General features: G+C 38.9%; 1 non-coding gene across 1 annotated transcript; it reads left to right on the forward strand.

Moving 5' to 3' along the window:
- Positions 1–25,041: 25,041 nt before the first annotated feature.
- LOC125357809 lies at positions 25,042–25,205 on the forward strand. The gene has a single exon (XR_007212212.1). It is a non-coding gene; the product is annotated as a U1 spliceosomal RNA (small nuclear RNA).
- The last annotated feature ends 46,884 nt before the right edge of the window (positions 25,206–72,089 follow it).

A 72,089-nucleotide genomic window follows, 5' to 3' on the forward strand; every position in this document is an offset into this window, starting at 1 on the left:
GTATCATTGCAACTGTCATCTAAATTTTCTCATTTATATGGTAAGGTGAAGAAAATGTATGGCAAAATCAGGAGTAAACACCTCTAAATATAAAAATAAAACTTAAGAATTATAACTGCTGGCTTTTTGCTCTCTGCCAGAATAATATATGTGTGTGTGTGTGTGTGCGCACATCTATACATACATACATGTGTATATATCACACACATATATATCAAATCTATCTATGTATAACACACATATATATCACATGTGTGTATATATATCAGATACACATATATAATTTGGTTATTTGGTTACAGTTTTATAGAATTTACTGGCCCTTGGAATATTGAAAGCCTTAGAAGAGCCTGATGTACAAAGGTGATTGCTAGATTCTTTGTACCTGCCATCCCCAACACTAATCCAGCTGTAGATAATATGTAAACAAGTAGCATGTAAATCAGCATTTGTTTCACCATAAAAGAAACCAATGTGGATTTGGTCTGGGGGCGGGTAGGGTGCATATCTCTATCCCCTTACTACAAAACATGAGTGCTTTGCATTTTCTTGTTATGTCTTTCTATAGCAAGTGAATTTTATAACCAGAAAAAATGTGTAAAGTTATTTTAATTTTAAAAAGCTAGTAAGACATACCAAAGCTGTATTTAGAAACATTTAAAACCTTATCATTTTCATATTTTTAAAAATAATTGAGTATTTTGACTCAAATAGAAAATACACAAAGAACTCAGCCTGACAAAATTAATCAAAATAAAAAAACAGTCAATTAAAAACTGCATCATCAATATATAAATGTAGGAATGGATCATACAGGAATAAATTTCATCATGAAATATTGTATCATAAGACACACTTGGAAAGATCCCACAGTATCCTTTCTCCTCAAATCTCTGTTTCATTTTCCCCATTGTGGCAAAATAGCAGCTTTAAAAAACAACATGCTCCTGTAATGCCTTCTTATTCATAAAATGGTTCCAGCTTCACCCTTTGGAATTCAGGTCTGACAAATTAATGTCACCAGTCATGTAGTAGAAAGGATGGACATTTCTACAGTGTAGTCAAGTAGGGAAAAGGATCTTGCACAGAGATCGATGTATTTTCAGTGTAGCAAACATGCACTAATGGAGTTAACAGGGGAAATAATTTTTCATTGCTTTGTTCTGTTGAGGCTGCCTGTTTAGGACACTTCATTACATAACATGCTGTGGTACGTAAACACAAACTTGAAGTGATGTGCACTTTATTAATGCACGATTGTGCACTAATATATTAATCCCCTGGGGCCTTAGCTCCCACACTCTTAAAACTAGGGTGATAATTATAGCTACAGTAATGAGCTCAAAGGGTATAAGGCTCACGGGAGATAATGTTTTTAAATGTGCCTCATGAAAAAGTTCCTTTCATTAACATCATTAACATCAAAGTGTAAATGATTGTGATTTCACAAGTATACTGAAATTTCACACTTGTTCCATTTGCTCTAGAAAACCAACTTCAGTCCACACTTTTAAAAGCCAATGCTACCCAACCTGAATAGTGTACAAGAGACCTGGATTCACAAACACAGTCTCAGCCATGCTCTAAATGGATCAAGAACACTATGAGGTCAGGTGACAAGTTATGACCTAAATTTTGGGGAGTCTAGAGGACATACTGTGTCTTCTCTTTCCTATTATATTTATTATTTTTGTCATTAGTTACTCATATAATTAAACTAAAATTACCATTAAAAATACAGAAATTCGGGCTGGGGATATGGCCTAGTGGCAAGAGTGCCTGCCTCATATACATGAGGCCCTGGGTTCGATTCCCCAGCACCACATATACAGAAAATGGCCAGAAGTGGCGCTGTGGCTCAAGTGGCAGAGTGCTAGCCTTGAGCAAAAAGAAGCCAGGGACAGTGTTCAGGCCCTGAGTCCAAGCCCCAGGACTGGCAAAAAAAAAAAAAAAAAAAAAAAAAACAGAAATTCTGCTAACTGAGCTCTAGTTAACAGACTCTCACTAGCTCTTGGCTGTACAATGGATCTTTATAGCAAATGTGCCCTCGGGCCATGGATGTTGACATTTTCTCTGTTCCTATCATGGAGCTGTATTCTCAGTAAAAGTCAATCAAGTTTGTTTCCAACCTATTTGTCTGTGTGGTGATTGTGCTGGTAATTGCAAGCATGTAATTTAAGTTACTATTTAATAAACTAATTAAATTTGAGTGGGAAGAATTGTTTCCATCAGTTTGAAGTTAAATGGCTAAGGAAGATTCAATGACTTAAAACAGTATTGTCTAACTAGTTGTGGAAAGAAGAATTATATAAGGATATGAGGAAGATTTAGAAAAAAATGTAAAAGATTCTTAATCATGTTGAAATTATCTTTAATTTCTAGCTGCTTTTAGGAATATAAATATTTATGCTTATAACAAATGTAATAAAATAAAGGAGAACTTTTATCAATTGACTTATGGAAAAAGAATATGACTGATTCCTATCTCAAAAGATTGATGAGGGGCTGGGAATGGCGCTTAGCGGTAGAGTGCTTGTCTTGCATGCATGAAGCCCTGGGTTCTATTTCTCAGTACCATATAAACAGAAAAAGCCAGAAGTGGTGCTGTGACTCAAGAGGTAGAGTGCTAGCCTTGAGCAAAAAGAAGCCAGGGACACTGCTTAGGCCCTGAGTCCCAAGGACTGGCAAAAAAAAAAAAAAAAAAAAAGATTTCAGGGTTCAGGATATCTGTGTCTATTTTGAGGTCTTTGATCTATTTGGAATTGATTTGGGTGCAAGGTGATATATAAGGATCTAGTTTTAGTTTGTTGCAGGTGTTGAACCAGTTTTGCCAGCACCATTTGTTAAAGAGGTTATCTTTCTTCCATCCTATTTTTTTTTAGCTCCTTTATCAAAGAGTTAGTAGGCATAGCTCTGCAGGTTCATTTCTGGGTCTTCAGTTCTGTTCCATTGGTCTTCAATTCTGTTCCTGTACCAATACCAAGCTGTTTTTATTACTATAGCTTTATAATACAGCTTGAAGTTTGGTATTGTAATTCCCCCAGCACTGTTCTTTCTGCTTAGGATTGTTTTTGCTATTTGGGGTATTTTATTGTTCCATATGAATTTCAGGATTGCTTCCTCTATTTCATTAAAAGATGGTGTTGGGGATATTAACACTTGGGCTCCTTGGCACAGGACAAAACTTCCTTAATAAAGGCCCAGAATTGCAACAAATCAAAGAAAGGTTGGACAAATGGGACTGCATCCAACTGCAGAGCTTCTCCAGGGCAAAGGACATAGCTTGCAAGATAAATAGGAAGCCCACAGATTGGGAAAAGATGTTTACCAGCCCACACAATGGACAAAGGCCTCATATCTAAAATATATGCAGAACTCAAAAAATTAAATTCATCCAAAACAAAACCACAAAGAACCAACAGCCCCCTCAACAAGTGGGCCAAAGGCTTAAAAAGAGACTTCTCTGATGAGGAAATGAGAATGGCCAAAAGACATATGAAAAAGTGCTCTATATCACTGGCCATAAAAGAAATGCAAATCAAAACAACATTGAGATTCCACCTCACCTCAGTAAGAATGTCCATTATCAAGAAAACTAATAATAACAAATGTTGGAGGGGATGTAACCAAAAGGGGACCCTACTTCATTGTTGATGGGAATGTAAACTGGTTCAGCCACTCTGGCAAGCAGTACGGAGATTCCTCAGAAGTCTAAGCATAGACCCAGCAGCCCCACTTTTAGGCATCTACCCAAAAGACCACAAACAAGAACACACTGAAGCCACCAGCACAACAATGTTCATTGCAACACAACTTGTCATAGCTAAAATATGAAACCAACCCAGATGCCCCTCAGTAGATGAATGGATCAGGAAAATGTGGTACATATACACAATGGAATTTTATGCCTCTATCAGAAAGAATGACATTGCCCCATTTGTAAGGAAATGGAAGGACTTGGAAAAAATTATACTAAGTGAAGTGAGCCAGACCCAAAGAAACATGGACTCTATGGTTTCCCTCATAGGGAATAATTAGCACACGTTTAGGCTCACAGCAGAGGATCACAAAAGCCCAAAAGCTATGCCCTTATAAACACAGAAGATGATGCTAAGTGAAATGAACTCCATGTTATGGAAATGAGTGTTATATCACTGTTGTAATTACTTTCAACATGCCATGTGAAAACATAGCTTCTTTTGTTGATGATCCTCCTGTATTTCCTTCCTGTGGGTGTCCCTGCGCTATTACTGTTATCTCATCTGAGTACCCTGGATATTGTTTATACTGGTATTAGAACTAGGAAAGTGAAAGGGAATATCAAAATCGAGAGACAAAGGATAAAAAGACAAACAACTCCAAAAGTAATACTTGCAAAACCACTTGGTATAAATCACCTGAACAACTCATGAGGGGAGAGGGAAAGGGGGAGGGGAGAGGAGGGGGAATGAGGGAGGAGGTAACAAATAGTACAAGAAATGTGCCCATGGCCTAACGTATGAAACTATAACCCCTCTGTACATCACTTTGACAATAAATAATTATTATTTAAAAAAATTGTATAAACCAACTGTGTAACTCATGGGGGGAGAGGGGAAGGGGGAAGGAGGAGGCAAGGAAAAATGAGGGAGCAGGTAGCAAATTGAACAAGAAATGTACTCACTGCCTTATGTATGAAACTGTAACCCCTATGTACATCACTTTGATAATAAATAAGTAAATATTAAAAAAAATAGATTGATGAGTGGGTTTGGGTTCCAGGAGTTCACACTTGTAATCATAGCTATGCAAAAGGCTAAGGTCTGAGAATAACAGTTCCAAGTCAGCCCAGGCATGAAAGTCTGTAAGACTCTTATCTCCAATTAAGCAACAACAACAACAAAAAAAGCCAGAAGAGGAGCTGTGACTCAGGTAGAGTACTAGCCTTGGGAAAGAAACTGCTCAGGGACAGCACTAAGGTCCTGAATTCAAGTCCTAGAACAAAAAAGAATGATGAATAAATGCATATAAAACTAAAAATAAAAATGTTAACTATTCAGTATAATTCTTTCATCTACTTTTCAGGTAAATAGGTTGTGCATTTATACATATATACATATATACATATATATGTGTTGACATATATGTTTGCTTATGAACTGTAATTTTTCCAAATTAAAATTGGCATGGTGGCATACACGTATAATTCCAGCTAGTTGATGGGAGGTAATTGGATCAAGATCTGAGGCAAGCCTTGGCAAAAACTTAAGACCCTATCTGAGCAAACTAAAAGTAAAAGGACTCTTGAGCCTGGCTTGAATGATTAAGTGCTTATCTAACAAGCATGAGGGTGTCAGTTCAATTTCCAGTAAAAGGGAAAAGAATTCTGTTATATCAGGAGATACGGATTAATTTCTGACTCTGTCTTCAGGGTAACAAGAAACATGTTGGAGAACAGACGTATGAATAAAATGCAGTCCCCAAAATGCAATTTCTTATATATTCCTGGGCAACATATGAGCAACTTCTCAGGTATCTCCTGAATTTGTGCAGACTACAATGTGCATCAAGTAATAGACTTGGCCCTACAGCTTGTCGAGTGGTTCAAATAAACTCATTATTTGTTCTCCTGAACAAATTTGATCCAGGCCATAAAAACACTGTATGATATTTAAAGGCCATGTTATGTGTGAGCTAAAGGAATCATTTTTATGACCATTCCAACAACTGTATGAGAAAGAGACATTTCAATCCAAAGAGGATAAGGAAGAAGGTCCGGATGAAACATTCTGTAGCATTTTTACTGTGTGTTTACTCATCATTCATTTATTTTTTTTTAACATTTTGAGTTTCTATAATGTGCCAGACCTGTAAGTGATAGGGCAAGGAAGGTCTGAAACACATTAACAAGATCTCTGAATTAATGTGAAAAGAATCACATACTTGGGGCTGCAAGTGGCTCATGCCTGTAATCTTACCTTTTCATGAGGCTGAGATTTGAGGGTCTAAGTTCAAAACCAGCCCATGTAGGAAAGTCTGTGAGTCTCTTATCTCCAATAAATTACCAAAAAAATGAAAATGGAGCTGTGTCTCAAGTGGTAGAACGCTCTCCTTGAGCAAAAAAAGCTCATGAACAGCACCTAGGCCTTGAGTTCAAGTCCCAGGACTTCCCCTCACCGCACTCCCCCCACCCCAAACAAAAACAGACACCCACTAAAGAGGTATAATGTTTATGACAGAGTCAGATACCTGCTTTCTAATTTCTGTTGTTATAGAAAGAAAGGGTTGGGGGCTGGGGATATGGCCTAGTGGCAAGAGTGCCTGCCTCATATACATGAGGCCCTGGGTTCGATTCCCCAGCACCACATATACAGAAAATGGCCAGAAGTGGCGCTGTGGCTCAAGTGGCAGAGTGCTAGCCTTGAGCAAAAAAGAAGCCAGGGACAGTGCTCAGGCCCTGAGTTCACGGCCTGGGACTGGCAAAAAAAAAAAAAAAAAAAAAAAAAAGAAAGAAAGAAAGAAAGAAAGAAAGAAAGAAAGAAAGAAAGAAAGAAAGAAAGGGTTGGAGAGAACAGAAAGGTGCTGGAAGAAGCCAGGAGTAATGTCTGCTCCAGATGTCTGACATTGTTTGCCCTGCATGGCCTGTGTGCCCCCTTCTCAGCTAGATGTGAAACTCCTTGCTATCAGGAAGTAAATATCTCACTACTCAGGGACCTATGAATTTTCTACAATTATTCTGATTTTTCCCAAAATGTAATCACAAAAAACATGCCACAAATTCCAGTAAGTTAGTGTCCAAAGACTATTTTCTTTATCGTCTGATGTTGGGGATTTATCTTGGCCTTAAGGGGGGAAGGGCGATAAGAGCGCTCCTGAGATGCCGCCCTTCCCTCAGCCCTGGGGCAGTGTGGAAGTGAGCCACACCTATCTCCCTCTGGGTCCGGAACCAGAAGGGATAGCTTTGAGACCATCCCCCACCTTACGCCAGCAAGCACGTGTGCTCCCCTTTTCTTGGGCTTTGCCCAGAGGGCGGTACTATGGGAAGTGACGTTAGCCCATGAGGGAGGTCCTTGGGAGCTGCTCTTGGATGGACAAGCTCGCCAGCCTATCGCCAGCTCCTGCTCAATCCTCGTCATCACTACTATATTACTGTGAGCCATTCCCAAATAAACCGGATTGCTCTCCGAAGCGTCTCCAAGATCTGTCTGTGCCTGGCTTCCTTGGTGCGTAAGGAGGGAGGAAAAGGGGATCTCATCGGCCGCGTGCACTTTAGGCTTGCCCATGTCCCTTTGCTCCACCTTGGCCTCCGGCGGGTCGGGCGCCCAGGAGAGATGGTGAAAAGGGCAGCACTGATAAGGGAGTAAGCTTAGCATCCCCGCACCAGGGGAGGTAAATATAGCCTGGCAGTCTTCTACCCCAAAGAACCTAAAATCCTTTCCTATTTTGGCTTGGAATATTTGACCTTGAAGGCAGAGCATTAGAGTCAGTATGGAACACCTCGCGGACACCATTACAGGGGCCTTGCATCTTTTTCCTCCCTACTAATTAAAGAATTATGAGGTAGGAAAAGTAGGAGCAGAGGCGAAGTTTATTTGGACGTGAGCATTAGGGAGGCTGAGGAACACCTCTTAGCCTCTGGCAGATTGGTAAAGTCCCCACCTAGGACCCCCCCAGGCTGGGAAGGCCACCTGATGTCATTTGTGATCTTGTTACCCTATTTTCTGGGCAAGGAGCAGGAGGGGAGGAGGGAGTGGAGAGTAGACACTCCGTGTAAGAGTGAAAAAGAGGCCTTGAAATTCTTAAGCCTGTTGTAGGCTTGTAGGACCCCTCTTTTATAGCCTTTCTGGACGCGGGTCAGCTGATCTGGCATCTGGTTGGGTCATTTCCTACCTCACCAAAAAGAGGGGCACCTGTCCCTTGTGGGTCTGCTCCAGGGCTGTTATGTAGGCCCCCTCCCGCCCCCATCCTCAGGAAGAGGAAGGGGCATTGTCACCCCTGGACAACTGTCTCGACTCCCCAAGGTCTTAAGAGAAGAAGTGATCTCCATGGCTGTCTCCAATCCCCAGGGTCCCCAAGAGGAAAACGGGGTGCTTCTCTCCTGGGTCACATCTCTCCCAATCTAACTAATCTTATCCTTTTTTGCCTCTCCCTCACAGTAAGTTTATGACGATTCATTTACAAAAATACTAGTCTAAGGTAACTTTTGAAAATGTGAACAGACTTTAAAAATGACAGCAATTTGGGGGGCCATTTGGGATACTTTTCTAGCATTACATGCATTTGCTTTTATTTTGGACTCATTGGCCAATTTTCAAAGCAATTTGAGTTCACTTTGTGTGTGTGAGAGAGAGAGAATGTCTCGAAGCAAATAGTCTGCCAAGGACTTTAGGACACAAGATAAGTGACACCCCATCATTTCTCTCCTACTAAACACCCTTTATGAATCCATGTGAAAGAACGTGTTGTTCAATGCCAGGCTGCTGAGTCCACAGACCTCTCTGCTCCCACCCCTTCCTCTACTGTGGCTTCCATTTCTCCCTCATCCCTTTTCCTGTTGAGCTGACTGTCCTCTCATTCTGTTGTGTAAGTAGTTCTGCTCTAGAGTTTGAATATCAAGGATTAAGCTTTTGAGAGAATGAAATTGTGAACCTTCTATATCATCCTTCCCATTGCCATTCTCATTTTCATTTTCATGCTTAAATTTTAGATCATCAAAATAAAAACATAAAATAACGCTTTAGCATATTTGTACTTTCCCTTTAGATTGTCTTGTGGTTGGTGTCAATGAAGTCACTCTGTGACAGAAAGAAAAAAAATTAACTTCCCTTCAAGTAGCCTAGAATAAGAATATGCTATAAATAATGCTCTGATTTGACTAAGTCAATGTTGGTGGTGTGGTGGAAAAAATTTTAAATCGAGAACCAGAAGCTTTGTTTAGACACAATAACCTTTTATATTTCTTAGAACCTCAGATAATAAGAATGTTAGTGAAATATATATTATTATTTATATATTAAATAGCATATAAATTTATATAATAAATATGCATAAAATATATGTAAATATATATGTGAGGGAAATAACAAATGGATTACAAAGCAGGCTCAGGTGTAGTCTGGAAGCCTAAGAAGAAAAACAGTTTAGAAATTAGAAGATGATTGAAAATCTAACTGTTTTCTCCCAACCACCTCTTGTGACTCTTAGACAACCCCTTGTTACTTCAGCAACTCAGCTCCCTCCCTGCATATCTTTGATTCTGCTTGGCCCATAAAATTTCTTCCTTGGACTGGAATGTACTTACAGAATCTGTTTGCTCACAGGGAAGGTCATGTAAATTGCCCTCTTCTATTTCTGTATTTCCTTCAGCATCAGCCTTTGTTATCAACTGGAAGAGCACATTCCTTGTATTTTGTACTCACACTCTCCAGGAAGGTAATCGGATCTTAGCCACCATCATTTCTATTTGGCAAAGCTCTTGTGTCAGACCATCATTGGGTGCTACGAGCCAACAAGTGGACCTCTCATCCTTAAGTTACTCTCTCAACATGAAGGAGGCCTAAAGTGTTGCTGCTGGTAGAAGGCAATCACTTGGTAATTTTCTATGGTGTGTTACATTCAAGAACCCATCTACTGCTACTCACAATCATAGGTGGGGACTTGGCTTTCTTCTCCGGTCTTTCCCCAAAGCTCCCATTTCTACATCGACATGGGAAAAAGTGGGATCACATTCTGCTTAATCCTTTCCAACTATAAGATTCTACTAGTCTGTACAACACTTAGAGATGAAGACTCCTTTGGTTTGATTCTTTTCTGTTGTGTTATCAACCATGTGAGACATGGTTCAAGATACTGATAAGCAGCAACAGATGAGATAGGATAAATGTAACAAGATTCTGAGAGGAATAAAGTTTTACCTCAGATGGGACAAATAAAATAATTTTCAGGAAAGAGCTACACAGATGTGCTTGGAAATATTTAGCAAATAAAAATGGGAGGTCATATCATGCCAAGACTAACAACAGGGATATAAGCTATTGCCATGCCTAAGTTGAAGGATATCGAAGGGTTCCTGGAAAGGTGAGAAGTAGAGATGCTATTGAACAACAGGAAGGTAACAGAGGTGTCTCCTTCTTCTCTCCCAGACCAGTCTCCTACCAGGGCTCACCATGGCCAACCCCAACTAGAAATATGAGCAGAAAAGAGGAGGTGAGGTACATACACCTCAGCCTGTGGAGCCACAGTGAAGAGTGGAGAATTGCAGAAAATGGATAGAAGGGAATCGAATGGGAACACGGGTCATTCGGTTCCTATCATGATGGGGGCAAGGGCTGGGGATATAGCTTAGTGGCAAGAGCACTTGCCTTGTATACATGAAACCCTGGGTTCGATTCCCCAGCACCACATATACAGAAAATGGCCAGAAGTGGTGCTGTGACTCAAGTGGCAGAGTGCTAGCCTTGAGCAAAAAGAAGCCAAGGGACAGTGCTCAGGCTCTGAGTCCAAGACCCAGGACTGGCAAAAAAAAAAAAAAAATGATGGGGGCAAATATTTTTTAAGTTAAACTAAAAGAGCATAATATACCACAAACATAAATGTGGATGAAAATAAACACACTACAGGAAAAGAAGTGAGAACAGAAAGGCAGAAAATGATTTTCCAGAAAGGGGAGTTTGATAGATTTTTTGAAGTATGTGATGGCAATGTTGTATTAATTTAATAAGCTGAACGTATAAATGCCTCATTTCATTTATTTTTGTGTCTTGGAAATGATAGGGGAGTGTTTATAAAATATGCAAGTTTGTGACAATAAAAAGCAAAGCACCCACAAACTACTGCTGACTTTGAAAAACTAAATATTTTGAATAGTTTATATTCCTTTCTCATGTTGTATCAGGAGCACTAGTGGGCTTGCATTTAAATTTTTTATCTCAATCATTTTATCTTATTTTTAGTTATTCTTTTTCCCTTCCTTCCTCCCACACTTCCTTTCTTCTTTCCTTCCTTCCTTCCTTCCTTTCTTCCTTCCTTCCTTCCTTCCTTCCTTCCTTTCTTCCTTCCTTCCTTCCTTCCTTCCTTCCTTTCTTTCTCCCTTTCTTTCTTTCTTTTTTCCTTCCTTTCTTCCTTCCTTCCTTCCTTCCTTCCTTCCTTCCTTCCTTCCTTTTTCTTTCTCCCTTTCTTTCTTTCTTTTTTCCTTCCTTCCTTCCTTTCTTTCTTTCTTTTTTTTTCTTTTTTCCTTCTTTCTTTTTAGTACAACTGAAGTTTGAAATCAGAGTCTTAAACTTACTCTACCAATGGGGCCACTTCCTCCACTTCCTATTTTGGTTATGTTTGGGATATAGTCTTATTTTTATCTTGGATGTCTTGCACTGCTTTCCTCTAATTTAGCTTTATTTGTTAAGATCGAAGTTCATGAACATTTTTGCCTGGACTGGCATTAAACCTCAACACCCAACTCCTGCCTCATAGAGTATATTCTCCCAATTTCTACCTCCCCTTTGATGTTATGATTACTAGCACCCAGGTAGTATTGCTTAGTTTTGAAAAACTATAAACTTGTATATCATTTGTCATTTTTCATTCACTATAGAACTCCTTTCTGGGTTATTCAAAGTTATGACTTCAATTTCCAGATGAATAATATTTTTAATATATATACTTTCTTGATTTTTTTTTTTTTTGGCCAGTCCTGGGGCTTGGACTCAGGGCCTGAACACTGTCCCTGGCTTCTTTTTGCTCAAGGCTACTATTAAATGAAATATTATTTATGAACACTGATCCATTGGTCTTTTTAGCCTACTTTTTCCACTGATAAATTGTATCTATATGTACACATTGTCTGACACTTTTTCACACTTGGCTTATGGACATAACTATGATTTCCAAAAGGAATTTATTTGAGAAACTTTTCTACTCTTTGGTAAAAAAAATTATATCTTCAAGGCTACATTTCTAAATAATATTACTAAAACATTCCATATATTTGCCGGTTCAATGATCAACCATACAAATCAATGTAAAGTCGCTCACTATGGTGCAGGAGATTTTTGTTGTTTGTTCCTGAAATTTTGGCCACATTTTGCTTCTAATATATTTAATCTCTTATATATTCTTACAGGGTATAAGTTTCATCCAAAATATGTTCTATGTTGTCTGATACTATTCCATTGTCTGTATCTGTGTGAAATTGATAATTTTGTAGATGAAAAATTGGCAAGTTCCTGAAGTTCATTGTAGAAGCTTTAACCAGTTATCTCTTTGCTCTCTTTGCTTTTTTTAGTAGATTAAGTTCTATAAATAGACATTGCTTTGTATTTTCAAAGTATATACTCAGATAGTCTCTTCGTGTTTACAATACTTTCTGATATATCATTTCTACTTTAGGCAAAATACATTTAACTGGTTACATTAGAGAACAAAATGTATGAATTAGGCATCTCATGGGGGCCAGTAGGTGTTTAGACAGTTCCCTAAAAGCAGACAGGTCCCTAAAAGCAGTGTGGAATTTTACAGGCATATACAGAAAGATAACAAAGATAGAACTCAATATGGAAAATCACTAGTTAGAAGTTTAGTGGCAGTTTCTGACTGATGAAGTCAGTAACCTCCCAAATAGATCATTTTTTTAGTAGTTATTACTTTTTTAATCATGAAGAGGTTTTATTTTCCAAGTTATTATTTCATAAGCAATATGGTATAACCAGTATTTGCATAGCATTAAGTTTTCTTGTTTATTTTTTACTTCAGCGGTTGTACAAAGTGGTTTCAATTCAAAATATCAATTAATAAATATAAGGTGTCTTAATGTCATCCCTTCCACCATATCTGTCTATCTCAGCCCTACTCATTCTAGTTACCCTTGAAAGATTCCATGTTGACACGTATTCACTGGCAATGACCATATTCATCCATCATTTTTCCCTTCCATTGGTCTGCCCTTTCCTTGAGTCACAACTCCTTCCAACAAAACATGTTTCAGCTTCCTGTTCTACATTTTCTTAAGCTGTAAGTTAGTTGTTCAAAGGAGTTGCACATTGTACTACTCTCCTGTGAATACCATACTTTAGTCACTGTGTTTGTGTATAATGCATATGTCTCCGTATATGCTTTTATGCATGTCATGATGCTCCCCTTTATTCAAATGAGGGACCTACGACTTTCGGCCATTCAGTTAAATGAAGAATGCAAGGTTGGGCTGGGAATCTGGAGGGCTGGGAATCCGTCCATCCGTCCGTCCATCATCACATGTCCGTCTGTCACATGACCGTCCGTAGCATGACCGTCTGTCTGTCACATGTCCGTCTATCACATGTCCCTCCATCACATGTTCATCGTCACATGTCCATCCATCTGTCACGTGTCCGTCTGCCACAGGTCCATCCATCAGTCACATGTCTGCCTGTCACATGTCCGTCCATCCATCACATGTCTGTCCTTTCATCACATGTCCATCCATCACATGTCTGTACAATCGTCACATGTCCGTCTGTCACATGTCAGGCCCCCAAATGTCTGTCTGCCCATCACATGCCCATCTGTCACATGTTGGTCACATGTCAGTCAAATTCTGATACATGTTTGTCACGTGTCCATCACATGTCCATCACATTCTAGTAACCTGTCCGTCACATGTCGGTCACATGTCTGTCGCATGTCCAACTCATGTTGGTTGCATGTCCATTGCATGTCTGTCACATGTCCATCCATCCTTCCATCATATGTCCATCCATCACATGTCCATCTGTCACATGTCTGTTCATCACATGCCCGTCCATCACATGTCTGTCTGTTTGTCACATGTCTGTCTATGCATCACATGTTCATCCATCACATGTCTGTTTGTCACATGTCCATCCACCTGTCACATGTCTGTCCGTCTGTCTGTCACATGTTTGTTTGATGGTTTTGTTTAGTTTTGTTTCTCTTGTATCCCCTTCCTGTGGTTGTCCCTGCACTATCACTGTATCTCATCTGAGCACCCTGGATACTGTATATACAGTATTAGAACTAGGGAAGGGAAAGGGAATACCAAAATCGAGAGACAACGGATAAAAAGACAAACAACTCCAAAAGCAATACTTATAAAAACCATTTGGTGTAAACCAACTGAACAACTCATAGGAGGAGAGGGAATGGGGGAGGGGGAAGGGGGGAAACAAGGGAGGAGGTAACAAATTGTACAAGAAATGTACCCACTGCCTTACATATGAAACCATAACCCCTCTGTACATCACTTTAACAATAAACAATTATCCAGGGGGAAAATAAATAAATAAATGTAAACTAACACACACACACACACACACACACACACACAATGAACAAAACATAAAATTACCAGGAATGTCACTCTTAGGCATTTATCCAAAGGATTACAAGTCCAGATAAAGTAGAGCCACTTGCACACCCATGTTAATTGCTGTTCAAGTCACCCTAGCCACATTATATAAACAACTTGGTTGCCCTACAATGGATAAATCAGGCACATGCGTGCGTGCATGCACACACACACACACACACACAGTAATATATTTTTATTCTCCCACCAGGGAGGTATTATGTTATTTGCAGGTAAATGGATGGATTTGAAAAAAAAAAAACCTGTCAAGTGAAGTGAGTTAGGCTCAGAGAAACAGAGATACATGTTTTCTCTCACATAGGGAGTTTAGATTTAAATTAAAAGCATATGTGAAAACATATCCAGATGACCGACATGTGACTGACATATGATGGACATGCAATGGTCACACAATGGACATGCAATGATCATGCAACAGACATGTGACTGACATGTGACTGGCATATGATTGACATTTGATCAACATGTGACAGACAGACATTTTACAGACAGGCAGAGAGACATGTGACTGATGGACATGTGACAGATGGACGGACATGTGATGGGCGGACATGTGACGGACAGAAGGATGAACATGTGATGGACAGACATGTGACAGACATTTCATTTGTAGTTGCCTTTTTAACCAGTGTTGCTACTGGAGCTAGATCCCAGGACCTCACTTGTCTCTCTGCTCTGAGCTAGTGCTGTGCCACATGAACCACACCTTCATTTCTGGCTTTTGGATGATTAATTGGAGATCAGAGTTTCTCAGCTCTGGGCTATTTCTGGACTGAGATTCTCAAATCTTAGCCTTCTGGGTAGCTAGGATAATAGGCAAGACCTACCAATCCACAGGAAAAAAATAACCTTCTGATGGGCATCAGTGGCTCACACCTGTAATGGGAGCGACTCAGGAAGCTAAGATCTGAGGATCGTGGTTCAAAGCCACCCTGGGAAGCAAAGTCCTTAACTCCAATATACTACCAAAAAACCAGAAGTGGGGCTGTGGTACTAGTTATAGAGCATTTGCCTTGAGCATGAAAGCTCTAGGACAGCACCCAGGCCCTGAGTACAAGCCCCAGCCCCAGTGCACACGTGTGTGTGTGTGTGCACATGCACACGCACACACACATATATAATCTTTTAAATTGATTTTTTGTGTGTTTTCCTTGAAGGTTTTTGTACTCTTACAACTGTGGATTAATGAAAAAAGACAAACTGGCCTATAGACCAAGATTTCTATGATATAGACTCATATCTCAGAATAAGTGCACAAAAAGACAGTACCATAAGTCAGATGGCTCAGTAAATGAGGATAGTATACTACTTTATTATGGAGAAAAATCCACACCTGTTGCCACAGATAAAAATAGAATCCAAATATATTAGAGAAATAAATCAAGGAAAATTATAAAGGCCAAAGATGATTTGCCTGGGGCTGAGGAATGAACTTCTGTAACAAAACCCTAAAAGCATTGATTAATAGATTTCATCATATCAAAATTAGAAAATTCTATGTTAAAGTTATGAGAAAGATATATAATTTCCCATGTCTAAAATCACAAAGTAAATATTACCTGGGATATACAGAGAAATGAATCATATGTAAAGAATCATCCCAAGTTTTAAAGATAGGAAAAAATATTTGAGTCCACAAAAATATAAACAGATAGTCAAAGTCATTAGTAATCAGAAAAATAGGTATTCCAATAGAAAGAAAATACATTAGACCCTTTTTATCCTAAACAGTGTTAGTAAAAAAAAAAAACAACTAAGAAATACGGTACCGTTTGTGTAAATTTAGACTACATGAAACACGACAGACTTAATCCTGATGCTTCAAAACAGAAGAATGTACTAAATGTCAGGAGATCTGAAGTAAAGAACACACAAGGAACTTTGCATAGGCAAATTTCACTAGTTGAACAAAATTATAGTAGATAGCTGACTCATTAGCACAAAGCAGACCATAATGTCCAGAAGAGACATACCATGTCATCCTGTGTTCTGGCTTCTCTCTCAGGAGTCTTAATCATCCTGACTTGGAAATCCGTCCTTACCCAAGATACTCACTTCTCTGTGACTATCTAAGGTCCCAACAATCCTATTTCCTAGTATTAGTCATGGTTCTCTAGAGGAACAGAGCAAACACAGACACAATTGTTTATAGAGATTCCCTAGGTTGGTTTACACAATGAGAGACTGGGATGGCCTAATTATGACCATCTACAGGCTGAAAAACCAGAGAACAATCAGTCCCCCAGTCCAGGGATCTGGAAGGTAAGGGATGAAGTAAGGAATGGGCAACAATCCAGCTCAAAGTGAGAGGAAGGGCCAGAAGCTTCCAACAGTCACTCCACTCCGAAAGGCTGAAGAAGCTGGAGTCGGGAGTTCATAGGCAAGGGCCAAAGCAATAGATGCACCTGCTCATGAAGAATGCCATCTGTATGGCTAGGTTTCTCTCCTTCCACGTGCATTGCATCCAGCCTATCAGATGGTACTGCTCACATCCAGCGCAGGTCTTTTCCCCTCAGTTGCTCTGCACCCTGTCACTCCTCAGTAGAAAAGCCTTTGCAGGTACATCCCTCCTCTCCAGGTGTGCTTTACCAATCCCCCAGCCATCTCTCGATCCAGATAAGTGGACAATCAAGATTAAGGATCATGAACATCATCATCCTTCTGACTAGTCTGGCTTTTCATCTGGTTTTCCAAATATTCCTATTCCCACAGAAATGTAACAGTGGAATAATAAGCATTTTGGCCTGTTTTAAAAAGTAAACTTGATGTTTAACATACTTTTATTTTAACCCAAAGTTTGTTTTTTGTTTTATTTTGTTTTGGTCATATTGTCTTGTATCTTTTCTCTGACCTAATTTACTTAACAGAATTTATTGCATCAAGGAAGGAGTAAGATAGAAAAAAAAAAAAGCCAAGAAAGTCTTTTAGGAAGTTGGAAGTTTTAGGATATAAAATATTATATTTGGAAAACAGATGAAGAGGCAGGCCTCCCCAACCTCAAACCACAGGAAGACAGTAGGTGTGTAGGGAACAAGGACAGTACAGCAGTAGATCAGCTCAGCTGGGTGTGGGCTCCTGGGTAGAAAGTCCTGTAGGAAGGTCTGCCCATAAGTAATTGAGACTCTGAGACTGGGCGGGGGGTGGGGGGGGGCGTCCTTTCCCCAGAAAGAGCCCAGACCTAGCAAGATTCCAGTGTTCCTGCACTTTGGCCTAGTTCCCTAATAAGGTGCTGCAAGCAGGCCTGATGGAATGAAATGTCCAACCACTTTTTTTTTTTTGGTAAGGAATACAGATGGTCTTTGACTTACCATGAAGTCATACCCCCAAATAACCCATCATACGTTAAGGCTGTTAGCTCAGAAATGCCCTCAATACATATAATCAAGAGCACATCATCACGTTGCAACACAACACACTGCAATGTCAGTTGTTCACATTCAGAACTGCGTGGCTTCCTGGGAGCCGTGGCTCATTGCCTCTGCCCAGCATCACAAGAGATGTATGTCCTATGCTTCTAAGTTTGGGAGTGAGAGAAATTGAAGTCAAATCTACAGTAGGGTTTCATGTATCATATTTGTAACAGTGTCCATTAAGATATTGCAAGTAGGGGACCCTGTGTATAGCATTGCTCTAGTATAAAATAATCAACACTCAATTCTTCATGTAGGGAACAGGGCTTTGAGGGGATAGAAAAGTTAAGTGACTTTAAAGTAAGGTAAAATAATTCACCCACAATGAGGGAAATGAATCATAATCATGAAGATAGAGTCTAGAGATTTACAACAGAACAATAAGCAAAGGAAAGAAGAAGGGAGAGGAAAGAAAAGCCAAGTCATTCACGGAGCAACACTGAGAGGGAAAGAAGTGATGCAATGAAGCCTGTGAACAGTTTTCGGAGAGGTGAGCTTCCTTTTAAACTTCCAGACTCCACACTTCCCATTTACGAAGACAATGACATGGAAACCAACCCCCCCAACCGTCCAGCAAAAATGCCAGCAAAAAGAAAAATAGAAAGTGTTTTCAAAACCAGCTGGAGTGAAAAATGAAAACCTAAAATAAGGAAGAAGGAATGAAAAAAAGCCAAAGGGAAGAGGGGAAAAAGAAAAGAAAACCATAAAATATTTGCACTGATTAAAAAATAAATGAATGACATGCTACCCTAGTGTCCCATTTTTATGTGAAAGCAAGTAACTATGAAGCATCACTGACATAAACACTGATGAAGAGAGATTAAATGTCTTCGGAGGAAATGTCATAACATTACACAGTGTCCGTGTGCAATGTTCTCAAAATGTTAATGACCTCCAGCTTCAGCTGCTTGGATCACAGGGGCTCCCATGGGAAAGAAACCTCAGCTGCTCGGCTTCCAGGGGGAGGCCCGGGCCTTGTCTGGGCTTCTTGCTGTTAGCAGATAAAAGTTTCATTGAAAATGAGGTGGTGACATTTGCCCATAATTCAGAAGGGACTAGATTTTTGTAAGAAGAAATTGTCTTTTACCAGAAAGGAGCTGGGTCTATCTTATCATTCCAATAATGCTCCAGACCTGATTCCGTCAGTCTGAGACACTCTTTAGAATAAATGTCTTCTATTCTTTCACAGTGACATTTCCCCAGCAACAGTAGCATCTGCAGAAAATCTAGAAAGTGAGAGTTCATCATTTTACAAGCTAATTCTAAAGGGAAACAAAAAAAGCATAGATCAGAATGAATTTAAAACTACCTCACCAGGCTAGATCCCCAAATCGTTCAAGAAGTGTTAGGGTATATTCTCACTGGCCACATCCCCTCATTAGTACAACCACAATTATTTTTGCCTCCCAGTCAAATACAGTAGGCTAACAATCCATAGGTTCCTTCACAATTACTTATCTTCTTCTACCTATTCTACTGACCCAATGTTTCACAGGACATGTGCCTCCCCATTTTATTGACAACACTTGACCACATGAACCCATTTATCGGTTACCTAATGTTAACTAATATGTACAGGCGCATATCTGTTATCTAGAAAAGTGTCCAAGTGTATTCAGATGTTGATGCTTGGTCCAATTTTATTTGCCTTTATTCAAAAAATTCTTATGCAGATTTTACTCAACTTTAATCAGTTTCTCCTCTTAGGAATCTTACAACATCTGGGATGGGGTAGGAGGTAAAAAACCATGGGAAACAAAATGGATGCAGTATAGATAAGTTACACATCTAGGATCAAATTAGAATGCTTAATATTTTAGCTTGAGACATCAAAGAAGCCATCAGGACAGAGTTAAATAACTTGAAGCATAATATTTCTGAGAGAATATAGATACAGAGGCACTACATAAAATATTCTGTATGTCATAGTAGAGTAATCATTAACCATGTATTTATGTATGTTGAAATGAAACTGAAATAAAATTAAAAATTCAGTTACAGTAGCCACATTTCATGTGTTTAATAGGCAAAAACAATATGGTCACTAGTGGCTACCATATTGTATAGTACAGAAGAATGTTTCCATCTTTGTACACTATATGGGATCTTCTCTATGCTAAATTGAGGGAACTGTCACTTACAGACTACAGAAGGTATTTTACAGATGTGTGGAGATGAGAAAACTTCCCGTTGAGCTGGATCACAGGGTGTGAAGAAAAGAGTAGCAGTAGATAAGAGGAGAAAGACAATTAGCTTGATTTTCAGTGAATGTTAAATGCATTTATTTGGAACCAAGGTTTTTCTCAGAGCATAAGACCAGATTTGGAAGGTCCAAACTTTAAGCGCGTGTGAAACAGTGATTCGGGATAGCATTGAGACAAGAGGTACTCAGCCACAGGTGTTTTTTTTTTTTGTTGTTGTTGTTGTTGTTAATTCTCAGTACTCAAGTATTCGATGAAGGCAATCAAAATCTCTAGACAGTGAGATTCAATCATCAGCATTTTCTGAGTTGATCCAGGCACTTCCAGTGTACAAAGTTAGGCACCTGTTGCCTTTGTGTGTAAGGCATCTTTCCTTTCTTCCACTACTGTCAGAAAAAACCGTTTTCCTTCATGAACATCTTCTTTTATTCTCTACTCTCTCCTGGTGCAGTTGCCAACAAAAAATAAGCTAACTACTTGGTCCCATAGAGTATTCTTAAAAGCAACCCTCCCCCCGCATATATGCTGGGTATAGTTCAGAGCATATACCATGTTTATACCAGACTATATGTCAGGCGAATGAAAGATGGCTTAGGGATTTTACGTATATCTATTCTTGGCTTAGAGGGCTCTATTTCATCAAGAAGGTCATGAATCTTGGATAACCTTGGCCTTAATGCTCCACAACTACCAATACCCTGTTATACGGTTAAAAAAAAAGTTAGCCCCACCCCAAATGTACAAAACTCGTAAGTACAAGCACAGTGAAAAGATTTAGAGTTGTGAGCAAAGAGACACAGGGAAGACCTCAATGGGTTCTAGACAGTCACTGAGATCATATACGTCTCTGTATTGCTTAGTTATATTAGCCAAGAAATTACTCACTAATCTTTCTTTTTTTCCGCTCCTCCTTCCCTTCTTCCTCTTCATCTTTCTTCTTCTTACTTTTGTATGAGATGGGTTAAAAAAAATCTAGATAAGGAGTATAATTTGGCCAAACCTGTTTAAACAAAGCTCTCTTTCTAAGAATAACTATTAAAAAAGATTGACAAAATGAGAGGCCCAGTCTCTAAGTAGACCCTCCCTGATAAGAATCACGTGTAAACCTAAAGCTAAAGATAATGAACTGACTTTCACAACACAACCAAAGAAAGTGAGAGAGAGAGACTTGAGGAGGTCTCGGATACCTAAAAGTTGAAAGGAAAATGAAAAAAGTTCCACAGAAGAAGTCACAGAAGAATAATAGTACAGGAAGTTCTACTATCACTTTTGCATTACTTTTGTGTCTTGTGTAGGAACTCCAACTTAATTTATATTGGCTACATGGCTCAAGCTCTAGGTTTTGTGCCAGGTAGAAGCAGGTGGCTTTGTCTTTGGTTCATCACCTAAAGCACAGTATTGTGGGTAGAGTTTTAATGTAAAGGAAACCCTTCAAAGCTCATGTATCCATTGTGTTTACTCTTCTTGATGTTTGTTTCAACATCTATTCCTCTTTAGGTTGCTTCTTTCTAGGCACTATTATAAAGCATAGCTATTACAAGATGAACCCAAGACTACCTCTGATTCTCCTCATATTGTCAGGCCTCACATGGTCTGCTTGATTGGGCCTTGACCAGCTGACTTAATGAAAAGTCTGGATGTAAGTATAAGTGACCCTAAGGACCAATTTTTTTTTTTTTTACTGAAATAGTACACAGCTCACTCCTCTTTTTAACTAATTTTCTTTGTAATTTGTCTAAAGGGTTAATCCAGGTTGGGCATCATGTCCAGTTTTGAGCCTTTTCTTAGCTTCTGAGCACAATAAACCTACTCATGTCTGTTGCTTGGCCATTCCCATGTATGAATTCATGGGGCTTACTGTATTTATACTAATAAGTCATGACAACCAAGAACATATAAATCAGTGAATATGTTTCATTGCATAAGAAAATTGGAGGGTATTAGATATTCTCACAAGTGGGGAAATAAGGCTTTAGATCAAGAAAGAAAATGCCTGGTAACATAGGATTTTTTTCCACCCAGCAATTCTCCATGGCTGATATATCCTGTCACATTTACTTGAAGACACAACTTTCACCTTATACTACCTCGGGCATTTTATGTAACTCAACCCAGGCAAATTTTGGATGCCAGTCTCTATAGGTTGTGCTCTGTATTTTGAAGACATTTTACAATACAGCACTCTAAAATGTAGGATTCGAAGATGCCTGATAAAGAAATCTGTTCCCTGGTAGGAAGTTGCTCTTCTAGTTCCTAATACTGAATGACAAATTTTAAACATTCAAAAATATGACTACTGCATGAGTACAGAAAAGGAAAAAAAAATCTACAAGTGTGATAACAAAGGTCAAAAGCAAGGGTACTCATGCGCCAGTGGCTCACGGCTCACAGTTGTAATCCTAGCCGCTAAGGAGGCCTAGATTTGAGGATTGAGGCTCAATGCCAGCCCAAGTCGGAAAGTCCATGAGACATCTCCAATTAACCACCAAGAAGCCAGAAGTAGAGCTGTGATCAAGTGGTAGAGCACTGGACTTGAGCACATAAAGCACCAAGACAGCACCCAGGCCCTGAGTTCAAGCTCCAGGACCAGCGTAAACACACACACACACACACACACACACACACACACACACACACACACACGGAGAGGGAGAGAGAGAGAAAAATAGATTTCTGGAACTCTCTTCCTTTCCTACCTGAATGCATTACAGATAAAACAAGATTCAAAACACTTTTGACATTCAAGGAATTCAGTTTTCTATATAATCACCATGTCAACCATGCAACATTTGGTTTTCATTATTGTGCCTCATGGAATTCAGGTCACCTGGCAAAGATGACGTTAAGTGTTATAAACAGTATTAGGCTGCTTGATTATGAGTTCTTGATTGAGATTATGATGATGAAGATGTATTCTCATATCAGACTGGTTCCTTAAAGTCCAAAAGATTTGGATATCCTACCAGACAAAAATATATTTCCCATAGAGTCAGTCATCTCATTCATTGGAGCCAATGTATATAATGCATATTGTATGCATTAGATACATATATTATACACATAGAGAGATATCAGATAGATAGATGAGATATTCACTAAGCCCATAAATTTCTAACCTTTTTAAATGGCATCAATGTCTAACACAGAATTGGATAAAAGAACCTACGGGTAGAGGAAATGAGAGTCCTTTGAATTCTGTCTTTATCTCCTCTATCATCCAGAGATTTTTTTCAATGAGCAAAACATGAAAATTTAGCATCCTGAATTCTGTCTTGTATTGGCTGTCAAATATAGTATGTCTGTATGACTCAATAATGTAATGGAGTCACCATATAACTGAGAAGCTTTCGTATCTTTTGCAGTCCTTGATAAAAATGCAAGTGTTCCTAGAAGGTGAGACATTTTATTCAAGTATGGGGATTAGATTGTCAATTCGCAATTGAGAAGTTCAGTCCACAGCAGTGCCTTGTAGGATGGAACAGAGATACGGAGAGTAAAGAAACAGAAGCAGGTGTAACCAATGGAAGCCCTCCTTATCTCCTATGGTTATATGTGACTCACTACCATGCTATCAATACTTTTTAAATAAAAAGTCTAGAAGGGGGAATAATTCAAGTGTCTTCTTAGCAAGTTCAAGACCCTGAATTCAAACCCCAGTACTATGGGAAACATAAAAACCAAGAGAATGCTTTCAAACAAATAGCTATAAAGCAACCAACATTTGAGAGAGACATTTTTCAAAGTCTTGCTTTAAGTACTGTGATTTATTATGAGTTATTATTTAGTGTTTTCTTACAATTATTTGGCAAAAGTAATGTTTTATACACTTGCTAGGAAACTTAAAACACACAGCTAGAAAGAATCAAAGCCAATATTGAAATCTTCGTAGTGTAGCTCTAAGGCCTGTGATAACCTGACGCCATGCTACATGGCCCAGAAAAGTAGAAAACCATTGCAGTTCGTTCCAGACCTTCCAGAAGATAGTTCCTTCCGAACTTTAACATTCTCACACCTCTGAACCTCCTGATTCTTTCAGAGGAATCCAGAAAGATGCACTTCTAGAGATGACAGTAATCCTCCAGTTTTACAGCCCAAGGTCTAACCAGCTGAATAAGGATCTTGCATAACTGAAGGAAGTGTTCTCAGGTCTGCTTTGCACCTCAGCCGGGGCCCTGCTGCAAAGCACCAGGAAACAACACACAAATCAATTTTGATACTAACATCATTCATCTTCTTGAGCCGGACTGTGAAACTTGGTCCTCTGAGAATGTCACTCTGTGCCCAGAATGTTAAAGCAAAAACTTCACTGTGTAACCTGCTTTGTGTCTTCTACAGAGTTGTTCAACTTAAGATGCTCTCCTGAATCATTTTTTCCTTGCCAGTACTAGGACTTGAACTCATGGCCTGGGTGCTATCCCTTAGCTTTTTCCACTCAAGGCTGATGCTCTTTCATTTGAGCCATGCTTTACTTCTGGATTTTTCTACTAGGGCTGGCTTTGAAATATTATCCTACGATCTCAACATCCTGACTATTTAATGTTCTACGCATGAGCTACCAGCACCTGGCTCATTGAGTATTTTTTATTGGACAATCTGGTGAAAGCATTTATATAGATGAGCTGAAATACTTTGGAATCAGAAGATAAAAGTTGGAGAAAATGGTAACATCCAAAAGTACTTTTTCACTTACGCTATCAAATATTTTAATGTTTGAATGCTGGAAACACATGAAAAAGAAATGAACAGTTCAGAAACAGATGTGCATGTATATATGGCTAATTTATTTTCAACAATGGTGCTAAAGTAATTCAGCAGGGACACAATCTTTTTTAAACAACTATTTTTTCACCAATTAGGCATCTAAAATAACAAAAAATTGACTTTTACTTTACATTGTATGTGAAATATAACCAAAGACGCATTATAGTCCTATGCATTTAATATTTATAAAATAAAATTTCTCATTGGAAAAACAGCAGAAAACTTAGGAATTTGTATGAAAGCAAGCTTCTCATTTAAGACTAAAAAAGCATAAAAATTACTTAGTCAAACTTCATAAAAAGGAAAACTTTTATTTATCAAAAATACCTTTAAGATACTTACCTGGCAGGGGAGACACCATGATCAGGCAGGTGGTTCTCCCAGGGCGAGGCTCATCCATTGCACTTTGGCTGTGCTGACCCCTGCGATTTCCCCAAATGCGGGAAACTCGACTGCACAATTTGTGTTAGTGGGGGACTGCGTCCGCGCTCTCCCCCGGAAAAAAAAAATACCTTTAAGAAAATCAAAAGGAAGTCCACAGAGTAAGGGAAAAAACTGAAATATAAACCTGTTAAATGGCTTATTTACAATACATAAAAGACCATTCAATTTAATAAGAAAACATCCCTTTATTTAAAATAAATAAAAGATTTAAATAGATACTCAACAAAGAGCAAACAGAGGTGAAAAACAAGCACACAGAGAAGACATAATATGATTAATCATTAAGAAAATGCAAATAAGAATTGCGATAACCAAACTGGCTAATATTTAAAGGCTGGAATTACCAAGTGTCACACGAATGCAATGCAACACAAGCCTTTCAACACTGAGGATTCTGTATAGCATTTAGGGAAATATTTGAGACATCTCTTATAAAGATAAATAAATATATGCTTACTCTATGAGCCTACAATTACTCTTCTAAGTATATTGATCCACGGGAAAGAAAAACATGTCCACAAGGCATATACGAAGATCTGTTTGCAAATGAAAACTGCCTTCATAGCCATCAAAAATGAAAACAAAACAAATGACCTTCAACTGATGCATGGGTAAACAAAGTGGAAATATACATCTATATCAGAATACTCAGCAATAAGGAAGAAATCAGGTAGACATTTGCATCAATATAGATGACTTTCAAAAGGAACTACAGGGCTGGGAATGTGGCCTAGTGGTAGAGTGCTTGCCTAGCATGCATGAAGCCCTGGGCTCGATTCCTCAGCACCACATAAACAGAAAAAGCCATAAGTGACACTGTGGCTCAAGAAGTAAAGTGCTTGCCTTCAGCAAAAAGAAGACAGCAGTGCCCAGGCCCTGAATCCCAAGCCTCAGGCCTGGCATTAAAAGAAAAAAAAGCAACTACAAAATGCCAAACACAAAGTATTTATGAAATGTAGATCTATTAAATTAAAATAAAGTTGCATGCTATGTTGTTCTTGTTTTTATGAAATATTAGAAAAGCAAAACTGTAATGATTCTAAGCAAGTGTGTGTGTGTATGTGTGTGTGTGTGTGTGTGTGTGTGTTGCCAGGGGCAAGGAAGTTGGTGAAAATAATGTGTGACAAATAACTAGAAATTTTGACATTACAGAAATGGTCTCCATAATGATGTTCTTGGACTTGGCTACCATTTAAAATTGTCAGGATTCATCTAATCAGACATGGAATCAGTGGATTTGATTGTATGTAGGTCAATAAATCTGACAAAAACCAAAAGGGAAACAAAAAAAGAGGGAAATGGTCTCTTTATGAAACAATTGTACCCTTTGCCGAAAGCCAAAATAAGACACAAAAGATTAAAGATTTTTACTGAGAAAAAGGTTTTAGTGAAAGTATTTTCTACTTTGTATTTCTGAGCATTCTCCAGGAAAAAAAATGAAATAATAGGATTTGAAGTGAGGGAGAGTTAAAAAAAATAAGATCAAGTAAGAAACAGATGGAGAGAGACAGAGACAGAGATTCTAACAAACACAGAGAAGGAATTGTGTGGTTGACTTACAAGATTTTCAAGGCTTTACTGAGGTCATAGTGCAACTTGCAAGGTAGAATATTGGTATAATTACTTCTTCATACTAGGAAATAAGTATTTTACAAATAGAGCCTTCAGTTGATTAGATGAAGCCCATTCCCATTCGAAGAAAGTATATTTCATATGTAGTCCACTTATTTAATGTTAATCTCACCTTTAAAATATCTTCCCAGAAATATCTAGAATAATATTCGACCAAATATCTTGATTCTATGGTTTACTAACATTGTTACATGAAAATAGCCACCAGAATAGGCAATACTATTATACATATTAAGTTATTTTTCTTCATTCTGAACCAGTTAGACAGAAGTTACATTCTCTACCATTAGAGGGTAAGAAACTGAAATTTCAAGAAATTATTTGAATCCTCATCTCTCCTGGGTGGCAATAGGTGATTGTGAAATGTAACCCAATTATACAGTCTTAAGGAGCATTGTCTGTGGCCTCAGAGAGAGCAAACTCAGCACTTTGGGCCTCTGTCTACAAAATTAATATACCAAGTACACAGAAGTGTGACCGGTAGATGTATTATAAAGTATCTGAGCCATTGGAGATCTGGCATGACAGCATTTCTCCCAATATCCTGGTACTGCTAAGCTCTGGTGGTTCCTAACAAGTCCTCTCATAACCACAGCCTTTATCCTAGGCCTAACTCTAGCCCAAGTCCTCGTTGCTTGCCTAGGTGGTCTACGTACACTATAGCATAGTCTCCAAGCCACATGAGGGACTAAAGCAATCACCCTCCATAACTACAAACAGTGCCCAAGAAATCTGAGAAAGCAATGGCAAAATTGCTTTTGCATTCCTTTACGATGTTCCCTGACATTCCCCAGAGATGGATAGTTTAAAAATTATATGTATGTAATATATGTATGTATGTATGTATGTAATATGTATGTATACATATTACATACATACATACATACATATATACATATATACATACATATATACATACATATATACATACATATATACATACATATATATACATATATACATATATACATACATATATATATCCCCAAGAACTTGTTCTAAATTGCCAGTCACCCAGAGACAAAAGTGGGCACCAAATTTTATCAACAACATCAACCATAAAAACCAGGTACCTTTCTTGATGAGTGCTTCTCCAAGGATAGCAATGAATATGATGTCACTTAATCCTGTCTCTGACCCAGTTAGGTAGCTATTATCATTCTTCAAGACAGATCAGAAACTGATTAGGTATCAAAGAAGTTAAGGAAATTCAATTAGTACGAGTCAGGATTTGCACCTTTGTTAAAGAGAAAGACTGTAAATGTGTGCACCACTGTGTATGTCCAGCACAAAAGGACTAATAAAAACCACTCAAAATGGAGAAAGGGAACCAGGAGCTGGTGGCTCATGTTTGTGCTTCTAGCTACTCAGGAAGCTGAGATCTGAAGATTGATCAAAGTTATACGCCAGTCTAGGCAGGGCATGAAAGTTCCTGAGACTCACTTCTAGTTAACCAACAAAGGGGGTCGGGGGTGGGGGGAACTAGAAGTGGAGCTGTGGCTCAAATGGCAGAGCCCTACTCATCTTGAGCCACAAAGCTCAGGGACAGTAACCAGTCCCTGAGTTCAAGCCCCTGAGCTGCCACAAAAAGAGATAGGGGGTGGAAAACAAGTTATATTTAGAAGTGGATATGAATAAGGATGGAAAGCATTCAGCAATTTTCTCATTTGGAGGCCCAAACCCACATCACAGAAGTAAGTGGTAAGAATTGAAGGCAGAGTGGGGGCTGGACATTTGACAAAAGGCTGCTTTCTTCTCCCCCATTGTAACTCCACACTCCAAGACTTACCCAATACTCCATGTTCTGGCATACCTTCTCAGCATCTTCACATCTCAGTACTATTCTAAATAGAAAATCTGTCATGCTCAGCTTTCTTTTGGAAAGTGATTGGAGGTAAGTAGGTGGGTATGGTAGCAAGGAGAAACTACCAAAGGAAAAAAGGTGGGAAGTGGGTGGCGGTGGGTCACTGCAAATGAAAAGAAATCAGAACTATATTTGTACTTACTTGGAAAAAAATGACTAAGTAAAATAAGTGTGATCATTTGAAGCAGTCAGTCATTTTGAACTTTGTAAAAAGGGCAAGATGCTTTTATTTTCTCCCACTCCAAGCCATTTTAAAGCAATCCAAAAAGGGTTGCTTCTCCCAGTAGTGAGATGCTATAGAGCTATTATCTGCAAAGAGGGAGTTTGAAGGATCAGAGCATACATTTTTTTGAAGTGTAGGGGTGGTAGACTCTAAAGAAAAATCAGGTGTTTGTTCTTGCGTGAGTCAGCATGGATATGGCATAAACAGATATGCAGCAAAAGATAACTTCAGGCAAAATCTGTTGAGAAGCAAATGATAAGCAGCTTTACCTTTTCTAAATAAAACTATATAGCATATTTTTCCTGATGAACACTGGGGATAGGGTATCAAGAGATCTACACTAAGGTAGGACAGGACAGTAAGCTAAAATATCTCCCCATTACCAAACCATTCTACATGGTAAAAGCAAGGTAGTCATGTCTCTCATGGAAAGAGAAGATTCACTCATGTACTCAAGGCTGGTCAGCTTATGAAGATGAAAGACCAATGGAGACTGATTTCAGACAGTAAAATGGAGACTGATACTTACTGTCTGAAATGAGTCTCAAATCTGATGACAGGGCTTTTTGATCTTCACCACATGCAGAGGATTAATAAACTCTAAAACTCATCTCAAGAAAAAGAATGGAACAGTGAAGGAATCTGTGTTTGTTTGTTTGTTTGTTTGGGCTGCTGGAGCAAAGTACCAGGAAGTAAGTGGCTTACCTTGGATCACAGTTCAAAAGTGACAGGGTGGATAAACTATAGGGGAGAATCTTTCCTTGGCCTTTCAAGCTTTAGGAAAAAGGCATTCATTGTTGGCATTCCTTGACCTGCAACTGCCTGAATCCAGGCTCAACCTTTGTCATCCACCACCTGGCATTCTCCCAAGTGTCTTTGCCCTTAATGATATTTTCTCTCTTCATGAGGAAACTAGTGATATTTAATTCATCTTAATTCTACTAACAGAATCTTAGCATGATTACATCTAGAGATGAAGAAAAAGATCACATTCCCAGATAGTTGGGGGCTAGCATGTCTTTTATCGGGGACACCTAGGGGAAACCTTGTAACTCATGACCACATCTCCTGTTCATTCTATGCTCCTCATGGAGTCAACAATTGTGTCCACAATTCCTCCAGGAAAAAGCAAGCAAGGAGTAGGTCCTGAAAGGGGAAGGTGCCAAAAGTCCTGGTAGGAGAGATCAGGAGACTCAAGAGAAGTGAGGGACAGCAGAATTTGACCACAAAATTTTGTTGGAGTTATTAAGAGTACAAAAAGAAAGAAAAAGGGGTGAGTTGCAGTGTTAAATTCTCAGGAAGCTCTGATGTGAAGATTCGAGGAACAACAGAATGATAACTTTACCTCCTCTCATCTTCAGCCCCAACATGTATAGTATTTTTTTTTGTTTTAAAACTGGATTTTCTTTTTCTTTTTCTATATTTTATTATCTTTAAGGAGTTGTACAATGGAGTTGCCATTCAACAGAGCAACTTATGCATGCATTTAGATCAATGTCACTTCTTTGAACATTCTTACCCATGCCTTCCAATTTAACCTTTCCCTTACTTTCCTTAATTTTATACAATATATATTGAATTTTGATTACATGTTCCCACTTCTTGTCTTCATTTGTCCACCCCTCTCCTCTTTCTGAAGTGTACAGTTTTAATGGAAGTTTTACAACATACCCTTTAATGTTGGTATTTTTCCATTAAACATATATATGTTAAATTATATATATTTATATGAAGCCTATTCTAAAAATTTTAAGGTATATTTCAGAACAATTGAACCAGAAAAGATAAGCTGCCTCACTAAAGGGTCCCAACTATAAGATGGTTTTGAATAGATCTATTTCTTAATGTTAAACTAAGTAAAGTTAGTTTCATCCATATTCCACCCCAGGAAATATTACTGGTTCAATTGATGCAGATTTACATTCACTCTACATATAAAGAAGTGTTTGGCAAACATAATACTTTAAAATATAAAACAAATTGTAAAGAGAAGACTACATTAATAAATGGAGTAAATTCAAGGGTTGATGCCTCTATCTTAGACAAAGAGAAAAACTGTCACATCTGAAAATAGATCTTGACAGCAAGAAGTAATTCCTCCAATACCTTTCCAGGACATGACACATCAAAATAAAACAAGGATGCTATATTAGCCAGTTTCCATTAAAATGGCAGTAGAGGTTAAAGAGAAAAATGCTTATGCTCTATTCAAAACACTAAGTAGAAAAAATAAATTTCCCAAGAGAAATTAAAAGGGCACATCTAGTTATAATGTTATAATATATAAGTGTGTAATACCCAGTTGGTTGAAGATAATAAATTCTATTAAGGAATTTAAAATTTTCTTGTTATAAAAATTATGCAAAGGCCATTATGTATATACACAATCTACCCTCCTAGAGCAATAAAAGTTGATAATTTTGACAGAAACAAACAAGAAGACAACACTGCTTTACAAGAACCCATGTCATTTAGAACACTTACTTGTAAAGCTGAGCTGACTCTAAGAAAACATAAACAAGGAAGTAGTAACTTCTAGAAAAGCATATAAATTGGAAAAGTTACCAGGCAATTAAAACCTCAAAACAGTAGAAAATGCTTCCAAAAAAGTGTCTTAAGTGTTTCAAAATATGAAGGAAGAATAAAACACTAAACATCAATGATACCAATGTAAAAAAACATGTCTGGAAAAGTTTATTTCTGGAAATGTTAAAAGCTGATCACTGAAATACAGAGTGAACGTGATGGGTACAGAAAAGCATTGAAAGAAGAGGGAAATAAGATGGCCAAAGAAAAGCTTGAAAAAAGCCAGAGTGGAAGTATAACTTACATGGCTGAGCACCAACCAAGCTAGCTCAGGTCCCAGCCCCTGAGTTCAAACTGCAAACCAAACCAAAAGAACACTTTTTTAATGTCAGAGAAAAAGAATGACTTTCCCTACTTCTTCACAGGCAATGTAAGTTATTACATGTAAACTTACCTGGTTTTCCTCACATCCTTCCTATTTCTATTACATCCATTTCCTTTCCTTTCCTCTTGACTCCCGTCTTTCACTTACAGAGACATTCTGGTATGCAGATGAGGATGTCAGTGAAGTGCTTCTCCTAACTTCTAGCATACATGCTGAGAATGAAATGGAGATGGATGTAATTAATGAGATTAGCCATCTGTACCAATACAAGAAATGTCCCTCAGGAGTGAGGGGCTGAAGTGCTCGAGGAGCATCCTGTAGCCTCAGCACACTCAGTGCTCTCTCAGAGAATCATTAGCCTGTCTAGGGTTATCAACTGAATCATAAAATCATACGATTAGGAGACAGCTCAATGTTTAAATAATTCTAGCGAAGCTACTTGTATAATTTTGTTCAATTTGTCAAACATTTTTCTCATCTATATAGTAAAGTGAGTGGCACATACTTCACTAGATTGTACAGTTAAATGGCAGAGCATATATGGCGCCCATCCATGGTGCCAATGAGATCTGACAGTGACTGTATCTACAACTATAAAGGAACTGCTTTGTGCTGGCTTTTCATTGCTATGACAAAATATCCAAGACAAACAAATGGAGCAAAGGTTTATTTTTGACTCATGGTTTCAGAGTTTTCAATTCATAGTCCCTTGACTCCTGTCCCTTGACTTCTGTCTGTGGTGACGCAGAACATTGTGGGGTTAGAGCAAACTGCTTATATAACAATAGTCAGGAAGTGAAAAGAGAGAGGAATGGACCAGGATCCCAATAGAACCTCTTAGAGCATATCCTTAGTAACCTACATTCTCCAGCTAGACTCGACCTCTAACGTCGCCACCATTTCCCAATAGAACCATCATCAGATGAGGAAAACTCTCCAATACGTAAGCACTTGGGGGGCACATTTATGATCCAAATCATAATAGCATTGTTGCTTAACGGGTATATAAGAATCACTAGCATGACACACAGAAAACAAACAGAAAGGCAGTTATAACTGTTTTGTATGGCTCTTCCGTAACCAATGAATCTATATCATCCAGTTATCTTGCCAGTAGATTTCCATGTAGTGTGTTGAGCTACCATAGATCAAGAGCATTAAAATCATCCCATTAATTCTCATTATTCTAATGTATTACTTGTCCACTAACTCAGTAATTTGTCTTCTTAAGTAACTTTCTTATTGATCGAGACAGAAATAGTTTCTTGACATGTATACTTTTCATCATAAAAGCTGCCATTCTTGTTTAATATTGTGTCCATCCCTGAGACATTGGTTATCTACCAGCATATGGGCATAGTCAGATTGCTACCTCTTCAGAGTTGATCATCATCTGGCCATGGCTTATCTGACCTCACTGAAGTTAATGACTGAGCATTCCCACATTTTACTGTGAATCTCTTCTTTTCTTTCAAGTATAACTAAAGTACCACTTCATTTATGATAATTCTTTCTCTCTCTCTCTCTCTCTCTCTCTCTCTCTCTCTCTCTCTCTCTCTCTCTCTCTCTCTCTCTCTCTCTCTGGAACAAAGAGCAATTCTTCTTAAAGCATTGAAACACAATGTGTTCTCCTAGACAAAGGGTATCCATGCCTATTTTAGATGCAAATCCCATTGGGATTCTAGGTGTCATTTGGCTGTCTTACTGCCACTCTGGCAGTTGAGTTCCAGCAATGGTACAATGAGACACCCCTGCACTCCTTATTGCTATTTGAATGTGTAATAGAGTTCTCTATCTCATACCCGGTGGCAAGCTAACTTGTTAGTTTGTTAGTAGCATAAAATACCAGGCCCCGAAAGATGGAGGTAGGAAAAGAGATTCAGACAAACTCACTAAAGCCACCAGCATGACCATTTTTATTGCAATGTATTTACCATAGCCAAGATATGGAATCAGTCCAGATGTCTATCAATGGATGAAGGGATCAAGAAGATGTGGTATGTATATACAATGGAATTTTATTCATCCATCAGAAAGAATGACATTGAACATTGGACTAAAGAGATGATGAAGAAACATTTACAGCTTAGGAAAATCACTTCCAAATTTACCTCCTAGTAATGTATGAGTTTTGTACCTGTGGCCTGTGGTCTGCACAATGATTTCCTTCCAACTGCACAGCAAGGTACTTACTGCCAGTCTGCATGATCCAGCTAGACCTGGAGCCTGCCAGCCTTACTGATGGTTTCCTTCTCATACAGGAATGAGATTGTCTAGAATTAGATTTCATGCATTATGAAACAACTGTCTTCTATAAAAGTGGTGACGCTCTGAAGTCTTTTCTCTTGTAATCCAAAGCACATGAATTATCTGGCAGTCCAGCATACAAGGGAAGTCCCAAGAGAAGATAAGAATTTTCTTTTCCTTGCATGGACCTCTTTTAAAATTTAAGTGGCCCTAGGAGAAGAGTGTGAAACTGAGCCACAAGGATGTAACATGCTAAGAACAGCACTTCCTCTCTAAGTGTGTAAGTCTTGGGTATTCCCTACTCAACCCAGACTATCACGCAAAGGCTTTTTCCAGCTTCTCAATTAGCCAGGCCTATTTCTAAATCCACTGTCAGAGCTGATAGAATTGAGTGACAAGCTACATCAGACTTTAATGAGTCCAAAGGGTTGGCTGGTTCTGCCATCCAGCAGATTCTCACAGAGGAGTCTAAGCTCAATTCCTTGCTAGGTACAAATTGAGTATGCATAACAGACCTCTTAAGGAATATGTTATAATTTTTTAAGTATATCTTGTATTTCACTAAACAGCTTGCAATTAAGATGCACTGGGGAGGCTTCAGAGGTGAAATAGGGAGTAACAGAATAAGCTTTTCCAATAGTTAACTCCTGAATTTTATCTTCTCTTAGTTTGCTGTTTTCCATCATGTTTTTATGTTGTGCTAGAGTTTGAGGTGTGGTTGTCATTTTTAAGAAGGACAGGTTCATTATTACAAAATACTTAAGTGCTTCTCAGAGAATGTTGAATTTCCACTTAAAATAATGAACATTTCCAAGTTTCCTCAGTTTAAATCTTCTTTGATATAATGCATTATCTCTTTCTTGGGATTTCACAGTGAGAGCACAATTCCTCCCAGCTCCTGCTGCCTGACGCTCACAGCGATGGTGAGCTTGTAGTCATCTGTTCAGAAAGTGCTTTCCTTGATGCACTGGGACTTCTAAGAGCACTGGGCTCATCTGCCCACTTGGTACCCAGCAGCCAGAACCTCACCTAACACAAGCCTGACATTTAAGAAATAATTTCTTTATGCACATAAAGTTTGTTCACTACCCAGGATGGGGTGCTCAGTTAAGTCAATCCTTTCCTGAAAAGAAAACAAAAAAAAAAACTGAACTTGTTGATTAATATTCACAAAATACCACAATTCTAACTCTTCAATTTTTCCAACACTGATATTCTGACAGAAATAAAGATGAGGCGCAATGCAGCATGTCACAGTTCCTTAACTTGTGAAGAGCCTGAATACATAACATGCTATATGATTCAGACCATGATTCAAAATAAATGTGAGTACCAATTTACTGAAGAGCAGTCATTATCTACAATAGCCAGCAGGGTAGGAACAATATCTTTTTAAAATTATAGATTTGAAATAATAATGATAGAAGTTATTGCTAGATGCCAACCAAAACTCAGGATACTCAGTTAAGATACAGACAAAGTAGCTTCTTCTTCCATGGGGAGCTGGCCTCTCTTCCAAACTTATACACTTGGAGAAAAAAAAACACACATATGGAATACTCAAAGAGCTTCTATAGACACAAGTGTCCATGAGGGTAGAAGGGGAGAGTCTCTACCAGGAAGAGTTTCTACATCTGCAAGCTTTTGGGTTGCTATGGAGTCAAGAGTAAGGAGAGGTGAGGAAAGATGAGACTATTGAATTGACAATGATGTACTTTATCAGTGTGACAAGAAATTAGGGTTGGGCAGTTATAAAAAAAGCAACATATTTCTGACCTCATCAGTGCTTCCAACTTCTAGCTAGTTTTGAATACCCTTCTTCTTGACCTGTTGCTGGCTTGGTACAAGACTGACTTATTGAGGCAGATATTCTGACTTATGCTGAAAGCTTATACTCGTTCTACACAGGGAAACCCAGTTAACACAGGAAGAAAGAGAAAGAAATAAGGGCTTTGTGAAAGCAAGAAAGAAAAAAAGGAGGAAGGGAGGAAGAGGATGAGAGAAAGCCAGAGAAGACGGAAGGAAGAAATACAGGGAGGGAAAAAATTGAAAGCTGCTGCAAGATGACTTAAAGCAAACCTACATAACTTCTTGATGCACTCACTAGAACATAATGACTACTGTATTTCATTCACAGAAGAATGCAATTTGTGCTGATATATGTGGGGCACAGGAATGCTTAGGTGACAATAACATATGTAACTAGTTCAAGCTTAAAGTGTGAACACATTAAGAGTTATACCACAAACACAAATCTGGATTCTGAAAAAAAACTATCCAGAGGTTAATTTGCATAACAGCTTTGAATACTTCTTGAGAATGAATTCACCCTCAGGCTGAAAAATAGAGGAGCAATTTCAAGTAAGTCCTTAAACTTAGTGCATAGGAACTGGGCCCCAGGCTACACTAAATGATGGTGACAAAACTGAAGTATCTGCAAGCCGTCAGGCCAAAAAAACGTCTGAACTGAAACTCATCAGTGTTGGTCAGAGGTAGGGTCATGGAGCCACGTGAGGAATCAAATGATCTGCCTTGAAAAACTGGATGAAGCATCTGCTGAGCTTCCCACAGACAAGGTTTTGTCATCCACAAGTAGTTGGAGACATAGTATTGATAATGGTGAGACATTTCATTGAGGTTTTCTACAAGCATGCTCACAACCATCATGGTACCACAGAACATGGTACTAGGTTTTTCTTCTTTCTGAGCAATAAAATTCTCTAGAGTATTCTGAGATACTCGTTCAAAGTTGTACTGAGAACTTTGCAAAAGTGAAATCTAATAATACTATCCCTATGTTGATGTCACTATGAACTCTTAACTAGTAAGAACTGGTGGGACTGAGTATATACTGAGGAAACAGCAAAAGAATTCTGAAAACTCCAAAGAACCAAATGCAAAATACTCTGCTATTTACATGTTAAATGTTTCTACTTTTCAATGTCTATGCCAAGAGCAAATCATGCAAACATCACATAGAAATATAAAATTAACCACAAATAACTTAAGACTTGTCAGACAGCAACTGGTTAGATGGACCAACGACCAGCTTCACACATTCTGTCTTCAGCACACACAGCAGCTGTAGTGCCAAGAGTACATTCTGACTACAATCATAAATAAACGAAGAATGATTAAATTGAGACTAGGATTAAATTCCGCAAAATAACTTGAGTTCTATAGTCCCCATCATTAATGTACTAAAAAACAACAACACTCTAGAAAATTATTTCCATCATGCATTCCCAGGATTTTCATATCATTGTTGACTAGACTTGTATTTTATGATTGGAACAGTAAAAATTAAGGTGAATTCCAAATATATGTATATACAAGTATCTCTGAAGCTTAAGCTTAAATGTCTAACAAAGGGAGAGGGGGTGGAATTATAAATCTGACCATCCCATTATAGATCTCTGAATTGCTCAAATTCACCAAGACTGTGTAGACCACATGCTATACCTTAAAAAAGATTTAATTAATCTCATGTAGTTGCAACATAATATAAGGCTACAGGAAAACATATATAAAAAGACTATAGTTTAAAAAATCTATAGTAAATTTTTTTCTATTGATTTTACTATATAACTCTAGACTCCAGCTTTGAAATTAGACACGTCAACATGGTTTCTAGGTCTACCTAGAAACTAAGCCTACTAATTGCATTACTGAACAAGTGCTTAGCCTCTTTCAGCAATTCTACTGACCTTGAAATGATAAATGGCAAAACCTCATAGGGTGTACAAGAGTAATTGAAATAATGCATGTTTTGTTCTTAGCACGGTGCTTAGTATACAATCAATTCTCCACAAACAGTGGACTTCCACTATTGCTTCTACTGTGACTTCCACTAATGCTGCAAATGCTTTTACACAGCTACTATTACTAGTGTTACTGTTACTATTAATAATGCTAAAAAAAACCTAGTGTGTAACATCACAGACTCTGGATATGAGAGTAATAAATAGAGTTTATTTATTTCATAGTTGAAAATACAAAAATTAGAAGAATAAAAGGGGTGGCACTAAAGTTCTAGATGTTGAATGAGTCTTACTAAAATTTTCTTTCTGAGAGCATTATAGAATTAACATTAGCTTGGCTTGCTTGTAGCACACTTGATTAAAACACAGAGTGAGCCCCTTTACTCTAGCTACTTTGTCATTCAGGAAGCCTGACCAAAGATCCTAGAATGTAAGAATTACAGAACAGCTGCACAGAACTGTATCTCTTGGGAATGCTAAATATATGGCATTTGGAGAGTATAAATGACAAAATAACATGTACCAACAGTACGTTTTAAGCATTAGAGCGTATTTATTAAGCCTATAAAATGTTGTACATACTTAGAATTATATCAGGGAGATTACCAATGACAAATGACATGTGAGGCAAATCCCTAACATTGTTACTTCCTAATTTAATATTATTGTAGATGGGTTAGTGGTTTAGCTCAGCAATAGAGTGTTTGTTCCATAAACAGAACACACACACACACCACATATATGTGTGTATATATGCATATGTGTGTGTATATATATGTATGTATATATGAGAGCGGAACAAAAGTATGCCAAAAAAAAATGTCATATGGCCAAACAGCTCCTGAAGACTACAGGTTGGCTAGCATCAGTGCAGTGAAGAGTGGAGGAGCCATATACAATTCCACAAAGAAGAAGAGATTCTGAGCCCTGACAGGTCTCAGAGAGCAAAGGCAAGATGTTCCAGACAAAGCTTCATCATAAACCAAGTCACAGAAAAAGGATCCAGCTTTATTGGCTTGCAAGAATGATGGGATCACTGGTTTTGCAAAGCATTTTGCAAAATAGTGCTTCCTGAAATTGCATTTAAGTCAGCAAGCTGGTAACTTGAGAAATTCTCTGTAGGAAAAATGTCTACATCAAAATGCCAGATGATTGTAGATAGCAAAGCCTGAAGATAGGAAAAGCTTGTAGGAGGTTGTAAGAACCTGCATGAGGCAAAGAGAGTTTGGGCAGAGTGAGTGCAGAGAAATAAAAAGTAGTGAGAAAAAGCCTGAAGGATGATCAGTAGGCCCTGTTATCTGACTGGACATGAGGAGTGCACGTGTTGGGAGAGAAAGAAGAGAGGAAAGGATTGGGCATTTTCTGACTTGATGTATGAAAGGCATCAGAATGGAAAAAAAAAGATGTAGCCCATCAGAGGACAAGGTCTCGAACTTGCGGAGAGATGCTCAGAGGAATGAAACATTAAGGTCACACTAGTCAATGATGCAAGAGGGGAAGTAGCCTTAAGAATTTCTTAGAAACTATCAGTATGGAACTTTTATTTCCTTAACTGCAAACTGTGATGAAAATGGTAAGTTATGGTTTATCGGCAAAATCCTAAATTTATGCAAATAAAAAAGGTGTCTCTCTCTGCCCTGAACACAGTCCAGACACATGGGAATGTGGGAAGGTCACAAGATGGAATTGAGACAATCTCCTTGTCTCCTACCCACACGGTCAGTATCTCTGGTGCTTGACAGCGGCAGCGGGTCCTACTGAGTCCCAGAGACAAAGCAGGCCAATGCTGTTAGGCTCAGGAAGGTGTGAACAGAACCTGTCTTACTGGGGGGGGGGGGGGGGGGAAGCTGCTACCTGGGCTGGGAATGTGGCTTAGTAGTAGAGCACTTGCCTAGCATGCATGAACCCCTAGCTTCGATTCCTCAGCACCATATAAAACATAAAGCTGGAAGTGGTGCTGTGGCTCAAGTGGTAGAGGGCTAGCCTTGAGTAAAAGAAGCTCAGGAACAGTGTCCAGGCCCTGAGTTCAAGCCCCAGGACTGGCAAAAAAAAAAAAAAAAAAAAAAAAAAGCTACCTGATGATTTGAACTTGGCACCTAGATATATTCACAGTCAAATCATCCCCTAGTCTTTCAACTTTCCCTTTTTCTCTGCTTTGACCAGAGTCCAACATTTCTACCTGAGAACAGGGACTCAGGCTGATTCAGCCTTCCTAGAGCTAAGTTAGCTTTACTAAATTAGGAGCACTTTCTTCTAGATTCCTTGACTTGATTACAAAAAATAAACACTCTAGGGACATTACTTGAAAGGAGATGTGAGACTTGCGAAGTTATGCAAATATATCTGATATACCTCAAGTCCATTAGTGGATATCAAAATAATTATAAATCTTTCACAGAAAGGGGCTTAGTGTTCTCTACTCTTTTTGTTGTTGTTTATCTCATCTACTCTTTTCCTAAAATGAAATTAGAGGAGAAATCCACAAGAAGAGATACAAGAATACAGAAAATTTAAATCATTCTAGGACATCAAATACCAAATAAGAAAATTTGGTGAAAATTTGACCTTGTATTAAGTGTCCAGATATTCTCAAAAGCTGCAAATCATCACAAAATTCAAATTTATTGACTTCATAATAATATACTGATGATAAATGTCATTTTAGAATAAAGGCATAAAATTTAAGAACAAATGTTTGCAGTTACATTTTTGTCTACCAAGGGCTGGGGATATGGCCTAGTGGCAAGAGTGCTTGCCTCGTATACATTTTTGTCTACCAAATGTTGACTTACAAAGTGACTTTTTTCCTTTGATTTTTTTAGGTCTGATCTGCTTCAAAAGAGATACCATCCAGTAGTACTTGTATGTATACTACAGCACATGGAAGTAAGTCAACCTCCATATTCCTAAGTTCTAAGAGTTTTAATTATTAGATCACAATAGCTCCATAGCTATGTCCATATGAACACATAAGATGATGCTAAGCAAAATGAACTCCACTTTGGCGTATCCCATGTGGTTACTGTATATGATTTTGGTACACTGGATATTGTACATATGTTTACTTGAACTAGGGAAGGGAAAGAAAAATGAGGGAAGGTGTAACAAATATGACAAGAAATGTACTCACTACTTTATTATGTAACTGTACCCCCCTCTGTACATCACCTTGTCAATAAAATTTAATTTTAAAAAAATGAACTCCAAGTTATGGAAATAAGTGGTTTATCATGGTTGTTGTTAGGTTCAATGTACCATGTGAAATTATGCCATTTTATTTTGTCTTTCTTTCCCATGGTTTTATCCCTGACATCACTGTAACTGATTTTGGTGCCCTGGGAATTGGAACTAGGGAAGGGAAGAGGAACATCAAAATGAGAGACAAAAGGTAAAAGGCAAACCAATGCAATAACAATACTTAAAAAACTATATGCTGTAAACCAACACAACTGGGGGAGGGGATTGGGGAGGGGGGAAGGTGGGAGAAAAGAGAGGAAGGAGGTAACAAATTTGATTAAAAAAAATAATGTACTCACTGCCTTACTATGAAACTAACCCCTCTGTACTTCAGTTTGACAATAAATAAATCATTTAAAAATCTCAAATTAGTGAATAGGCCTGGTAAAGAGGCAAAGAGAAATGCTGATGTGAATGGAGCAAATTTTCTTCTCTGGTTGAAGAAATGGGTGGACATTGGACTATTTTGAGCTGAAACATGATGCGATGGAATTTGCATCTTAGACAGATCACTATGGTGATGTGGGTTGGAAGGAGGCCGTTTGGGAAGCAGGAGAGTGAGAAGGACCGGAATTGCTGCCACATCAGTGACAGTGCAAAAGAGGAGCTTGCTGAAGAGATGAGGATTGGAATTGGGCAGAGAAAGGACTCCATCTTCTCTGCTAACTACTGACTACCATGCTCTGTATGAGAAAGTCCTTGCCTACGGGAAGAGGCAAACCTTTACTCTGCCCAAGAAGGCTTCTCCAGTCAGGCCAAAGCCTCACCTATTATTACACCATAAATGGCAGTAAGAATTTATCTAAGTGAAGCCAGGTACGAGTGTTCATGCCTGTAATCCTAGCTGTTCAGGAGGCTGAGATCTGAGTATCTCATAGCCAGCTCTGGCAGGAAAGTCCAAGAGACTCTTACCTTCAGTTAACTAGAAAAGAAAGCCTGTTAATTAAAGATAAGTTGGCTCAAGCAGTAGAGTTCTAGCCTTTAGTGAAAAAGCTCAGGGACAGTGCTCAGGCCCTGAATTCAAGCTTTAGGATCACCCCAACCCGACCTCATGAACAAAAAGAATTTATCAAAGTGAAATGGGATGACCCAAACTGATTTTTTTCACATTTATTCTTAAATTTATTCTAACCTTTTCTTCACTAAGTTGATGATATAGATAAATCAAACCTTGGGACATCAGGCAATGTTTGAGTCAGTGCTGGAAGTTTTTGTTTTTTTGTAATAGTGAGGCTTGAATTCAAGGTCCAATTGAGTTGTGCTTCCAGTCCAGATTCTTATAGAGTTTCAAAAATTATTTTTCCTGGACTGGCTTCTAACCACAATTCTCTGGATCTCAAACTCTTGAGTAGCTAGGATGACAGACAAGAGTTTCCTGTGCCCAGCTGACATTTTTGATGAGAGAAGTTAACTCAAGCACATAATTTACCTTCCTCAAATTTCATTTGGTCTATAAAATGTGAGGATTTAACCAGCTTTAAATATTCCTACCATATGTTTCTTATTATTATATGTTCTAAATTAATATGTTCTTATTATTAATACATTCTTATTATTATACTTTCTAAATATTCTACTTATAGTCTATTAATCTCTTGTGATTTAGAGAAAATACTAATTAATCATCAAAGCAATTTACTAGATAACTTCTTGAAAAAGAAAGATGCTGAAGCAAAATACACACTTCTCTAAATTAAAACAAAGGTATAAAGAAAGCAATTCAGTGAGATTCCATTGCTCAAAATGTATTGAACTTGAATTAGATACCTAAATTTAAGAAAATCACATAATATGTTTAACTACCTAGGACTAAAGACTTGAGAGAATGCTATGTAACTCATGATCCAGTAAATCTCTATTCCCTAGTTACTGAATTCACCTTAAATTCCTTCTAACAAATGTATTCATTTAGTGAACATTTGCTTTGCCTTCCCAATGGTTTGGGTTTGGTTTTAATCAAGTAACCTTCTCCTTGAAGAACAGCATCCCTCCATCTCTTGAGGCATGGCCCCTGACTGACTGAATTCATGATCTGAGAGCTGCCATCTAGCTATTCGGCCCTGACAACTATCACAACAATTTGGTAGCAGTTCTTCCTCTAGCCAACCCAAACAAAAATCCCTACCTTTCTGATGCTAACACTGAAATGATAGAGCCTCAACGTTTCAGTGGTCAAAGTTGTATGCTAAGAAAACCTTTTTTAGATGAAGAATAGAGATGAAAAGGAACCTGAACATGTTCAAAATGTCATTCTTTGCTCCTGAGACTCTGCCAGCTACTTTGTACCTTGTAAAAATGTCTTCAATTCTTCTGATTTTTGAGCCTAGGTTTTCTACTGATATTAAAGTTGTGTTTCAAAATTTTGAAACATAAAAACATAAAACGCCCCCTCTGATGGATTGTTCCCACAAGTAAGTAAAGCAAATAAATAAATAAAACCCAAAAAACCCCAAAACATAAGAAAATGATTTAGTTTTCTCTGTCACTACCAGGAAAACAATTTAAGTGTCCAAACATCGGTGATAAGTCAGTGATTTTCAAGTACCTATCTGTCTGTCTGTCTATCATCAGTCCTTTCAGAATATTTGTTAAGAAGTTAAGAAGAATAAAAGATTATCTTCAGAACTGTGAAAGAACAGATTTGTGGACCAAAAAAATGTTAAAGTAGGGATATTACCCATATTGATTCATGATCCCCTTTCACATTTTTGTGAATTCTACAGAAATTTTACTATTCTCAATAAAGGGCATACCCATATCCCCAACTTTCCAGGACAAAATATTCCATCGTTTTTTTCCCCCATAATTAGCAGCTCAAGTACAAGAGTTTCATAGCAAGTTCTCCTGGCTCTACTCTCTTTCTCAGAGCTTCAACTCCAGTCAAATCTATTAGGGGTAGATTAAGACAAAATCCTACCAACTATACTCCAACCCTACTCCCTCTCATACTTCAGTTTACAGACATGAGGAAAAATATGCTCCTTTAAAATGTAAATCATGCCACCATTGCCCAAATATATACCCACTAGCTTCATAATTGTATATAAATAAAGTGAAAATACTGTGGCCTACAAAATCCAACAGGACCTATGTAAACTAGTGGTAGGAAAATGGCAGCTAGCATTTATTGAGCATCTACCCACTTTACTCCAAGCTCATAAGTTATATATTACAACCTGTAGACATTTTAAAGATGGTAAAACTAAGACTCGGGTTATGGAATTTGTGCAAAGATAAATGGGGAAAAAAACCTAAAACATACCTGTCTACCATTTGATTCCAGATACTACAATCCTTGAGCTTAGGGCGAAGCACTGTAATATTTAAACCCTCACTCCATCTCAAGACATTCAAGATCCAAAAGGACTATGCACAAGCCACGCATCTCTCTATTCCCCAGACATATCAAATTCATTCTCACTCTGAAGCATGTGAATTTATTTCTTCTGTCTAACATCCTTCCTCTGGGTCATAGCATGTGTGACTCCTCCTTATTCAAGCCTATCCTTACTACAGAGCATACTCCTATCCTAATTGATTTCCCTTTTATCCACCCCACCTCTTTTTTTGGGGGGGGGTGGTGGCTATTTAGCCTTATTTTCTGTTCTCAGGCTTTAGAACAACTAACCCAAACTCGAGCTCTGGTGTTTGGATCTTAAGTGGTTGAAGACTTAGATCTAGGCCAATTGTGATGGTTTTGTTCTTCATGGAGGTAAATAAACCATTTGGAGTGATAAAATATAATGGGAAATCTGCAGGGAATAAAGATTTTCTTGCTATTAAGAAAGAGCCTGGTGGAAAGAAAGTGACTCTTTTTGCCTAAGGACTTTTCCTAAGCTGTACAAGGATAGAATGTGCAAATGTGTTGTAGCCATCATGCAAATTAGGAGGCTTGCTGAAGGAGGGATGTGGCAAACTATTTCCCTCATATCCTTAGCCTCTAAACTAACTTGAAGTCTCTAGGTTTTTATTCAACCTAACAAATTTTCTCATTATTTGCTATTTTGTGCTGCTTCCTGCTACTTAGTCTTAAGATTGCTAAAGAAGGACTCAGCCATTTTGTCCTTTGATAGAGGGACTGCTAGCATTCACCCCAGCATTCATTCTACTGTGTTGCAGATGAACTATGAAGATTGAATTAAATATTTCTCATTAAAACTGCTTGAGAAAGTGTCTGATATAGTCACTTCTCCCATTAACATTTAGTGCTATTGCTATTCTTTATACAGACACACAATAAATATTTGTTGAATGAATGCTAAATAAACCAACCAATCTCTGGGATGTGATTGCTCTCTCACTTAATCTATTAATTCTTAATAGATTCGTCTTACTGAATGGAAGACTACTTTGAAGAGCAGAAGCATAATAGTGCTAAGGGTTGAAAAGATTAACATCTGCAAAGAAATCTCCATGTCTTGTAGGCAGAATGCACTAGAAAGCATTAGGTAATGCTATCAGGGGCCATTCTTCAGTGTCCATCATGGTGATGGACCACACAGGCGAGGCTCCTATTTCTATCATCAGTTGGGGGAGGAAGGAGTCAACCATTGCCAAATTGGCCAAACATTATACTTGGCTAAGAGCTAACTATGTATGAGGCTCTTGAATGTCATTAATGATAATTTAATCTCTAAAAAGGGTCAGGAAACTGGCAAAGGTAACAGCCACTTTGGGTCTGGTTTTGACAAAAAGAAGACTTGAGGGATGAAGTGGAACTAATGTGAGCCTTAAGGGAAAGTGACTTTCTTATCCTGAACAATTTTCCCAAGAAAGGAGAGCCGGACACCACATATTGTATACTCTAGATTGTATAAAAGTCTGTGACATGTTTAGAGAAAGTTATGCATTATTCATAGCATGACACTCCTAAAGAGATTATGACTCAAAAGTGTTATGATGTTCTCAAGCAATTGCAAATCGTAAAATGAAGAGGAAAGGGAAAAGAAAAAAAAAGAAATGTAGCTATAGATATCTTAAAAAGAATGATACAATTGAGAAGTATTCATGCATTTCTTATTCATCATCTCGGTATTGCAGTGGCAAGAATATAGCAAATAGTCAAAAAGCATTGACAAATAAATGAGTGGATGATTGAACTCAAGAATGGCAGGGCTAGTAAAACTCAGGTCAGAGAAAATAAAGCCCCAAAATGAGCTGAGATTCTAGGAGGAAAATTTAAAACACCCAACAGTCACGGTATCATGACATAATGCTGATAGAAAGAAAAGATGTTCAACCTCCAAAACACAGATTCAACTCTATTAGGAAGAAATTGAGGCCCATTGAGGGCAAAGACTTTATTGATCAATTCCTATCTGTCCAAAATGACTTTGTGTTTCTTAATCATGATGAATTGCAAAGCACCCTATAAAACTATTTTGCAGTTGAGATATCTGGAAACATGAGTATTGTGCGGAGACTGGAAATAAATGTACCGATGAATTTTAGAAGTTACAGTGTGTCAGGACTTGAGTGGCTCCTGCTTGTAATCCTTGCTACTCAATCTGAGGATTGTGGTCCAAAGCCATCCCAGGCAGAAAACTCTCTCAGACTCAGCACCAATTAAACCAGAAGTAGAAGTCAGGCTCAAGTAGTAGAGTGCTAATATTGAATGAAAAGTGCCAAGTAAGTAAGAATTGAAGGCCCTGAGTTCAATCTCCATTACACACACACACACACACACACACACACACACACACACACACACAGAAGCTCTAGAGAGGTGAAATTTGTACTTGATTTCCAGCAACATTACCAGTAGATAATCAAAAGTCAAATATACTCACATTTTCTACAATGATATGATGATGATGATGATGATGATGATGATGATGATGATGATGATGATAGTTCATCTAGGCCTATGCAGGAGGGTTCACATGTGCTCATAGTCTATTTCAATTTACAAATAATAATTGTATATATTTATGGGGTATAGTATGTTGTGTTGTTACATTTTATACATCATGTAATGATCAAATCAGGAGAACCAGCATTTGTATCACATGCTAATTTGATGTATTTAATTTGTCATTCTTTAGTGGAAAGAACATTCAAATTCTTCTCTTTGGGCTCCTTTAAGGTATATAATGCAGTGTAGGGTCGGCATATTGTGCAAAAAGAAACTATAACTTCAAGATTTTCTTGGAGACAATCAAGAATAAGAAGATTCAGATGCAAGTATCATTTGGTGAATTGGTGACTGATGAAGACATGATGCTAACCTGGTAGAAATACTTGAAAAGGTATCATGTGCTTTCTTTCTGGCTTCCCAACCTTCCATACTTGTACCAAACATTCAACTTTTCAAGTTAAATTTTTTTGAGGTTATAGTCAATACATTTTCCAATGATAAATGTCTTGGTAGTATATAAAAAACATTGCCTAACAGAATCAGGTTTTAAGATTTGCACATCCCAAAATAATGTGCTGAATTTAACCTTAAAGAGAGTGATCAGAGTAAATTAATTATCCTGAACTCAAACCCAAAGCACTAATAACCCAAAACAGGCTATTATAAGCAGCCAGACTCCATTTCAAACTTTTTATTGTAAAGGTGATGTACAGAAGGGTCACAGTGACATGAGAGACAGAAAGGGTACACTTCCTTTTGGACAGTGCCATTCCCCTCCCTCATTCTCTCTCATTTTTCCCTCTCAACTTCCCTCCCCCCAAAGTTGTATAGTTCATTTCCAACATAGTCAGAGTCCATTTTTTATGTTTGAGTACTGACATAGTTTGATCTTCTCATTCTTCCCCTTCTGCCCCACATCTGGCAAAGCTGCTACAAAGACTGGATTTTTTTTTTACTTTCTTGGACTCCTGCCGGAGACTCTAATCATGCAAACCTTTGGCCCAGGCAAAGATCCAACCTCTTAAAACTCCAGGCCAGTCTCCTTAAGTCTCTTTCCTTAAGAAGCCTGCCTGGTCTCAAATGCTTCCACTATATGACTGATACATCTTTTTATGCCTTCTTACTAGGTGTGTGAAATCGTCACCAAACCAGATTTGGATGAAGGATTTATCAGTTTCTGAGACATAGACACAACAGGAAAGCAAGGAAAAAGGAGGAGCAGGGTGCTCTTAGCAGTAGCACAGAGGAGAAAGACTCATAGGTGGCACTGGGAAGGTGGGGAATGGAAAGCTTGGTGTAAGTCCACAGGAGCAGGAAGGGAATTAATAGCATCTCCAGGAAGACTAATAGAATTTTCGAGGCTACAGTGCAAGTGAAGGATAGGAGGCTGGGCTCCCAAGAATCCCGACTCTGTGTGGATCAGTATCCAAGAACCTATTTCCTCTCCCCTTTCCTCCCTTCTTCTCAGCTCCCTCCCTCCAGCCCTTCCCCCAGGACATTACTTAGGTCCCTGGATTTAAATTCTAACCATAGGCTGACAATGCCTGCATGTTTGTCTTCCACCCAGACCACCATTTGCATGGCTACATGTGCATCTTAAACTTGACCAATCCAAAGCTGATCTCCTGATTATCACTCCCTAACCACCCCCTCACTCAGCCCTTCTCATCTCAGCAAATGATGACTCAGGTTGAAAAATGGGGTGTTATCCTTGACACCACTCTCTCACTACACACTTCTGATCTATTAGCAAATCCTGTCAGCTCAAGCTTCAGACTACACCCAGGATCCAACCCAATCCCCTTACCACCATGACGGTTTGCCTATGTTACTGCAATAACCTCCAAGCTGGGCATCCTGCCCTCCTTTTGATCTGATCATCATCACCAGCAACCACAGTGGGAGGTTGGGGGGGGGTTGTTTGTTTTTACTAAAAATAACATGAAGTCACTCCTCTGGTCCAAATGTTCCAGCAGTTCTCCATTGCTTTCAGGAAAAATAGCAAAGTCCTAACTGGTCTGACTCCACTGTGGTTTCCTCGCAATGCTCCTCAGCTTACTTCATGCCTCACACAATGCTCTCCTTCATACTGTTTGTTTTATTAACCTATCGACTGGCGCTTACCTCAGGACTTTGAACTTGTTGTCCCATCTGCCCAGCCTCCTCTTCGTCAGATGTCCATAAAATGCATTTGCTCATGTTCATGACTCTTCATTTAAATTTCACCTTCTCAGTGACACTTCCCCTGACTTCATGAAGCAAGGACTATGACACAGGTTCTTTCCATCTATGCCTACTCTCCATCACACGTGATCTTTTTCTCTAGTACACCCTAATGTACTCTACATTATATTATCACCTTGCATATTTTATTCCCAATTGAATTACAGCTTCCATGGTGACAGCACCTTACTGTGTTATGCTCATTGTCTTTAGTCTCCAGCACATCACCCCAAGTTAATGCGTGGCCTCTCAATGTTTACTTGAATGAAGGCATGACCCTTACAACATTACATTTTAATTGCATATGATCAACAATATAGATGCACTGCATTTGGGGGGACATTGACAGAATAAGAAGTGTTTCATAATGAACAGATGAAGACAATGAATCCTTAGCCTAGAGAAGAGGAGATAGGGAGAAGTTTGAATGGAAGTGGGTCTCCATTATGAAAAATAGTATCTGTTTCTTTAAATTATCAAGTCGTGTAAGTCAATGTACATTACAGACATACAGATTTTGATGCAATTTAGGATCTTCAACATATTCCAAGTATTTCAAGGGTATCTTAGGCTTCCAGAATAAGCAAGTTCCCCTTCTTAAAGATTCAGAATGAGTAAAAACATTCATAAGGATGATGGTCAAACTAATCTTAGGCCATTCTCTGATACTTACATCCTGTATATTGGATCATACAAGTGCCTTGTATTGACAGTATTATTTGGATAAATTGACACAAAAATGTATTTATAAATGAAACCTAAAAATTCTCAGTAGTATGCACAATTAAATCTAAAGTGCTACAGAAATTTTTCTAGCTCTCTAAATGACTTGAAAAACTTTAAAGATTTGTAAAATTCCATTATACAAAGTCTCCAATTTCTGTATCTTTAATATTAATCTTCTTTGCCTTTGCTTCCTGTCTCTCTACAGAACACACACAAACACACACACACACACATACACACAGAGGCACATATGTGTTTGCACATACACACATATTCTAATCATTATAGAAACCACTGACTGATACTTCTAGAATTCCTTCATCCTTTTCTCCTATTCAAGTTAAAAACAGAAGCAGATGGGTTTTGCTTGAGCATCTCCTACTACTAAACAAAATCATTACAGGTCTGGAAAATGTGGTGTTAGTCTAACTTCCTTTCCTTCCCAAAGTTGCTGCTACAGATTCCATGTGAAGACCCTCTCAGTCAATAAAAAAAGAGTTCCCAGTTGCCTAAAACAAAGACTAAGCCAAGCCTCAAGGGAAGAGATAAGGAGATTCTATTGCACCTTCCAATAGAACTAAATACAATGCTTTAATTCTAACTAGTAGCCAATCAACATTGACTGCAATTACCTCTTTCCCTAAAAGCCTAGACAAAAATACTTTATAAGAATTTGTCCTTCTCCTATCTTCCTCACTTTTGATAGTTCCAAAGGACATTTTATAAAGAGCATAAATGAAAATTTAAATAAACTATCACTAATTATCATGCTGTGAATGGGTCTCACAAGACTAGAACTGTTCTACCTCATTTAGATTGTTTCTAATAGACTTTTATTTATACTTAGCTTGGTTAAAGTTTCATATGTACCCCATGCACCAGACCTGCATGTGATTGGATCAATTCCAATTTCACATCCTATAGAATATCTAAGACAAACCTTAAGAAAAGCAGGAGTGAGGTTGGAGGGGATGTTTAAGGCCCAAGCTCCAACACCTTCTGCCAAAGTAGCACAATGTCTCCACAAATGTTTCCTGTTCTGCATGAATTTATCACCTGTGTGATAAAGTCCTTTTGCCTAGTTCTCAACTTCCATCGAAAGCAAAAAGCAAATCAAAAGGAAAGTCCATGGGGCTGGAAATATGGCCTAGTGGTAAGAGTGCTTGCCTCATATACATGAAGCTCTGGGTTCGATTCTTCAGCACCACAAACATAGAAAAGGCTAGAAGTGGCACTGTGGCTCAAGTGGCAGAGTGCTAACCTTCAGCAAAAAGAAGCCAGAGACAGTGCTCAGGCTCTGAGTCCAAGCCCCAGGACTGGCCAAAAAAAAAAAAAAAAGTATTCAAAAGGAAAGTCCACAAATTGGAAGTCTTGTAAATAAAAGTTTATATCACAGCAATACACACACACACACACACACCTTGAACTGAATATTAAACATCTTCTTCAAATATCTCTATTCACTATGTAGGTTCCAGTTCCCCAAAAGGCTTATAGTGTCTCTTCTGTTTGCCTTCATCTACAAATTCCTTCTTATTTCTTATGCTGAACAGCAGAAACATGTTAACAGGAATTAGAACTCCCACAAAGAAGTCTTGACTCATCTTTGATATTTACTGTTCTTGCATCGCCTATAGCTAAACTAACCTCCAGATCTATTTTTGTACCTAATCACCCCTCAGCATGAATGTCTCTTTTCCCATGCTGCTTGCCCTGTATTGAAAACGTACCACAAACTTAGCACAGGTTTTTCCCTTACCCCTTTACGTTCTGCCTGGCCAAAATGTATAAGCACAATCTTGTTCAGGTGACATATCTGTTTAAAATTTTGCATTTAATTCTTGGGGTCATGGAGCTTGAACTCAGAGACTGGGCAATGTCCCTACGCTTTTTTGCTCAAGGCTGGTAGTTTACCACTGGAGCCACAGCTCCAGTTACAGCTCTGTGTGTGTGTGTGTGTGTGTGTGTGTGTGTGTGTGTGTGTGTGTGAGCGCGCGTGCGCACGCGTGGGCTTAATTGGAGATAAGGTTCTCATGGACTTTTCTGCCTGGGATGGCTTTGAACAATGATCATCAGATCTCAGCCTTCTGAGTAGCTAGAATTATAAGCAAGAGCCACCTGCTCATGCAATTTTTAACTTCAATTCAGAGATTTTTTACAGGCCTCTTGTACTAACGAGCTCTCTATAATTTCAAGTTAATATCCTCCACATATCTGAACACCTCACAGAAGCTCACTTGCTCACTTACTCACTCACTACTCACAACTCACAGATCACCTTTGGTCTGGATGTATTCACGTTCTGCAGTATTATCCTGCATAACCTTTGTTTATTCAAATGCTGATTATGTTTGAAGACACTCCACTACTCCCAACCTTATTTCCATTTTGAAGACTTAAATCCAAATTTATCTCTCCATTTGTCATTCTCATTTGTCAGTAATACATAACATTACTAGAACCTAACGATGCTTCAAATATTTCTGCTTATATGTATTTTTGTTCTTTCAATAGCTCCTAATTTGACATGAACTCATAGGAATAGGGGATATTCTACCTAATGTATTGTGTCCTCTCAAAGAGCTAGGCTGACTCCTGGAAAATGCAGACTCTGCTCATTTACTGAACAGTGTAACAGTGACTTAGAAGGCAGGCTGAGGGTGACCTCTGCTTCTAAGGGCAAATGTTTTTAGCTGTTCAACTTTGGTGTTCTTATATGGAAAGCAAAGATAACCTGAGTGGCAGAGTTTATTATGATGGCTTGGATGTGTTCACCCAAGGTTCCTGTGACAGGAAAGTAATCCACCAATTCATATGCTGTTAGTACCTGAGGCTCAGCATCTTTCGGAGGTAAATAAGATTAGATGGAGTCATGAAGATGGAACTTCTACAGTGGGAGGAATGGCATCAGGAGGAGAGAAAGAGAGACCTGGGTTTGTAGTTTCTCTTCTCTTGTTTTATGGTGTCTTCTACAACATGTTATGATGCAGAAAGAAAGCCCTTCCTAAACAAGGCCCTTTGATCACAGACTTTGAGCTACCAGAACAGGGTGAAATAAATTTATTTCTTTACAAAGACTCTGATATTCTGTCAAAACAACACAAAACATACTAAAATAGTCACCAAGAAGATAGAAAGAGATAATGCAGAGAAATCACTCAGTAGAGCAACTATGATATTTTAGCCAATCTTTAAGGATCAGCTCTAAAGGGCACTTAAGTTTATATACTATGGCATCTGTGCTAGTTGCATCCAAGAGATAACTTGATGACAGGAAAGGATTACTCAAGATATATATGGCTTGGTTGAAGAGTGAAGAGGGGAGTCTGGGATAGTCCCCAGAACACCAGAATCCCCTCCATCCTCTGTTTGAATGGGTCAGGAAGTACACATTAGCTTGGGGATGGTTTCGGTTTACAAATTAAAGGGCACATTTTAAGAGGATATCAGGGTGCCATAAAGATAAGAGACAGTAAATAGTCACTGGTCCCATCTTTGGACAGGATCACTATGGATTGTCAAGCACTTAGAATCTTGTGTCTTTATGCAAAACCAGAAGGAAACACAAACCAGCAGTTCTTCCCTCGCATTAGGCTTTTTGTGCACACACTGTCCAATCACAGCTCCTTCACCCACCATCCAATCACAGTTCCTGTACCCACCATCCAATCACAGCTCCTGCACCCACCATCTAGTCACAGCCCCTGCGCCCATCATCCAATCACAACACCTGCACCCACCATCCAGTCACAACTCCTGCACCCACCATTCAATCACAACACCTACACACACCATCCAATCACAACTCCTGCACCCACCATCCAATCACAGCTCCTGTGCCCACCATCCAATCACAGCTCCTGCACCCACCATCCAATCACAACTCCTGCACCACCATCCAGACACAACACCTACACCCACCATCCAATCACAACTGCTGCACCCATCATCCAGTCACAACACCTACACACACCATCCAATCACAACTCCTGCACCCACCATCCAATCACAGCTCCTGTGCCCACCATCCAATCACAGCTCCTGCACCCACCATCCAATCACAACCCCTGCACCCACCCTCCAATCACAACCACTGCACCCAGTCACAGCTCAAACAGAGCTCTGGGTCCCCACACATCTTCATTTCCCAAATAAAAATATTAAGTCCTAGAGAAGTAAATTAAACTGGAAGATGAGAGTCAGCTTCTAGGGGAATTGGTCAGTGGCTTTCTCATGATCCTTCCTGGTTCCAGGCAGACTAAGGATGAAGGTTTGACCTCCAGCCATTCAGCTCACTGCCCTTTCTCCAGCTTCTGATGCCACCATAATTAAATCAGAGGCTGAAAAGTCTTCAAGTGATCGACAAAACTCTAAATCAAGGGTTTTACTTGAACTATTACTGGAGATTCTAGAGACAGCTTTTAAGATGCCTCTAGATTGTTCTGATAAATTAACTTTAAAATCAATACAGAATTAAAAGATATTATCTGTGATTCTAAACAAAAGCTACTGCTGAATCATTTTCCCTTAGAAGAAAACAAAATGTTTCCAGTGCTCTCCTTTCCAGACCCTCTATATTGTTCAAGTATGAAGAAGCCCACAAAAGTGCCTATACATTCTCCTGAGTGGGAAAAAGAACTCTATATATCAACCTGCCAAAAAGAAATCTACAGCACCCCAAGAGAATTGGAGAGATAGCACAACGTACACAAAGAGATCTATCACTGCTATAATCCCCTGTGCCTCATCTCTCCTACCCAGAAGAATTTCAATGGATAACTTCAACAAGCCACAAGGGAAACACTTGTATAGCATGGTCGGCATTGGCTCAGCTCCACCAGCCAGTTCCCAAGGATGTTTCCAGTCTCTTCTGACTTTGAGTTATACATTGCTTGTGTCTAAGCTATGTCTCTTAGACCTCTCCTTCTGTCCCTTATAAACATGAATATATGTCCCTATTTCCCTATGTCTACAGAAGCTGCACCATGTTTCCTAAAGCACAGAGTCCCACTGAAAGACTGACTCACTTCCAGAGAAATCTAACAAGCTATTACTTGGCAAGTATTTTCCATCCACTTTCTGAGGATTTATATAGACAATATTGAGGGAGGGGTCATAATTACGTCTATGACCTGCTCCTAGCATAGAACCCAGTAGTTAATTAACAAATATTTGATAAATGACACCCCCAGTGAACTCACTCATGGTCACATAAGAAAGGGCAAATCTATAAATCACATGGAAAGGTAACAGACACCAAAAGCTGTATTGTTGCCAGTTTAACTGTCCACCTTCAATACTACAGAATGTACTTTTCTTGAGAACTATGCTTGTGTGTAAATTGTCAATTAACACATTGACATTTTAACCACCAGAGTGGCTGTAATTTAAGCCAAATGTGACCCTGTGGGTGTGGCATGTATATAACTGGATTGATATCCTTAGAAAAGAGACCCTAGAGTAGAGTGCTTATGGTTCTCTCTCTCTCTCTCTCTCTCTCTCTCTCTCTCGTCCTCTTCTCATTGAGGAAAGTCTTTGTAAGGACATAATGAGAAGGCTGTTATTTATAGGCCAAAGAGCCCTCACCAAAAATTAAATAGCCCAAGCCTTGATATGAAAATCCCAGCCATCGTAACTATGAGAAAATAGGTTTCTATTGTTGAAAACACAAAATCCATGGTATTTTGTCATGACAGCCTATTGTGGTTTGAATGTGACTTCCCCTTAAAAGTTCATGTACTGAAACCTTCACTTTCAGTGTTGGGAGGTAGGACCTAAACCGGAGGAGTTCAGGTCATAAGGAGTACTTCCTCACAAGCAGATGAAGGCTGTTCTCACAATAATAGGTGATTTTCATGGTGATAGGTTAGTTATTAGGGAATGGCATTCTGTGAGGCACACCTGGAAGTCAACTAGCTGGCCCTGCCTGTTTCTCAGTCTTGGGGCCACGTGTAGCTAAGATGGTGGTGCCTAACAACAATGTGCAGCTGCTACAAGTGTCTTTGGTTATAACCCGGAGGCGGTTCCGTGGGCTGTGACACCCCGGCTCTTCCGCCCTTGATGGACAGCTCATGCCTCCCCTTCCTGCCGATCTTAGACCTGATTGGCTCCTGTGCCTTATATTTGTGGCGCGTACTTTCCCAATAAGCGAGATCTTGTGCTGACTTGACTCCCAGGCCGTCTGATTGTCCTCTGGTGAGGGAGGGCTGAGTGTGGGTGGCCTGCTGACATTTTCCTCTCTTGGCTCGTCCGGGTCCCGGCGTGCCTTTCCCATCTCTCCCACGGGTCGGGGTAGCGCAGGGGGCTAGAGACCCTGACAGCTTCCTTTTTCTTTAAAATTTTATTGTCAAACTGATGTACAGAGAGGTTACAGTTTCATACGTTAGGCATTGGATACATTTCTTGTACTGCTTGTTACCTCCTCCCTCATTCCCCCCTCCCCCTTTCCCTCCTCCCCCCCTTTTCCTCTCCCCCCATGAGTTGTTCAGTTATTTACACCAAACAGTTTTGCAAGTATTGCTTTTGTAGTTGTTTGTCTTTTTATCCTGTGTCTCTCGACTTTGGTATTCCCTTTCAGTTTCCTAGTTCTAATACCAGTATATACAGTATCCAATGTACTCAGATAAGATACAGTGATAGTGCAGGTACAACCACAGGAAGGGGATACAAGAGGATCATCAACAATAGAAGCTATGGTTTCACATGGCATGTTAAAAGTAATTACAACAGTGATATAACCATCGTTTCCATAACATGGAGTTCATTTCACTTAGCATCATCTTATGTGTTCATAAGGGTATAGCTATTAGGCTCTTGTGATCCTCTGCTGTGACTAGCCTAAACCTGTGCTAATTATTCCCTATGAGGGAGACCATAGAGTCCATGTTTCTTTGGGTCTGGCTCACTTCACTTTGCCTAATTGTTTCCAAGTTCTTCCATTTCCTTACGAATGGGGCAATGTCATTCTTTCTGATAGAGGCATAAAATTCCATTGTGTATATGTACCACATTTTCCTGATCCATTTGTCTACTGAGGGGCATCTGGGTTGGTTCCATATTTTAGCTATGACAAATTGTGCTGCGATGAACATTGTTGTGCTGGTATAGGGAATGGCTTTCTTATAAAAGCAAGCTCTCACACTCAAGTTTCCTTGCTATCTTATCCAGAGTTGTCTTCTGGCCATATTGAGCCTCCATGAGAAGGTCCTCACCAGACACCAGGCACCAGGCATGCTGGTGTATACTCTCAAGTTTCTCAGCCTCCAGAGCCATGAACCAAGGAAAGTTCTTTTCCTTCGAAATCTCCCAGTCTGTGCTATTGTTCTTGCAACCAAAAAATGGACTATGACACAGCCTGAGAATACATATCCAATATTTAAAGTTTCCCAGTCCTGAGTGTGGTATAATTCTAGTCATCCAAATTAATTCTTGTCATACTAGAGTATATGCCATGAGGGAAGGCAAGTATGTGTCAGTTGAAAAGTCCAGGAACCAAAGGGCCCCTCACATACCTATTTTAATATACAATCATAGGCAAGACCTCAGTGTATTCAAAGGGAGGAAAACATTGAGTATTTTTGTCAAGTCCTACCTATACGCTACCAGCTGAAATATTTAGTAGAAAGAAAAAGTTAGATAGATAATGACAACATATTTAGTGTGATTATAGATTCAAACAGTGTATTAAAATAGCTATTAGAAACATATTGAATAAAGAATGACTCAAAATCTGGATATAAGCAAGCTAAATATCAAACCACCAGTATTTTCATCTCAAGAGCTTTTCTTTATCTTCCACATAGACCCCACAAGAAATATTGAAAGCCCCCTCGCATAGTGTGGAGTGGAAACTGTCTTACATTTCTCCTCCTGAGAATCTCAGAACCATGGCCAGTTCCCAAGACTTGACCAATTGAACTCTGGAGCAGTGGTCTCAACACCTATCATTAATGGCCAAAGTAGGAAAACCGAAAGTTAGATCCTTCAAAGAGGCTACCAGACATGCTTCCACTTTAGCAAAGATACTTGAAGATCATGTAGCTATACTTTAATACACTGGTGGGAAGACTGCCTAGAGTCTGAGAGTAGGAGACACCACACAGCCTGTGGTAATGCTATTAGATTCAAAGTTGTTTACCACTATATCCTTGGTCCCACAATTGCAGTAGAAACCCAGGAAATCAGCCTTTCCCTTGTCAGCCATGTACCAATTGTCTATGTCACAAGAAATCATCTTTTTTTTGCCTAGAAAACTCTTCACATAGAAGATGAGCATCTGAAATTAGCATCTCACCAAAGCATGTCATCAGGCAGACCTAGTTTTCTATAAAGAAGCTACCTCCCACACTTATGTGAAACTTATTCCTCCCCCAAATTGCTGGCTGGTCATAAGATAATCATCACTTTAATGTAGACTGCTTTCAATACAATGCTCCTGGCTCACCTGCATCCTCCTGAAGCAATATATGCTGAAGCAGAGTGGTAAAAGTAAAGAGCAAGAAGAGGTAAGACAACAGCAGTCCAGAGAGTTGAACGAATTCCCCAAAGTTCCTACAAATAAATGAATGTATTTTACATCTCCTACAACTTCCTTTCTTCACACTAACCTTGTCTCTGTTGGCCTCCCTCACTTTCTCTGTCAGTACCCTTTGATTCGCTATGGCACTGATTCTATGTAGACCCCAAAGGAGGTGGCATAACCCAGACAGCTTTGCAAGAAGATTCTCACCAGAAAACTGGCACTCAGTGCCTTGGCAGAGAATGTCCTCGAGCAGGAGCGGAGAAGAGCACACCATCTGGACAGCAGGATACTTGGTGCCAAATGGGCCCCAGCCATGGGGGAGAAGAAAGAGAAAGGAGGACTGTCACCTGACTGCACACATTTATTTTCCCTTTTGGGAGATTTGTGAGTAATCATGCTATTCTGAGTGGAAGCTGTTGTAGGTGGTTCTGATGGCTGACAAATGTGTAGGCAAGGATGAAACAAGGTGAGTGGTAGCCAGGCTATTTGCAAAATGGTTTGTGAAACAGAAATAGTTGATGGTGTCTGATTACTATGTATGAATGGAAGGGTACAGTTTTGAAAGGTAAAAGTTTATGTGTGTTTCCCTCTACTTAGTCTCTTCTCCTTTTTAGAAAAAAAAAGCAGTAAACGCAAAAATTTCTCTGACACTACTTAGAAAAATATATTTAACAGCATCTACTGGCATGCATCTCTTCTTGCTAAATTTTAAGCATCCTAACTTTTTTCTGTTCTGCAGCTCTGTGTGCTCACTATGAAAACCATAGCTATTTATAATTGCTTCCAATGGTCAACTCGTAGCATCATAACTACTACAGAGGTTTTCTTCTTCAAGTTGTCCAGGTTCCTTAATACATACTGGCTTAGGCAATCATTTTCGTATAATGTGTGTACCTTAAATGTATTGTTATTATTCTTTGTTAGGAAGATGGTTCCTGTGAACTTATCCACAAAGGAGACAGGGGTGTTTTTCAATGCTTTTGTTAGTTTTAGAATCATGCTGAATCTTTAATAGTCCATAATATATCACCTTCCATTGTTTGGCATTTTCAATTTTATAAGGCACATTTGTATTCATGATGCCCTTATAATTTTGCCCATGGAATCTGATGTTGGTAGCCATTCATGCTTTATAGAAGTACTGAGAAATATGGTAGCTATATGGAAAATTCACTTCAGCTGGTATCAGATGGGCATGTATCTACTTCCTGGTACCTATACCTATTACAGCATATTAGTGAACTGTCATAGATTTCAGTGGTGAAAATCCCCACCTCTAATATTCGTGTACTTTGAAACAAGATAATGAGTGAGAGGATGCTTGGTTCAATATGAAGATATCGACCTGTATCTCCCTTCTCCACTAACTCTAGATCTTATGATTTTCTTTTATGCAATGGTTCTTTTCCCTCTTGAGTTTTCCTTTTACTTAATTACAGTCAAGGAAACACATTCTGTCATAGCTATATGAGATTGAGAAGATAGAACCTTTAGCTTGTGAAACATGTCATGAGAAATGGCAGGCATAAGTGGGGAAGCTATCCTCTACCATTGAGCTAATTATACTGACCAACACTGGAATTAATGGGACAAGGATGTCACACAACTGTCTGTACTTCAGTTTTCCACTCCAAATCTAAATAGGATCCTTTCTTTTAAAAAAAAAGTTACAGGAGCTTCTGGCCTTTATGTTTATAGAATTTGATAGTTTATATTTGACACAAATTTATATTTAGTAAAAAGTAAACTGTTCATAACAAAAATATGAAACGTCTAATAAGCTGCTTCTTCTGAAATGATCTTTATCCATCTCTGCAGTCATATAAAACCTAATGACCAAGCAGAGGAAAACTGGAGCTAGTACAGCTGATCCATCCCAAATCTGCTCTAGCTGGAATGATGGCCTCGAGGTAAAAATCTTTAGTACTTAGAATATCCTCTCGGTTCATCAGGACTCAGTCTCTGTGAAATAAAATCTGAAGCCTTCAGTGTAATTCTGTCAAGGAGAAGTCACTGTTTCCCTAATAATAGGAATCCATGCATTCCATTGTGTCCTTCAAATCCAACCAAACCTGGATGGCCTCATAATTTCATTGCTTTTTGGCAGAGCCTAAATATAATTCACAAACTATAAGCAGAAAGATTTCTCCCTCATTAAGAGAGGAGTGTTCACCTTCCCTTCCACCCCTACTGTGCCCTTCCACACGGAGGGGAGGGCACTGATGAGCCCTTCCCAGCCTCTCCTCTCTTCTCTGCACTCCTTGCTCCCAGGAGGAAATGAATAACTCAGATATACTAAACTTGAAAAAGAATTTTGGGAAGCACAATTTAGCTCCACTCCTCCCATTTCCTCCCTAAGAAAGGCTGCCCTGTTAAGTTGCCCCGATACTGGCAGCCCAAGCCTCTGAGGAAATCAAAGCTGGCATTTATTTAACCAACTGATTGCAATGTTTTAACCAAAGGTTACTGTGTGCTTGTAAGAGCTATAGTAGTGCTAGTACCTAATTTTTGAAGAGAAAAAATGTTAAGTATTCATCTTTTCTTAAATATTCACTTTGTTGAATAGAATCTATACTCCAACAGAGTATAAAATTACAGCAAGAAAAAAAAGTGAATTAAGGCTTTTTATTCATTTATTTATTTTTGAGACAGGGTCTTGGGTCCTCGTTCTCCCACATGCTGGGATTATAGACTATGCCACCATGCCTGGCTCTATCCTTAATTCTTAAAGTATAGTCACAATCTAATATAGTTCTCTTATAAAATGAGCTGGGAATATGGCCTAGTGGCAAAGAGTGCTTGCCTCGTATATATGAAGCTCTGGATTCGATTCCCCAGCACCACATATATGGAAAATGGCCAGAAGTGGCGCTGTGGCTCAAGTGGCAAAGTGCTAGCCTTGAGCAAAAAGAAGCCAAGGACAGTGTTCAGGCCCTGAGTTCAAGACCCAGGACTGGAAAAAAAAATAGTCATTCCATATAAAATGAAATTATACTTATATTGAGCTCAACATGATGGGTAAGGCAAGAGATAGATGGAAATTTCATCTATTGGATTTCTTTTCTTTTGTTCTTTTTTAAATTTTTATTGTCAAAGTGATGTACAGAAGGGTTATAGTTACACAAGAAAGTGAGTACATTTCTTGTCAAACTTGTTACTTCCTCCCTCATTTTTCTCTCACCTTCCTGCCTCCCCAACCCCCCCCAAGTTGTACAGTTGGTTTACAGCATATTGTCTTGCAAGTATTGCTGTTGCATGGGTTTGCCTTTTACCCCTGTCTCACCATTTTGATGTTCCCCTTCACTTCCCTAATTCTGGCAAACATATATACAATACCAAGGGTACCAAAATCAAATACAGTGACAACAGAGGATTAACCATAGGGAAGATAAACAAAAGAAAAAAGAAATAACCTCCTATAGTACCTTAAAAATAACAACAATGATAATCTACTTGTTTCCATATCTTGGAGTTTATTTCACTTAGCATCATCTTATGTGAGCAAATGTACATAGCTATTGTAATCTTCTGCTAGGCTATCCTAGACATGTACTAATTATTACCAATGAGTGAAACTCACTTCACTTAGTATGATTTTTTGCTAAGTCTTTCCATTTCCTTATGAGTGAGGCAATGTCATTCTTTCTGACAGAAGCATAGAATTCCATTGTCTATATGTACCACTTTTTCTTAATGCATTCATCTACTGATGTCTATTGGATTCGAATCCATCTTTTCAATTGTCCTGGATACCTGCCATAAAATAAATACAGAGCAAGGAAATTTTAAATAAACTCTAGCAAATATGGTTCATCAATAGTCATTTGCCCCATGGCACTGATCACACCTGTAATTCTAGCTACTTGGGCCAGCCATGTAAGTCAGTGAGACTCTTATTTCCAATTAACCACCAAAAATGGGAAGTAGAGCTGTGGCTCAAGTGATAGAGTAGAAAAAATGGTAAAGGACTGGCCCGGAGTTCAAGCCCCCGTGACAGCACACACACGCATACTTCCACATATACAAAACCATTTACACATTGGGTTTTTTTAATTAAAACATAAGAAGAAAGTTCCAAATCAATATTTTTAAATCAGAGGGAAAGAGTCACTTCAGAAAATGCTTAATGATGCTCTCACTCTCTTAGGTGCATGGGTGGCTCTGAAATACCATCACTACAGGTACATTGATATTGTGAAATATGTCAGACATGTTGGCATTGTCAAGTAAAGTATGTTCCTACAGGTATGCTGGCACTGTGAAAATGTTTGCTGGAGGCATAGCACAACAGAAATGAAAGAATAGGACAGAGATGTTCACATAGTTTTCATGTTCTAGTGGCTGTTGAACATTCCTTTCCCTCTTTGCCCATGCAAGGTCATCCTAAATAGAGGTCAGTGTCTAGGCCACTGTAAGGTTTCCTGTAAGGCCAATGGGACCACAAGGTTCTGACCATGCTCTTTCCTCAGATCAAGTAAGCCTGTAGTCCACTTAACATTTTCTCTGTCAAAGTCACTTTCATTATTCATCTTGTCTGCATTGCACTAAACCTCATATACCCTTCCCAAACCTCCTTTCATCAATCTCTTTTAGAGTTTCATCTAATTGAGCACCTTTCCTCCCACCCTCCTACCCACCATTTACACAGGAAATGTGCACCTTCGATTTGGGGTATCTATGGTTCTGAAGTATAGCACATTTAAAAAAAAATTAAAAAACAGGGGCTGGGAATGTGGCTTAGTGGTAGAGAGCTTGCCTTGCATGCATGAAGCCCTGGGTTCAATTCCTCAGTACCACATAAACTTAAAGCCGGAAGTGGTGCTGTGGCTCAAGTGGAAGAATGCTAGCCTTAAGCAAAAAGAAGCTCAAGTGGGCTGGGGATATAGCCTAGTGGCAAGAGTGCCTGCCTCGGATACACGAGGCCCTAGGTTCGATTCCCCAGCACCACATATACAGAAAACGGCCAGAAGCGGCGCTGTGGCTCAAGTGGCGGAGTGCTAGCCTTGAGCGGGAAGAAGCCAGGGACAGTGCTCAGGCCCTGAGTCCAAGGCCCAGGACTGGCCAAAAAAAAAAAAAAAAAAAAAGAAGCTCAAAGACAGTGCCAATGCCCTGAGTGCAAGCCCCAAGACTGGCAAAAAGAAAAAAGAAAAAAAGAAAGGAAAACACAGCAATTGGTTTACTAGCATACATCTAAAAAGTTTCCAATGAAGTTAACTCAGGAACACGTCAAGGATTCAGAAACGTTGATGGGTTTATTTTCTAAGTTTAATTTTCTGTTTATATGGATATTTCTATTAGCACACTAGGAATGTTTAACTCAAAACAACTGAGGAAAATATAAATACGTTTAGATCTGTCTAGTGTGTGTGTGTGTGTGTGTGTGTGTGTGTGTGTGTGTGTGTGTATCCCACACATTGTATGATGCCTCATATCTTGTCTTCCTAAGTATAGTTGTAAGGGTGGGTGGGTTGTTTTTTCTATGAATTTTATTTTGAAGGAACAAAGTGGTATAAAAATATTTGTCATAAAATGGAGTAGGGGGACTAACGAAGTTTAGTTTCCATAAAGCTGGGCCCACATCCTCTCGGTTTTCATCCTCCAACCACTATTCTGGCTCATTCCACCCACCTGACTTGCCTTTTCTCAGATCACCACATAGGCCTCTGCCTTGGGACATTTGTGTGTACCACTCCATTGTCTGGTTCAGGTGTCTTATCTGGCCTATTTGTCCCTTTCATGTGGGTTTCTGATCAAAGTTTAGAACTGTTCCTCCTACCAATCCAACTATTCTCATTCTTCATTCCCTCATTCTTCCTTTTTAAATTGAATATACATGTTCCCTCTGAATTCATGTATTAAAACTCTAACATTGATATGGCTATATTTTGGAGACAGGACCTTTTAGAACACAATTAAGGTTAAATGAATCCTAAGAGCAGAGCCTTGATCTAACAGGATTAGTGTCCTTATAAGAAATGGCAGCAGAGAATTTACTCTTTTTCTCTGTATCTCTTTCTTGGCAAGCATATAAAGAGGTCAAATGATGTTGGTCAAGAAAAACATCTATAGGCCAAGAAGAGAGCCTGCAGAATGAAACCTATCTTGTCAGAACTCTAATCTTAGAATTCCCAGTGTCCTGAGAATATAGCTTTCATGTTACACCACTAAGTCTATTGCATTTAATCATTGTAGCCACAGTAGTCTCACACACTACCCTATCTTCATAATTACAATGAAGAAAATACACAGATAGGAGGATAGGTAAGTAGACATGTAGATAGATATACCTTCTTTGAAACTACTGTGGCCTAAGGCTACATTTCTGCCTTTATCATGTGTCCTGTCTACAAAGGAGGTAATAGGTAATTAGAGTAAGAGTTTTATATTATTTATTATTGAATCCCCAACACATAGGGGAATGAGATGTTGTAGATGTTCAACTGATATTTGCTAGACAAATGAAAGTTCAGTAGTAATCTCAGATTTTTTCCGTTGTTTAGATTCCCTTTCCCCTCATCTGAAACAGCAAGATCATTCTGAAGCAAAAACTATCAGAAAAAAAATGTATCTGATGAGTTTGTTAGTTTAGAGTCATGAGCCACCGTAACAAATTCACGTCTCTAGTGTCCAAAATAAGGCACATCGCCACCACTAGTAAGGAGTGAACAAAGAAAAGGCCAAAAAGAGAGCTTGAAGATCTCTTAAGCAAACAGGGAAGCCATTCCAATCTGAAGTTATGTTTTATACAGGTTATGTAGCATGGGAAATACAAACAGAGAAAGAACACCATTTCTTGTTATTTCAGAGAGAAGAGCAGTTACATTTGCTCTTCCAGTTGTCAAACGTGTTCTTCCATATTACCAGCATCCACAATAGCCAGCTAGAAACTGTGGGCTGACAGTTCTATTGATAGACTTGAGCAACACACTACAGTCTGTCGAGTCTCGCATTTACATCTTAGAATCTAATGTGTTTTCATTCCCTCATGAAATCAATTCTATAGCAATTAAATAACCAGCCCACAAGGCATTTTAATATCCCAGGCATTTATCTATATATAGCCCTAGAAAAGGAAAGGTAATTAGAAGTGACCTACTCTCCCGGTGCTGAGGGACAGATTAAATAAGCCAGTGTTTCATCATTACTTTAAGGAGGTCTCACTAAATCTGCTTCATTCTTAATTCAATCCCTCTCAGTGACATGCTCTTGAGTCCTTTTATGTGATTCCTGGAGGACACAGACTCTAAAATTGTTGTTATTACCTGGGATTTTGTTACTGTGTGAGTGTGCGCGTGCGCGCGTGCGCGCACAACAAGCAAGCAAGCAAGAATTGAAGGCTTCATTGAAATAGGCTGTGTTGTTAGCCGTGAGATGAAACCACCATCACATGCACACAGGACTGGATAAAGTAGGCTTTGAAAGATCTGAAAGGACGCATGGAAAATGAATTTCCAAATCCTTATCGATTTGAGTGTTTTGAGCTGAGCCCTCCTGGTTGAGAATTTCTTGTCAGACTTACAAAAAAAAGAATCACAAGGAATTGCCAAAAAGAACTAGTTCAATTTTATTGGTCTTCTTTCTAAATTTTTAGTTTACAATTTCAGATGCAGTGTTTGCATGTAGAAGAGAAGGCAGCCAACCAAAAGATCTAGAGAATTTGTCATTCCACTTTGTGAAATCAAGTTTCATCCCTGTGTCTGCCTCATACTAGTTACAACTAGCCATTACAATATCTGAGGTTAGATGGCCTCATCTGTATGTAAAGGAAATGAAATACAATTTTATGATTATTAGATGCACATTTCTTTGCCTACAAGCAAGTAAAATCAGGTACACCGTAAAATCCATGGTTGCTTTCACTGGCTACTGGTGGTTCACACCTGTAATCCTGTCTGCTCAGCAAGCTGAGATCTGAAGATCAGAGTCCTGAAAGCCAGAAAGTTTGGGAACATAGTTAGGGAATGAGACTATTCTCCTACTCAGAGAGAAAGAAGTCTTGGGGAAAGATGGTGGTTTTTGACCTCCTCCTTGCTGTGGCATTTATTCTCTCTGTGATACATCCGTGGCAAGTATCTTGTGGGTGACTAGAAGTCATATTCTGAAGTTCAAGTGAGAGCACCAAGCCAGACCTATAGTTTAAGTGTCTGGCGCTGTCAGGGTCCATGAGCTCCCATGAACGCAAACGTTCATGGGATCAGAGAGCAAAAACTAGAACACAATGATGTCATCAGGATGCCGAGTACTTTGTAATGTCAAGACCAATAAAGATGGAGGAGCTGACAATCACTACCAGGTGCTGTTTCTCTCCTCCTAGGTTCCTTAGAACAAGGAAGTACAAGCATAGAAGAAATCCTATCGTCATGATTCAAAGTTTTGGATTCACCAAGATCTGGCTGGGACGCGCTGGTAATGAAGAGAAATCATAAAGTCCAGCTACTTCTTTTCCATATCACTGAACTAATATCTCTTATCTATAACATAGAAAATGAAATTTAATGAATCTAAAAACAGAATCATAGTTTCTGAAGTGTTAATGTGTAGATAATATTTAATAACAAAGTACTAGTGTACAATCACCATCATCAACAAGAAAAAATTATGTTTTCACAAACGGGAAAGCAGAGTTGGGGAGGGTTACAGTTTCAGGACAGCACAGGCAAAAAGTGAGAATGATTTCATTTTAACAAATACACTGGGCGGGGCTGGGGATATGGCCTAGTGGCAAGAGTGCTTGCCTTGTATACATGAAGCCCTGGGTTCAATTCCCCAGCACCACATATATAGAAAACGGCCAGAAGGGGCGCTGTGGCTCAAGTGGCAGAGTGCTAGCCTTGAGCAAAAAGAAGCCAAGGATAGTGAGTGCATAGGCCCTGAGTCCAAGGCCCAGGACTGGCAAAAAAAAAAAAAAAAAAAAAAAAAAAATACACTGGGCGTAGTGAGGTGCACCCATAATTTCAACTACATGAGAAATATAGATAGGATCAAGGTCTAAGGGCAACCCTGAGTAAAAATGCAAGGCATGATGCAATATATATACTAAAGAATGAAAAAGGACAAGTGTGTGATTCATGCAATAAAGCATGAGGTCCTGAGTTCAAACCCAAGTACTACTAAAAACTGTAAAATAAATTTGTCTTTACAAGAAGATGGGATATGGTTACAACAAGACCAAGAGAGAAAAAAATCACTTTTAATTTTGAGAAATGAGCCTGTGTACAGAATGAAGACTTAGTGTTTATAGAAATGTTATCATTGATCCAACATAATCCTAGAGAGTCAGACAAAAGGATGAAATTAAGAGTGTCAATGACAAATTAGAATTGACATTTAAGATTTGGTGTGTGTGTCTGTCTGTCTGTGTGTGTTTGTGTGTCTATGTGTGTGTCTGTGTGTTTGTGTGTGAGAAAGAGAGGAGAGAGGAGGTAGGCGTACAGTTGAAAAGATAGAAGAGCTAAGGAAATGTAAGGAAGTTTATAATAGCTTGCCGAGGGACCAATCTATACAAGGAAGGAAAATGTCACTGTAGCACAATTACATCTGCCTGAATTTCCCTGAGAGAAAGTTTTCAGTAATACAGATAACAGCAAAGTAGATTTGATTGTTTCTCAAGGCAGGGAAAAGAGACAGTCATCTCCTCCACCAATCAGGGCTGTGCTCCAGTAGCAATGATGTAAGGTTCTTAGATGACTTCGCCCAACTTCCACCTGAGTGTCATAAATAAGTCGGTGCACAGAGCTGAATCCCTGGGGTAGAGTAGCAGGAGCAAAGTTGAGCTTGTGGCCAGCTCTCCTCCCTTTCTAAGCTTCCTCACTCAGCAGCACTGGTTTGCAAGGCTCCATGCAACGGGTGTGGAGTCACTGCAATTCTGGCCTTTGTAGGACAGAAATAATCCACAAAGGGTCCAGCTAGTAAGTAAGGGTTTGGGGGTATTTCCAGAGAATAATGGCAGGTATATGAGCAATGCAAAGTGAACAGGTAAGGTATATGGAACCATACGAAGGAATGAGGAAATGAGCATAATGGACAGATCCATGAGTAGAATTCTCTGAAGTCATCTATACCTTCATTCTTTTGTTTTCCTTAACTTCTCTCCTCTTTCCTTAATTTCTCTCTCCTTTTCCCTGTTCTTTCAGCTTGTTAGAAATACTATCTTCTTGACTCTCTTTATTTCCCTCCTTCCCTCACCCTTCATCCTTGCTCCATATTCTCTGAGTAGCATCACTTCCTTCACAAGTCTCTACAGATGAACCAGGAGTTGTATGTTAATTCCAGCTTCAGGACAATAGGATATATGCTTCCCCCCCCCTCTCTCCCTCTCTCTTTCTCTCTCTCTCACACACACACACAATTGTTCTCTTATTCTTCTGTACAAAATGGCTATCAGTCCCTCTAGTAAACTTCCCTCATCATAGCTCCCTTAGCACAAGAAGAATTGAGCAGGTTGTTTTAAATCTCTATATTTAAGCCAGAGTACTACCTTCAAAATAAGACATTTCTCAGGTATAATTACTGTTGCAATTAATGACCTGTAGTGTGGTTTGGTCGATTAACTCCCCCCAGCTGGTTAATGCTCCCTTAAGAAATGTCTGATGTCTCAATCAACAATGACTAATTACTTTAGCTTTCCTGGCCTCTTGGGTGTTTTTGTGATATCATACCTCAAGCAGCTGTGTTTGGTGTTCAGTGACCAAATGTTGTGGACCAGTCTCAGATCCACTGACAGGTGAAGAAAAACGGATGATCTCGTTTATTTTCACATAAGCACACACACATAAATGAAATAAGACTATATCTTCAAGTGCCACTTTACTGTTTTCTTTGCTACAAAATCAGAGGAGGCATAGCATTGGTACTAAAAATTTTCTTTCTCAATCCAGATATCTTTGGCTGTGTAGAGAAGCCAGTCTTGAGGACGACAGCATACTCCAGAAAGGGAGGTCTCTTTTACAAACACTCCTACTCTTCTCTTACCCATCTCCCATGCCACCTTATTTCATTAACCTCCCTGAAATCCAGCAGAGCAACCAACAGCCCAGAAACAGAACAGCAATACACAGCCTTCTTCACCTACTGTGATCTGTTATGCAAATCAGTATAAGTCAGTGGCTTGAGCTTTTTTTTTTCCAAAATCTGATTACACCCTCTAATAGGGTTCTTTTATGGATAAAAATAATACAGCACAGCTCTTAAGTACAAGCTTCTTGTTGCTTGCAAATGTTCGCCAGAACCACGCAACTTCAGTAAATCATAAACATGAAAATGTAAAAAGTAATACACTTTTGATTGAACCACAGGCTGTTTTTATTTTTTACAAATCAAAGGAACAAAAATATAGCCCTCAATTGTTAGAAATAAAATCACAAGCCTTTACATTAGGATATAATTTCAATATTTTAAGCCAAGGCATTGAAAGAAAATATAGCATGACATTTTTATGTTAATACCTTAAAATACTGGCGTTATTATTTTCACTGAAATGTTTAACTATGACCTTTCACTTAGAATTTACTCCACATCTAAATATCAAGTATGGGCTCAGAAAAATAATGGCTATAATTTTGATTTCCATTTCCATTTCCTTTTTTAAAAACCAGCACTGGTGCTTGAACTCAGGGCCCCACATTCTTGCTTATTTTTCACTCAAGGTGGGCATTCTACCACTTAAACCACACCTCCAATTCCACCATTTCAATTTCAGTGCCAAATTCCTGACAAAATAAAAGCACCATCAAAGTGGGAAAGTGAGATTTGGTCCTGGTAATGGTAAGAGTGCTGTATAGCATGAAAAATGGATGATTTACTTCTGTAAGATTATGGAAAAATTCTGCATTTAAATTACTTTGGAAACAAAGGCGACCAGGGGAAGTTATTATTGTGTGTGTGTGATGCTTTGTGCATTGCTTCTCATAGTGATTTCATAGTTAGCCTTGTCATGTTAAACATGGCCTTCACTGAGAAATACCAGCCCAGGAACAAACTCATTTCCAATAAAGCTGACACAGCTGTTTGATGCCCAGAGGAGCTCATGAGGATTCCAGAAGTAAGAATAGTATTTACTCAATATGCTGGGAGGAAAAAAAAACCAACAAACCCTTTTCATTTAGATGCTCAGATTGCATAGTGAGATTCACCAAGGGGCATGGTGGCCCTAGAAACTGTCAAGACAGAAACAAAGGGATGTGGATTTCATTTTACATAGAGCCAAGCCAACAGCCCACTGCAGCAGGCCATACAACTAGACTGGCTGTACACAGGGGCAGAAGAATTTCCATGATAAGCTTATAAAACTCAGTTTTCTCCATGTACTAATAAACCAGTATATTGTCTATGTGCGAGAACAGTTTCCTTCTCTATCACAAGGCAATGAGTTGGCACTAGCACTGGCTTTATGCAACTATTGAAGGCCTTCTTTTTCCTCTGCTTCCTCCTCTTCTCTCTTTCCCCCTCAGCTTTCTTCTTTTTTTTCTTCCTGTTGTTATCAAAGCATTCACACAGGAATGTATGATCTGGTCCATATAATACAGACCTAAAAAGAAGCCACGATCGTTCCTTATTTTGGATCGATGGATCCTTGGGTAATCACACTATCTCTTCGTGGCCAGAAATCTGGTAGCTTTCACTTGATTTTTCAAATAAGGGCTCCAGCTCCCTAGATAATGCCATGCACTGTACAGGGCTTAGGTGAAGAAACAGACATCTGTACAAAACTCTCTTTAGAGCAGTGTGGCATGAATTAAATGGAGGTCACAGCATTGTCCTTTTTGGATTGTACAGCGCTGTGAGGAACGGAATGCCAACTTGTGGAGCAATGTCTGTGGACCTAGCCTTGCTTCTTCCTAAAACATGCCAGGAGGTCCCACACACCAAGAGTCTGATGCTTTCTGAGACAATGTCTCCTGACACAGAAGGGAGCTGAGCTGGCAGCATCAAAGGGCAGAAGCTGCATCTGATTTGCCCCCAAAAGTGATAATCACTTATGAGAGACACCCATTTCCTCCCATCCCAGTAATGTACAAAATGAAACAGAGCTACAAAAATGTGTTAAAAGACACAAAGCACATTGTTTGGAGGACATTTAAAGCCATTAACCTTTATGAAAAGAAAAAGAAGAAAGAAAGGAAAAGCTTCCTTCACGCATGCCTAGAAAATCGTTAGTCACTTTGAAAAAGAGTCTTTTCTCAAATCAGTCTAAAAACTTCCTCTGTGGAGCCAATTTATTCTTCATCTTTACCATGACAGAGATCATGACTGATGACTGCTATTTCTGTGAAAATTTCACTTAAAATCTCTTGCTGAGGATGTAAATGGGGACAGCAGTATGGGATGTATAGTAAAGACTGGAGCTGAGGGGAAATGCAGGCCTCTGCAAGAAAGAAGGTTCTAATAGGACAATCATTTGGAGGACTCTCCCAAAGCAATGGAAAGGAAAGAAACAAGGAAGGAGATAGGAAGGAAGAGAGATAAAAAAGAGAGAAGGGAAGGACAGGAAGAAAAGAAATTAAAGAAGAAAAGGCAGAAAGGAAAGAAGGAGGGCGGAAGTAAAACAGGAAAGGAGGAAGAGAGGAAGAGAAAGAGGGGGAAGGGAGAAAAGGAGGTGGAAAGTATGGAGAAGGAGAGGGAGAGAGGGAGGGAGGAAGAAGGGAAAGAAGAAGGGAGTCATAGAAGAAGGCATGGCAACTGGAAAGGGCAATATTGCAAAATCTAAAATAAATTTCTGGAAGAAATAAGAACAAAAA

The sequence above is a fragment of the Perognathus longimembris genome, chromosome 9 (genome assembly GCF_023159225.1).
Source record: "Perognathus longimembris pacificus isolate PPM17 chromosome 9, ASM2315922v1, whole genome shotgun sequence".
NCBI lineage: Eukaryota > Metazoa > Chordata > Mammalia > Rodentia > Heteromyidae > Perognathus > Perognathus longimembris.